Here is a 60,948-nt window from a genome sequence, read left to right as displayed (position 1 = left end):
GAATATTAGTATTGGTACTTATGGTATATACCCTTTTCAGTGTACACCCCTGTTCTGTACCCTTCCTCAGCAGAAAGAGCAGCATATTTGATCTAAAACTTCTTAACTATATGACTGAGCATAATTCCCATTAAATTATTCATTTACAAATGAATATTATTTACTTTCCTATAATTTAGTGTGGTGTACTCTGTGACTGATGATCCATCATCAGGATACAGGGCTTTACTCCCTTGCATGGTAGAATACAGGTCGAACTTCTAAAGAGGGCACAAGCCCATCTCACATATCAGAAAAAAAGCCTAAATATTGTATGTGACTTACATTGCGTTGAAAAAATTATATTTTTTTAATAATGTCCCCTTAAGCTGTTAGGAAATCACACTAGTAACAAGCTATGTTGTATTGATAAACAATATGGGTTTTATTGAAGAAATCAACAGCAGACAGGATAAACAAGGGCTCTGAAATAAAGTATGATGAATTAGCCACGCAGCTATCCAGGAATAATGCAGTAATATGACAGTCTGAGGCAATGCAAAGTATTACCAAGGACACTGAAGATATTCTGGTGCAAGTTTTCACAGTCTTAGGCAAAGCAAAACAGTAAATAATATTTCTTGCATCAAAGCCGGTCCATTAATCACTGTGAAGCCCTACTGGAAAGCAGAGGATAGCTACCACAGTCTATCAGAAAACTGGAGCCAGGAGACAAACAGAAGCAGAGCGAGGAAGTAGCACCCAGATATCAGGATTCCAAAAAGAGTAGAGCCAGAGCCAGCGAAACTGTATGACGCAGGCCAGAGGTCAGGTTAGAAATGAAATACTGAAGCAGGTCAGGAACAAACAGGATAAGATACCAGAGCCAAGAAGCATGCATGTCAAATGAGTGCATGACAAGTTAGAGTTTAAATAGTGATCAAATCCGCTCACGAGGGAAAGCACAACTGCACTGCAGCTCAAATCTAATTCAAAGCAGAAACAATTCTTCAGAGGGAGACACACTTATGTAGCTGATATGCATAGCAGATCTGTGTGCACACAGGATGCAAGGCAGATTGTCTCTAACATAAACCTAGATTTAAAAATGTTACATTCTTTTCTCAGTGCATGTTGCAATCCTACTTTATGTACGGGGCACGGCACAAATCATGTGGCTCTTAGGAGAATATGTGATCCCAATGACAGGTGTTATGTCCAGCTCAGCCCCTGGAGGAGCCTGGAATGTGAACTTCTGAAGAAGCCTCGTGAAGAACATGAAGAGCTCCATCTTGGCCAACGTCTCACCAGCACAACTTCTCTTACCTAGAACAAAGAGATGTGGAGGAGACTTTAATATTAATATCTTCCAAATACTTTAAGTATATTACTGTTGAGTTTCTCAACATTCATAATCCACTCATTACCTCTTTATTTATCTATCTATCTATCTATCTATCTATCTATCTATATATATATATATATATATATATATGTACATATATATTAAAAGACAAAAAAATAGAAGCGCCACACATAGTGTATTATATGAGAGACAAAAAATCTCCAAGGGAAAGTACTGGTGAAATAGCCTCGTACCAAAGATCAAGTAATACACAGCTTATCTGATGTTATTCCCAGACGTCTGTATGATATGAGTCCTCTCATGCATTGTCTTTATAGCTTCTGGTAGTATGAAACTGAAATCTCAGAAAGAGAACTATTATAGCGTAATAAGCCTAAAACAAGGCTGAGATTACATTACTAGAATAGGGACTATAGTAAACTCATCCACAGGAATTAGCATAATAAAAGTTTTAATATCAAAAGTTAAAAATATGCCCGTACAAAATGAAAGACATATTGAGGCATATCTGTGAATTTCCCCGATGACAACTGCGGATATGATAATAACAAGCGCCATAACCCTTTGATGGCACAAGGGCGCATGCGCCGGATGATGTCATTCGGTTTCCATGACGCCGACACAGGATGGCGCCGCACTCGATATTTAACAAGTGCACTATCAGTATACTTTCTCTTCCTCCTGATGAAGTTCTATTAATAGAACGAAACGCGTTGAGGCATATTTTCTTTTGCTGTAATTGGATTCACTGCTTGTTCCTGGGGCTATATAGAGGTATTGTCCTTTTTGAGCTTCTGTGTGGAGACTTTGAGGAATTTCCTTATGTATGTACCGGGGACTTAACTTTTGACAAGTGAACCTACATCCAGACTATACAGATAAGCTTATATATATTTTTCAGTTAGGGAGTTTTTTTATTTATATTTCATGCTTTTTAAACCATTGTTGAGAAATTACTACACCATATGGTACATTCATAATTATTTTCCTATCTGGCGAGCGGTTGAGAATCTGTGAGATTGGTGCAGACTTACTAATAGATAAAGAAAGTATCAACCATTGAGCGGTTTAATGCTATATCTTTATGAATGAAGAAGATCAGTCCATGTAGCAGTGAAGCGGCAGGTTGAGTGACCAAGGAGCAGTTATACAGATAAGCTATTTATATCTTTATATCTGGTACGCATATTATTTTAGAGAATTCGTGCTGTCACCATACTGCACGACCATTGTTGATTTCATTGAAGCAACTTATGATGTCACAAATGGACTTTGTCACTATCTTTATATGAACTGCATGCATGGGGTCCTGTGATTTGCATTTTTAGTTATATACCCACTGGGTTCTCTGTTCATACGGATTGAACTTACTATTATTATTTACAGATAATTTGATTGTTCTCAGTGTACACCTAAAGGAGCCGTCCTTCTTTATCCTTATATATATATATATATATATATATATACATATTTTTTGTTAGGACTGGGACATGAAGGGCCCACAGGGGAAATACAAAGGTAGAGGGCCACCAAATGAGGTGTGGCCAGTCACTGGAGAGGCGTAACCAGACCAATAGAAGGGATGTGGTAAGCCCACAAAGCACAGCTAGCACCATAATGTAGTAGATAAAGCATGAAGTGTGTATATAAAGAGCACACAGTCTAGAAGTTGCTCGTGCACAAAACAAAGCAGCTGATCAGCCCTCGAGTTGACCTCTAGATTTGCAATGGTCCACAGTCCTTGAGAACTATAACAATTTGTTTATGAAAGCGAGCGTTCTTTACTCATGCAATATCTCACTGATTTTACTTCTCTGGTGTACTCAAACATGAAGAGCACCATGACCCTCCAAATTATGGAAATTACTGTTGTCATTTGTACTACTCATCTTTTGTCTTTCCCTGATTAAGGTAAGTTAAAAGGTAAGTTCATGATTCTGTCTCTATATTCTGTATAGTTTTTATTTTTTGATATTAGGCTGTATACAATGGTCTGCTCAACTTAAATAATAGTTTCAGTCCATTATGTAAGTAATTTAAGGGAAATACCACGTCTAACTCACCAGCTGAGAAAGGCATGAATGCTTCATTCTTTACAAACTTGCCGCTGGCATCCAGAAAATGTTCCGGGTAAAACTCTTCTGGTTTTTCAAAGTGATCCTTGTCATACAGCACTGACGTCAGAAGTGGGATTATGTGTGTCCCCTAAAGAGTTGTAAACATTTGCATAAGTGACACTTGTATAGGATAACTGAAGTCTGCATCTTTCAGTATTATTATTGTTAACAATATTGTATTTTTATGTCTCTACTCAGTGGTGAAGGTGGGGATGTACACGATGGTATGCATGGTGCCATACCAGCACTTCTCCAACTGCCTTCATTGTAACACTACCAAATTCCATTCACCTACATTTTCCATACTGCCATTTCGACCACTTTCTCTACTCAAAATTCATGGTGCAAATATATTACTGTTTTATGGGGTGATAAGGGCATGTAGTCAGCTTGTATCACAGCACTTGTATCACTATATAATAACAGTAACTTTATATAATTCTGGAGATTAACTGACTCTCATGGCCTGATGCAGAGTTGGTCATCAATTGGGCGTAATTTACGCTAAAAAAGCCACATGTAAAAATAAACTCATATGCTAAGCCATACAGATCTTAAGATTTATGCAGGCTGGTACCAGTAGCATATGTGCCCGATTTACACCAGGCAGATGTCACAGACAGTTACGTCCCACTTGTGCCAATGTTTTTATCCATTTTGTTTTATGTGCAATTCATAATTAGACAACTCAAACAAACTCTATTACAGCAGAAACAATTCTCTGTCCTTTGTACAAAAAAATGTTTTGCTTAAGCATGCACACAAACCATAATATATGTCTGTGGAATGAGGAAAGCACCAATCAGCATCAGTGGTGCAATTGTCAATCACAAGCAGTTTGCTAGTGCCGGAGACCGTCCTCATCATCCTCTGCTATTTGCATCCCCTTTTATTTTGTGAATAGTGTGCTCAAGTGATTGTATCTTTGCATGTTATTGCAGTGCCACTACTTTCCAGTCTTCTTAGGTAAATCTAAGAGGATTTAACGATGAGCACCATTATACTCTGATGGTGAGTATATATAGTATTCAATCTGCACCAGCCCCTCGGTGTTTAAGAAAAAGCTGTCTGTGCCTGATGGATAATTAACTTTTGAAATGTATTACAGGGATCATCAAACCTCTCTTCAATGCGTTGTTCCAGCTTTTATGAATAACATTCAATATTACTTTTTACTTGACTGCATAATGCAGTCTTCCACTTCACTATTTTCAACTCATTGACAGATACCTACTGTCTTTATGTATGCTTCTTATTTTATTATTTCCTTCTGCTTGTTTATATCCTGAATGCTAACCCTCCTGTCAGCCCATTGTAGAATTTTCAACTAGGTAAGGTATTTAAATTAAATGCAATATATAAACAAGTGCCAAGGAAAATCTCAGCAATGAACAAACTATTCATAGATAGTTTTGTTGGCATCTTATGTTACATTATGCAAGAATTTGTTCTTCTCTTAGATTGAATAATTTTTCTGTTGTAGTGCTAGTCTTGTGGTGTTTCTAAAATGGATTTACAAGGTTAAAATGAGCTTCATGTAACACGTGATTGCAGTTTTACTTTGATGGTTAAAACTTGCGTCACTGTTTGGATCTTGTATCTCTTTTCTTATATACGAATCAACTTTGTACCTATGTGGCGGTGAACTTTCAGGAATCTGGCCCTAAACAGTCAGACAGCTGTCTAATCTACAGAGTTGAAAATGTGGACTTTGAATCATTGACTTTGAGAATACAGAGATAACTAATTGTATTTAGGCTGGGTACATAAACAGAAAATTTCCCCCAATGCGATAGTGTTAAGGATTTTACCAACTACTGAAAAAAAAGTCCTGATCAGCATGCTAGTTTATTTGTATACACTATACACGCTTTACCTTCAGATCTGTGCTCTTCATCTGTCATAACCAAAGGCTGAAAAGATCGTGACTCTGAGTCTGCACACTCCATATTGACACTGCTGGTCGTGAGTACATACACACAATAGAAATGGAACAACATTGTTCCATCGTTGAACAAGATTTTTAGTTCAGTTTAAAAATAATATGAAACGATACGATGTGCTTCAGACTGATAATGCTGTCATCGTGCAGCCTATACACTAATGCAATATTGGACCCAACAGTCGTTCATCGTGTGACTGGCCCGATAATCATCTAAAAACCCTGTAGTGTATTCCCAGCCTTATACTATTCCTCCTTGTGGAGAAGAACTGAGTTGTTTATTACTAATTTTAGGTCCTACATTTCTAACAGATATGGTTATACATTTTAAACCTTAACAAATTACTTTGCTTTTTATTTGATTGATTACTGTGACAATAACATAGATCTCAGGTTTTAAAGATTCCTCCAATGAAATTTTTATTTCACAAAATGCCTCAGTCTTTAAAAACTGGCCACCTGATCAACAGCACAAAAAAGTACAATTCCTATTATTTTGTAGATTTAATGCTAACAAACTGTTCCTATTTGCTAGACTTTAAAGTTTAATATGTATTGAATAAGAATATTTACAATGCAAACCCCCTGCAAAAAATAACATTATAGCCAAGTTCAGTAAATACGCTGTGATGTCATGATTGGGACTGGAGAACGGGACTGCAGAAAAATATACCTGGAAATGATTTTAGATGTTGTCCATTAATAGTTAGTAATTGTTAATAATTGCATAAATAATTGTTAACTAGAGATGCTGAGGCTCGGTTTTCCGACCATCGAGCCGAGACGGGAAAGTATTGAGCGGAGCCGCCTCGGTACTCTCCCGCTTCCTCGGATCTGTATCTAGGCATCATCAATGGGTCTTCAGATTTCGCAGGTTTTGGATTCCATAAATACATTCCTCCCCAGGAGAGCCAGCGCCATTGATCACACAGAAACAGGGGTAGCAGTGTTCTTGTCACTCTCCAGTTTCCAGTGCCTAAGCTCAGTGCCATTGATCATACAGAAACAGGAGGGGTTGCATTGTTCTTATCACTTTACAAAAATTGTATGAAAATGACTGGAAATTAATGTTATTTAGGCTAATAATAATGTAGGAACAGAAAAGTGTTAAATTATGTGATTTTAAGCATCTTTCAGCAATTTTATTTTTTTTGAATACAGATCCAAAACCAAAACACATGAGAGCAGTTTTGCTAACACCAAAACACAAAGTTAATCAGATCCAAAACCAAAACACGGGGTTCAGTGAACATCCCTATTGTTAATACATATGTAAAGTAGCCTTGAAGAAATCAATATTTGCAATGATGGGAAACAAGATAAAATGTGTTTCTTACCTTTGGTAGAAAATAGCCTCTGAATGTGACATCTTGCGTAGTAGCATGTGGGAGGTTATTCGGAACTATATTTCCAAATCTTTGAATCTCGTGAATAACAGCGTCAGTATAGGGCATATCTTTACGGTGACTTACTTGAGGCTCAGATGAACCAATAACATTTTCAATCTCACTTTGGACTTTTCCTGTTTCCAAAATAAGAGTTAATAAACACTAAAAACACCTCTTAAGTCCTCACACTTTCAAATTGGTGATTTTTGCCGACACTTAACTTACCGGCAAAAAGTATCACTTAATTGATATGTGCACCTTGTTATATATAGCTTTCCTTTCAGAATATGATAAGTTATATGATATAGAATAAATAGTACATGCAAGATGATCTCTTACTTTGGATTTCTGGGTGTTTCATCATCAACAGAAGACCCCATCTCAAAGTGGTTGAGGTGGTCTCCATGCCAGCAACAAAGAGGTCTGCTACCAACCCTATTAGATTTTCGTTGGTGAAATATAGTTCGGGACCAGGCTTTTCCTGAAATGTGTAAGACATGCTTTGTTAAAACAGCAACATGGAAAGAAACATTACGTGGCATCAATGCTTAGTGCTTAAAATATAAGCAGGAAAACCATTACAATATATTTAAAGCATATATATTACTGCAAAGTATGCAATAATCATAGTGCTGTGTTGCCATATGTTGATTACGTGTGCTAGGTATCAATGGATATTCAAATCATTTATGTATCATACACTATATTAGGACCCTGATTCATATGCACCATATTTGTGTGTATATCATAAAGTACAGATGGAGAACTTTTCTTTTAACCACAAGGCAGGATCAAGCATCTTTCACATAGGGTGACAATTACGGCGTTCACCCCTTACGACGTGCGATGCAAGTCCATAGTATGGACTTGAGGGGGTTAATATGATCCCACCCAATGCATCCTATCCAGCGCTGAGAGCAGGAGAGCTTGATCACACAATATGCAAAAAAGAAATGTGCTCCATTTGTGCATAGGTAAACAGAGAAGGGGGTTTCCTAGTGCCGGGAACGCCCCCCCATCCAAGCCTGGGGCACTGTATAATTGAGGTGGCTGGATCCTGCTCCCGCTTCACACAGCTCTGCTTGAAAAGGGAGAGATGTTAAGTGCACGCAGCATTGCCCATGTATATTATGGGGATAGGAAGAGTTGGAGAGCAGCCAAGCACTGTCTAAAATTATAGCTACGCCCCCATGCATGCTGGTCACGCCCACTGGCGGCGTGGAGTAGAAACCCCCCTCTACAAATCCTGAGTTTGCCCCTGTTGTGCTATATGTGTATATAAAATATGTGGTAGAGAGTTTGACAAAAGTAGAATTACACCCATAAAAATCCTCTGTGATAGTTCCTATACTGTAACTCTTAGGGGTCAATTCAATTGACCGCCAGGTGATGCGATGAGTCTTCGGAACAATCCTTGGAGTCACATCGCTTCTCAGTTTTTACCAAAATATCCGTTCATTTTTCCTTGCATCCCATAGAGATAGTGAAAATGAGCGAATTCTGTACCGCATTACCCGGCAATGTGCACAGCTGGACATGATGGCCATATTTGGGGCTTGGGGAACCTCGCGGAAAGTTGAATCTGCCCCTTAATGTTTGAAGTCACCCACTCTGTCTTAAATTGTATGTTTTCCCTTGGGATGCTTCCACTGATAAGACTGTCACTGTTTTGGAGATATCCACCCATTTTTATTTTTTTTATTTCAATTTGCTATCCCCAATTGATAATAAGATGATTTGCAAAATGTTTTTTTTTTCATTTTTCTGCTGCCCTTCTGAAATACAATGCTTAAACTCACAAACTCCACAACATGAATGTCAATCTGTTTTACATAGAGAAAAAACATTGTAGTAGCACATTCAAACAATTAGACTAGAGGGTAAATGTATTATGCTCCGGTTTTTTCATCTCGCGGGAGATCGGCGACTTTGCATGTAAAATTTAAAGCGGCGCTGGCTTGTAAAGGCAAGTTTAAATTTTACATGTAAAGTCGCCGATCTCCCGCGAGATGAAAAAACCGGATCATAATACATTTACACCTAGGTGTACCCCATACTTGCCTACCTTCTTCAGCTCTCTTCCTGGAGCCAGCCAGTGGAGGTGGACGTGAGGGGGCGGGGCGGCCAAAATCACACCATTTTGGCCCCGCCCCCTGTGACGTCATGCCGCAAATTGCGTCATTTGCCAAACGCCGCGATTCACAGGGAATCGCGGCGTTTGGGATCTAAATCTGCCCACTTCACTAGGAAGTGGGGCACTTCCTAGTGAAGTGGGCAGAATTCAGGAGATTGCCACACTCACCTGGGAGTCCGGGAGACTCTCGCAAAATGCGGGAGTCTCCCAGGCATTCCGGGAGAGTTGGCAAGTATGGTGTACCCTGGTAGTTTAAATCTGACAATGCTGGTTGATTCCTCTCTTCTGGCATAAATAAGTGAGATGCAACTGAACTAGGTATAATTAATCTGCATGAGATAAAGCTATTTAGTTATATCTCTACTCTATCTACTGGTGCACAGGTCTACCGCAGCAGATTAAAATCACCTGTGTACACTTTGCCTTGAAATTTTAATGGCTTCCTGCACTATTCTATTATTGAGAAAAGGAAGGATATGTAGGGACCTCAAACTGAGCTGAATGATGTCAGCTGATAAGTCGATAAGTTAGAATCCACTTTGACAAGTGTTATCTTTCCACAGAAGATAATAGAAAATGCAATGATAATATATTGAATTGCTGCTTATTATCAAGTGGAGGATATGAATTAGCAAAATAATATTGGCAAAGTTCTGTTTTAAAAGAATTCAAACATTTAACAAATAATATTTACAGGTATAAAAAGGAAAATTGTAGTGTTGCACATAGCAACTGATAGGATGTTTGCTATCACTTTAAAAAGGCAATTGCAAAGTGACAGAATGTTATTGGCTTCTCTGGAAAATACCAACTTTTTCCTGTGCACCAGTTTTAAGAAATGACATCCCCTCTATATTTTATTGTATTTAGTTGCAATATCACTGACAGCGCATTAGTCTGCTTATAACACATGTGTTTTCATTTCTCTATCTCTCTTTTGCTCCTTTTATTCACGGTAGATGGATGTGTTCAAGATAATCAGATCCCTCCACTGAAATAATCGATTTGACCTCCTATGCTATGTTGCTTCACTATATTTAGTAATGTAGTGAAATACTATATACAGCTCTGAAATACCATTTGGTGCAATATACTGATAAAGTATAATGTGTTGTAATGATTGCTGTACCATTGCTAAAGATTACCTTGTGGAGGATTTCTGATTATTGTATCTGTGAATATCTCTGCATTCTGCAGATAATTGCACAAAACATATATAGCACAATGCACTAATTACTGCAATAAGCTGTACTCTGGTTATACTGCTCTGTGAAGGCATAAGGGAGTTAATAGATGCATTCCTGTCTTGTATCTCAGTGTAAGGGCTAGATTTACTAAACTGCAGGATTAAAAAAGTAGAACTGTTGCCTATAACAACCAATCAGATTCTAGTTATCATTTATTTAGTTCATTCTACAAAAGGACAGCTAGAATCTGATTGGTTGTTGATGAAGAGTACATAAATAATCTATTATTTGTGTTTCATTTTATAACATATATCAGAATTTAGCCACAATTGAATGAGCACACTGGCTTTGCACAAAACCTTCCTTCCCCCACTGGAAACATGACTTGTGAATACTTGTAAAACCAGTCTTTAGTTGGTCAGTAATTAGCATATGAATGCTGTGAGCAGTTCCTGTGGAAAAGGTAAACTCCGCTCACAAGAAGGTTTTTCATACACTTACACAAGGAGAAACTTTCTTTCGGGAGCTGGTGGCAGACTGATGAGACATGCGGCCATGCAGGGAAGTAAGTTCCCTGGCTAGTAGGAAAGATGGAGTTTTTGAATGGAATGAATGAAAGGTGAGTTAGAAACATAAATGTTATAAATGTTGTAATGTGTTGTTGAATGGAAGATGGTTGAATCTGGATGCATGTGAGTATATGATAATGAATTGTCATTTATACAGATGGTAAATGTGATTGGAAGTATTTTGGAGCTTGTGTTGGTTAAGTTTTGGTCATGGAAGCAATGGTGTCATACATAGTTCTGTGGTTCTGTGTTGGTTTAATGTTGTAATGGAGTTTTGTTTGGAAATAGTTATAGCAATTGTATGGAAATGGTATTGCATAGTTTTTGTTAAATGGAATGGTGGTGTCGGAAAAGCATTTTGTGGAAAAGTGAAGAAACCGTGTAGATGGTATTGGAAAGTCTGCTATGCTGCTGAGGATTTTAGATGCATAGTAAGTGATTGGATTGTTTTGTTAGACTGTTGGTTTGAAGGGTAGTTTGTAGCTCTGAATCTCTAAAATAGTGTGGTTTATGGCTGGAAATGTTGGCGTAGTTGATATTGCAGCGGAGTGAAGTGCCACGTGTTCAGAGCAGGCCGAGTTTCAGACAGTGGAGAAAATGAATCTAGTATCTGGTAAGCCTGTAAAATGGCTGCCATCTAGAAACTCATGAGAAGGGAATGTGGATAGTAAATAATGGCTGTTGGACTTTGAATGAGATATGTGAGATGAATGAAGTGTGCTGTGTGGCTTCCCTCCCCCATAGGTCTCCTCCCCCTACACACACACACACTGTCAGGTGCTGTCTCTGCGCCCTCCACAGGCGCCGCAGTTGGACACCTTCTCTCCGCAATCCTCATCCTGTTGCCTAGCAGCAGAACTCTATATCTACTCACCTGTCTGCAGCCAGCATGTCTTTACCACCTAAATCTCCCTAAACCTATCAGGAGGCATCTTAGAGTACTTAAAGCAGCCTCTGGCACATGTCTAGTGCCAGAGTATTGGTTCTAACCAGCTCCAGCATTTAGTTTATATTCCTGTTTCTGACCTCCTGTGTATTTGACTCCTTGGCTTGTTTGACCTCTCTTCCGGATATCCCTTGTACTTCGCTGCCCGCACTGGTATTGACCTTTGGACCGTTCCTGACTACTCTTGCCTACTCTCAGTGGTACCTCGCTTCCTTGGTTTCGACTCGGCCTGTCTGACTACCCTCTAATGGCTGCACTGGTGACTTCCTGGGAGAACCGCGACCTGCACATCGCACGCAGCAAAGCCGAATCCTCCTTGCCGGGGTCCCTGGTGAACACCGGTGGTGTGTTAGACTCCGCACCTCTCAGGTTAGTAGCGCTAATACCAGTCAGTGATATTCCTCGTGTAAAAGTATGACACACACACACACACCTTTAGAAATAAGTTAGTTAAAGCACACACACAATGACATGTATATTTATATTACAGGCAATAAGTGTAATATATGGCACCAAAATCTATATTTTGTGTAAAATATTGTTACACTATATACTGTTTTATAATACAGCACACTTTAAATGACGTTATATCCTGCTGTGGTTATTCTTGAAGCTATGAGCATAAGCTATTAAATGAATATTAATCCTATGGATTTAAGGGAGAATAAGAATTATATTTCGTAGGTTAATTTAAAAGTACTTTTGCGAGGAGTTGGTTGACGGTAATAGTTCTATATTATGGTATTAAATGGTAACCCAAACATTTGCCAGAATATTAAGGAGATTTAAACCCCATAATCACCCAGGAAACACTTTTACAGTTGTTATGAGCAACATCTCCATTTTTCAAACCCACAGTTTAGTAAATCTAGCCTAAATGTGTTGGGATTCACAAATCTCTAGGTAGTCCGTAATGTGGATGAAAGTGAGGCATATTTCAAAAATGTATTAAAAAACGTAGTGAATAATAATTACAATACCTCTTGTTGTTTCACCAGAAATGTGTCGATAAGATTCCTCTGATCATTAACATCCAATTGTTTCTTATGGGCAGGGAAGGTCTCTCTAATAAATCTGTGCATTTCTTCTACATTGTTAGCACAAGTTTTGTAAACTCCGGAAAACCAGCGCATCACAGATGGAAACGCGTTGTACAACTTACAGAGAAAGAAGATATATTTACTGTATATATATAAACACACAACAGCTAATACAGGCTCAGGAAGCACTTGTGATTTAAATAAACTTAATTTAGAAACATCTTGGAGGCGTGAAACCTTTAAACTTATTTGAAAATAAGCAAAGATTTAAGCAAAGAGAAGAGACCAGTAATTTCACACACACAGTTCACACAATAGCAGATCACTGGGAGGTATTACATTAAAAATGTTCAGTCAATGGTGAAACTCCTGAAGACAGAAATTGTCCTTTCTCATTGGAATGTCAACACCTCTAGGGTAGATGGAATACAAAGTGTATCAATGCAGATTGATGTTCTATTTATGCTGCTCCAATCTATCTGCCCAACTGATGGAAAGGTGAGTTTCAGTCTTGAGAAACCAACATTTGGAACTCAGTGAGTCCATTTTGATGGGGCCCATTTTCAATGACAACATACTAAAACTATTGTTTTCACACTTTGAAATTATGTAACTATGTTAATGAAATGTAGTGAAAAGACTTGGAGGAGTGGTCCCGGCAGAATGCACAGTTGCAGCCAACTCTGAACTTTGGGTCATCCTTTTAGGATTACTGAGTCTCCCTCGCACAGAAGAAGGTGGTCATGTGGAGGGGTCATTCTAAGGTGAGATGGGTGAGTACTACATTTTGCAAAGTACATCTCTTTTAAAAGAAAATTATAAAATTACAATTTACTTAAAGACAGCAAAATGTTACAGAGAAGGAGCATGCAAACACCACTAAATATAATCAAAACTATACACATTCTTCTAATGAAATGATCAAGTTTTATAAAGTAATTTCTAGTGAATATGTTCTATAGTACTCAGCAGGCAAAACTCAAGGAAGTTTGTGGATAAATCCATTTGCCAATTATCAGCGTGGCTGACAGCGATAGACTGTATACAATATGAAAAGCAGTTGCTTACCATGGCCTTTGGACTAGCAACTAAGTGGGAATTTTCACTGGCAATATTCAAAAGCCTCAAAAGTTTTGGATCCTCATATTCAAATCGATGACTGAGTAATATGGAAACAATTATATTGGCAACAGCAGCATTTATAATCAATTTATTGTCAAAGGGCTTGCCTGGAATTGGAAAGAATAAACATAATAAATAGCTTAAGAAGAAAGTAAAGGAGCATCATATATATACTTTATCTATCTATATATATTATCCATAGTAAAGCTAATATTCGCCCAAGAAATGTGTGTTTTGCCTAGCAACGGGGCTCAACTTCCTTCTCTAGCTTTGATTTTTGCCCCATTACTAAGGTACAAGAAGCTTTCATGGTTTCTCTCACTATTACTTATGAATATAGACATCTTCTCAGAAGATGACTCTAACTTCATGCATTCATGACAAAGATGACTATAAAAGAAACTATGTACAGCTGAGTAAATTGAACAAGTTTAATTAAAGCAGTCACTGACCTTTGAAGGAGTTTATATGTGTCACTAGACAATCACTTTCTTCACTAATACTGTTTTCAATTGTTATTCTCCCCATCCCAAAATCTCGTAGAGTGGACAGAGTGAAACGTCTCATCACTTTCCAGTTTTCACCATTAGAAAAAATAACTCCTGATTGGAAAATAAAATATTTGATGAAGAAAAACCAAGATTTGCGGTGTTACAGCCATTTAATACAGATAAAATCCTTATCCGATATGTCAGACAATGATGGTATAGCCTCTGTGCTTTGTATAGGGGATGTTCTGTGGCACATGAGCACAAAATGGAAACCTCATGTCTAGTACTGGCCTTCTGTGTGTCATTTGCCCACCTCCTTATCAAAGAGGAATGGTCAGATTTCTTTATAGTTATTAGTTTAAGTGTAGGGGTTATCTGGTGAGCACACATAGTGGTATATGTGCAGGATGAGTCCCATTTGTCCGTAGCACTGAAAGGGTTAATAAATTAGCTAATTTTGACCTTAACATATAAATTTGTTAGTGAAAAATCTAGTGTGTAGTAGGCACTAAAAAAATTAATAGTATATTTTTAGGGTGCATCTTTTTTTTTTGCATATCTTTTAATAAATATTAAATTGCAAATATCTAAACATATATGTTCTTTATGTAAAACATTATTATGAGGATCATTTATATACATCCTCTCCCCAATTAGTACTTTGGTGAAGGTTTTCCTGGGCACTTCTACCTTTTACTCTATCTAAATGCTGGTCCCTGCTGTTAACTGAACTATGGAAGAGAGGTACCATGAACATCCCATTAGATGCTGCTTTTACTGACTTCTGAGTCCTCCGAAATTCAGGGGTTGGCAACTATGTGAAAGTAAAGGGGCGAGACTCAAAGAATGGACACCCAGTTTTCTGCACCCATGGGAAGGTGGAGGTGGAACTAACTTGGACAGGGAGGCTGTTCTAAAGTAGTAAACCATTTTGTAAGAGAAGGAGATAAAAATTAGTACATGATCAAAAATTAAACTATTGATTGCAAAACAGTAAAATGTGTACTTAGAGAGTAATATGCAATATTGTATAAATATATATATATATATTAGTGAACAAGCAAACAAAAACTACTATTAGTACTACTGCTATACTATATATAGTGTATGTATGTATATATGTATATATATATATATATATATATATATATATATATATAATAAATATTATTATTGTGATAGGGGTGACAATTATATAATTTATACAATAACTTTTACCATGTCCTTTAAGTATATCATGGAATAATGGCACTTTTGCTCTTTCAGAAAATTCATCTGCGTGGTTTACAAGAGCATCTTTCACTGTCTCATATCCGGTCAGGACGACTATTTTCTCTTCTCCTATTTGTATACTGAAAATTGAGCCATACTTCTGGGAAAGCTGCAAAACAACATAACATTAGTTGTTGATGTAAGATGTATGTCTTTTATTAAACACCGCTACTAAATCTCTATGGACTTTTGGGAAACTCTGCTATCCAAACAATTGTCAAGGCAATTTGAATTCTTCTTTTGAATATTAAAACAGATATCCATCCTAATACCAAGAAAACATGAATTACATACGTTTACATTATTTAATGTTATTATAATGCTTATAATTTCTCATGTTTAGTGTCTGAAAGAAGAGGATTCCCTTTTGCCAAACAAGGTTAGAGCTGGCAGAACAGAGGACACAGAATCTAAATGCCCCCGATATTCACCCGCAAGGAAGTTTAGGCATTGCTGCAGGAATATCCGCTGCTTGTGGACCTCTGAACTGCCTCTTAGTGTGGCAAGCTGGTAACAAAGTATAACAAGATGCTGAATCAGCAAGCTGGAGAAGTTCAATTGTAAAGCTCTTTGGAATTTGCTGGCACTATATAAATAAATGTTGATGATGATGATGATGATGATGAGCATCAGCAACACCAAAATCAGATACACTGGAAGTCACAGTGAAGTTCCATGTCAGCAGTCAGACGATAAGTCAAACAAGCTGGGGTCTGCAACATATGAGACACAGATGAGGTACCAAATCAGGAGACAGTAGCAAGATCCAACAAGCCAAGGTCAGGAACGCAGGGAGACATACTAAAAGGTAGGATAAAGTATAAAGGCTGGAGTAAGGAGAACTAATAATCTGGCACTGAAAGTGCACAGAATGATGTTTAAATTGGTTCATCAGATTGAATTAATTGGGCCTGATGGCAGTGACGGTGAGCAGACGGCAACTAGAAAACCCTGTAAATGCAGATAGGAAACAGAGCAACTAGGTGGTAAAGTAAAGGAGAAGTAAGCACCGGGTACAAGTGAGAATTAGACCCCTGGTCCAGTGTAACCAGGGAAAACTAATAAGCTCCTTTGGATTGCAGTATCATCTCTATGTGGATGATACACAAATCTATATATCCTCTCCTGATCTTTCACCATCTGTGTTGTCTCACGTTACTGACTGTCTTTCTGCCATTTCATCTTGGATGTCTTCTTGCCAACTCAAACTCAATCTTTCAAAAACTGAATTTAAAATATTCCCACCCAAAAACAGAAGCTTCCTGCCTGACAATTCTATTTCTGTTGATAACATGACCATAAATCCCACCCAGCAAGCTTGTTGCCTAGGTGTAATCCTTGACTCACAACTGTCATTTAACCCCCACATCAACTCTATATCTAAATCATGTTACATACACCTAAAGAACAATTCCAGAATACGCACATATCTCACACAAGACACTGCAAAAACCTTAATTCATGCACTCATCATCTCCCGCATCGACTATTGCAATTCCCTCCTTACTGGTCTTCCCAAAGTCAGATTTGAACCCCAACAATCTATTTTGCATGAAGTGGCTAGATTGATTTTCCTTGCAAACCGTTATTCCTCTGCTGAGCCACTCTGTCAGTCTCTACATTGGTTGCCTGTATTTCAACAAATCCAATATTAAATTCTTCTACTAACATACAAGGCCATCAACAAAATTGCACTGACATACATTTCCTCACTTGTCTCAAAATTTCTCCCAACTCGACACCTCCGTTCTGCACAAGATCTACGTCTCTCTTCCACTATCATCACATCCTCCCATTCTCGGTAACAGGACTTTTTCGGGCTGCACCCACTTTCTGAAATTCCCTCCCTCGCACAGTAAGACTTTCCTCTAGTCTTCAAACCTTCAAGCGTTCTCTGAAAAAACCCACCTCTTCAGACAAGCTTATGATATTCCTTAACCACCATCTTATTCTCCCTAGATTACCCTATTACCCCCCTCTACACAGCTAACACAAGACAGCAACCCTCTGACCAACATTTCCACACACACAGCCCACTCAATACTTTTACCTTTGCATTCTAGCTGGTCCATTGTGCAATATGATGTAGCACATACCCTTGTGTTTCAAACTCCCATTGTCCTATAGATTGTAAGTTTGCGAGCAGGGTTCTCTTACCTCTTACCTCTCTGTCTGTATGTATTACCCAGTATTGCCTTATTAATTGTATAGTGCTACGGAAGTTGCTGGCACTATATAAATAAATTTTGTTGATGATGATGATGAAGGCTTGTTGGGAAATCTCTTGTTATAAATGTTTGACAAAATGGGGGTCTTAACCAGAGGCCTTAACCAACGCACTCCTCGGGTCCACAACCTTTCCCGTCAACAAGCAATGGTATGACACTTTTGGACATATTAATTCAGAATTTGATTGGCCATGTATTTCTTTTGTTCCTGTATTGAAACGGACTGTGGAGTAGGACTGGGAAGATAGTAATGATTAAAGGTATGAGCAGAGAGGCATAAAATATGTATGGAATACATAAAGAACAGGGTCGTTCTGGCCTAAAGACCACCGGCTTAACCAGTTCTAGAACCTTGAATGGTCCACTAAAAGGAGGAGTAAATTTCATACTAGGGACCCTGGTAGAGATTCTGGGTGGAAAGTCATACATTCAGATTCTAGCTATCATTTTGTAAATGACTAAAATCAGATTGCATGCTCTAGGCAACATCTCCACTTTTCAAACCTGCCGGATACTTGCATCTTGATAAATTTAACCCCTGGAATTCAATTGGGTATTAAAAGCCTTATAGTTTTATAGCGTAGAGAAGCCTTTGGACTGCAGATAATAAGCTGTTGACAATTTGTTTAGACACAAATTGGGAACCTTGATTGGACACAATTTCAAGTGCAAAATATTTTTAACAAAAGCAGAAGCCATCATAGCAGCAAAAGTGAGGCCTTTGATAGGGACAAACTAAGCTGCTTTGAAAAAAATACTCCATAATCACTCAGATGGTATTGTGCCCTTTGGATTGGGGAAGGTCTGTAATAAAGGTCATGGGAAGATGATTCCTGGTTTATCTGTGATGGATAATGGTACTAGAGGCTCCATAGGACTTTGATGCAGCACCTTATGTTGGACACAAATGAAATAGGCAGGAACAAAGTCTTAAAAAATTAAGATATCATTCAAGTACACGGCATTAAACCCTATAAAGAACATCACAAAATATTTTGTTGACAAAATTCTGGAACACAGCAGGAGTGTTACACAAACCAAATGACATCACAAGATACTAATACCCATCCCTGGTATTAAAGATAGTCTTCCACCCATCTCCCTCCCTTATGCAAATAAGAATATAGACTCCGAAAAGTTCTATTTTGAGGAGACAGTTACTGTCAAAGAGCTATTAAATTAAAAGTATAGGATACCTGCTCTTAACTGTGATGGCATTCAAGCCCTGGTAGTCAATACAGGGAGGCAGCCTCCTATCCTTCTTCTTAACGAAAAGCTAAACTGGCCCAAGTGGGTGAAGCTGAATTCCAAATAAATCTCAAATCCAAATTTTCTTGAATATTAGCGGACATAGCTTGTGTCTCTGGTAAAGGTAGTGGGTAAACGAACGAGGAGGAATACTACTAGGACAGTAGTTTAATTGCATAGTCCCATCGGCTATGGGGAGGCAATTCTTCAGCTTTTTGTTTACTAGAGACATCTGCAGGGGGCTACACTGTGTGTAAGAAAAGTATAGTTTTCAAAAAACATATAGGCATGTGTGAACAAGGGGTAACCTTTTGAAGACACTGCTGGTAACTGATAGGTCCCCAGGATAAAATCTGGGTGGAATGCCAATTGATTGAAGAGTGAAGTCCAATCAACAAAGCATCGTCGGAGTAAAATATATTCCTTATGCTGCCCATCTACAGTCTTGCAGAACCACCAAAACTTCTGCAAGCCTGATCATTTTGTGTTTTTTATTGCGTCTGGTGAAATGCCACTTTTGGTGGCCCAACGTTCACTGTGGTGTTCAATAGTATGTACACATTTCTAAACGCCCTGAAGCAAACATTTTTGCTTGCTTCTGCCTCTATCATTACCAACTATGGCATGTGATTCCATCACCTTAGAATTTTTGGTGTATCTCCCTATTTCTAAAGGTTTCTGCTATTATGAATGATATCCTAAATATGGTTGGCCAGCTGACCAAAATGACACATTTCATTACACTTTAAAATGTTCTACCAATTCATTGATTCAGGAGGTGGTCTCACTGTACAGTGTTCCAAATGACATCCTCTCAGACCAGCAATTTAACTATTGTTTATGCCAACAGTTTTGCAGTCTCCCCAGCATCAACTTACAACTAATTACTCCTTATCACACACAATCTAATGGGGAGTTTTCCTTCAACAAAACTATCCAATTAACAGTGCAAACTTTCAGCTGTATTGCACCTATGGATTTCATCCATCCCGCTTCCTCATACTTCATGTATATTTTTTCAGTTCCTTCTATTCTTAAAAGATCCAAAAGATCCTTTCATCCTCTCCTCTACCCAATGATGTAGTGTTCTTGCATCAAATCAACACAGATGATAAAGCCTTAAGAGAACTTTTGGTGACTCTGTCTGGTTATCCAACCATAATCTATGTTTTCAGCTCTCCTCCAACAAAATAGGCCAGAAATATATTGGACTTCTCTGAACCATCGCTCAAAGTAATTCTGTTTCCTACAATCTACAATTATACAGAACACTCCAGAACCATCCTGTTTTACACATTTCTCTCCTGAAACCTTTTGGTCTGGACCTGACCAATTCTTGTGAATGTAAAACAGGAATATCAGGCAGTCGCCATTCTTAACTCAGGGAACCACAGTATGTCTTTTGGTGAAAAGGATACAGCATGGACAACAGTATGTTCCCAAGAGCTTTTCATATCAACCCTCTCTATTATATTTCCACCATCTGCATCCCAACAAATAAGGACATCAGTGTCCAGTGCCATTTACTGGCTGCTGTATCTTAACTTACCTGGCTCATAGTTCTGACTACAAACCTCCACATATGTGGATCTTCCTCTTACTTCCCTATACCTTCATTTGGAAATTTACTGACAGCCAGAATCACAAATGGTTGGTTCTCCTAGCCTCTGAACTTACACCCATGTGATCTGGTATAGTATATTACTGGTTCCTGCTTCAGAGCCATTGACTCCTGCTATGCCAGTCCTGGATTTAAAGTTTATCGTAGAACAGTGTCTTTTTCCTCTAGTTTATCCATCTCTGAAAGATAACTATTTTCTCAGCATTTTTTGAGTTCTACTGCAGACCCTTACTTCTGGTCTTGGAAAAAACTCAACCAGAAGGATCCATCTGGTTCCAGCCCCTGTCTTGCATGAAGAATGATCAGAAAAAGAAGCTTTGTCCCTGTATAAATATACCTTAAATCCCACAACAAAATAAAACATAATTACATCCACCTCTCTGAACGTTAAGTGAACAATGTGCTGTCTTTTTTGTTAAATTAGCATAAATATAAATGATCAATGAACTGTCTACTTTTGTTTTGGTTTATAAGACAATCTATAACAATTTTGGTAGAGAACATATGCTCATCAGCACTAACTAACTGTACACCAGCTACTGGATGTCAGCGCATGTCCACTGCTCTGTGTTGTTTACTTCTAACACCATGTTAAGGTCATTGCTGAAGGTTAAGCTGTCTAAATTATACCCTTTATTATTTATCATGAAACCACTTTTACCATGGCACAGAATAGAGCCTGATAGGTACTCTAGCAGTCCACCAATGCAACATGAACAGTGAGATGACCTCTTTGAAGCTGGACAGTGTCCTTTATGTTGTCCTGACACTAGTGATTAAAGACAGAGTTATTTCCACTCCAAACAATGCACTATGATAAACATATATACATAACAACCATTCAGTTACATATTCACATTGATGAATGGCCTTGAAATGTCTGCTACTTTATCTTTATTCTAGAACTGTAATCTTACAGTCTGCTAGTGAACAGCACCAGGCTCACTCCCCTGCTTGTCCATTTGTAGAAACAGCCCATCATGGAGTGCCTTTATTATAGTAGGCTTATTGCAGTAAATTAAGTGTTACCTGTTTAAATGTTTCATAAGGCTTCTTTGTGTTTAACATGAGCATGTTTCCAATGAACGGTAAAGGTTTAGGTCCAGGGGGAAAATTGTGATAAATGTTTCTTCTGCGTCCATAAAAAAAAATTGCCACAAAAAGACATAGAATAGTTGATAGAAGTATTGTGATTGGATCGGTGGTATTCATTATGTCCACAAAGCTTTCTTTTCTATCAAAAGACAATAGTTACATGAGAGCAATAATATACAGAAGCAATAAGACATTGAAATGAATGTCAGTTTATATGTCTGATGCCATGCAGTTTCAAGGGGGCTATCTGTATATAGATGGTGGACTTGTATTGGGGCTTATCTAGAGTTAGACACATATGAACCTTGAACATTTTTGGGAAAAACATATACAAGAAAACATATGTCCAGCTGAAAAAAGTAGCACTTGTGTCAGTTGTTTGTCGGGCATACATGTATGTTTACACCCACAATAGCGTAGAAATAGAGTAGAGATGTGGTTTGACAGTAGTAAATGCTAAAGTGGCATTACCCTATAAGTACAAACATTTGTTATCTCCTTTAAAAATCAAATTGCATCTTCTTTCCTGCAGTAGTCCAAATAAAAATATTACTTAATTAAAACGAATACTATGCGACAATGACTTCATATAATATAGCCACCATGCTAACGGCTAAGTACTATCAGCTGGAGGGTGTTAATGTATGATCAGCCAATCAGAAGCGGCTAGCTAGTGTTGCTGATAGTCACAACCATCATTTCACCAGACCTACAGCACCCGCAAAGATATGCCTTCTATGCATATGCGCCCATGTCTTATTGTGCCACAATGACAAGAACACACCCTTACTATACTCAGCTTCAGGGGCGGATTGGTCATAGGCCTTACCAGGAACTTTACCGGTAGGCCGATGACCTAATGAGTCCGCCTGTCTGTTTTTTTTTGTTCCTTTGATTTTTTTTTTTTTACATTCTTAGACCTGTCGCTCCCCCCTGTGGCCTATCCGACACGAAGTGGATATCACATGGGACGCGCACCATGTGACAGGTGCCATCCCATGTGAGCAGAGAAGCGCAGCTTGGAAGCGGCTGAAAGGTAAGTGAGCGGAGCGCAGCAGCAGGGTGCTGATTTCAGTGTGTGTGAGTGGAGGGGGGCCGATTCCTGTGAGTGTATGTGCACAGCGGTGGGGTGCTGATTCTAGTGTGTGTGAGCGGAAGGGGGGCTGATTCCAGTGTGTGTATATGTGAGCGGAGGCGGGGCTGATGGCAATGTGTGTGTGTGTGTGTGAATGAAGGCAGCAGGGGGCTGATTGCAAGGTGTATGTGTGAAGGCAGCAGGGCGGAGGGCTGCTGACAATGTGTGTGTGTGTAGGCAGCAGGGGGGGGTGATGACAATGTGTGTAGGCAGCAGGGGGGGGCTGAGGACAATGTGTGTAGGCAGCAGGGGGGGCTGATGACAATGTGTGTAGGCAGCAAGGGGGGGCTGAGGACAATGTGTGTAGGCAGCAGGGGGGGCTGATGACAATGTGTGTGTGTGAAGGCAGCAGGGGGGGCTGATGACTGTGTGTGTGTAGGCAGCAGGGGGGGCTGATGACAATGTGTGTGTGTGTGTAGGCAGCAGGGGGGCTGATGACAATGTGTGTGTGTGTGTGTGTAGGCAGCAGGGGGGGCTGATGACCATGTGTGTAGGCAGCAGGGGGACGACTGAGGACAATGTGTGTGTGTGTGTGAAGGCTGCAGGGGGGGCTTGTGGCAATGTAGTGTTTTGGCAAAGGGGGCCTGTGGCAATGTAGTGTTTTGGCAAAGGGGGCTTGTGGCATTGTAGTGTTTTGGCAAAGGGGGCTTGTGGCAATGTAGTGTTTTGGCAAAGAGTGCTTGTGGCAATGTAGTGTTTTGGCAAAGGGGGCTTGTGGCAGTGTAGTTTTTTGGCAAAGGGGGCTTGTGGCAGTGTAGTGTTTTGGCAAAGGGGGCTTGTGGCATTGTAGTGTTTTGGCAAAGGGGGCTTGTGGCAATGTAGTGTTTTGGCAAAGAGTGCTTGTGGCAGTGTAGTTTTTTGGCAAAGGGGGCTTCTGGCAATGTAGTGTTTTGGCAAAGGGGGCTTGTGGCATTGTAATATGGGTGTGAGGTAGGTGGTGGCTAATTAATGGGTGCTATTTTGTTTGTGGAGTTATGGTGGGGCAATTTAATTTAATAGCGGGGACTATTTAAGAAGGGATGGTTTGGGGGCTATTAATTGAATGTGGGGGTGAGTTTGGGAAGAATGAGTTATATTTATTAAATGGAATTTGATTTATTTGATGCCAGTGATGGTTGCGGAAAACATAAATGCTATTAATTTATTGCTGGAGCTGTGGACGTTCTCTACTTTAATTTGGGTGGGAGGTAGGCTAGTAATTTAATGGTGGACTGCAAGTTGGAGCAAATTATTTAATGGTGGGTGCTATTTAATTTATTAGTGGAGTCTATTGATTTAAGGTGAGGTGACAGGACCTGTAATTTAATGGTGGGGTGGTTTGGGGATATTGAATGTGGGGCTGAGTTTGGCAAGAGGGCTATTTATTAAATATGAATTATTTAATGCCAGCACGGTCATGGGAAATGGTTATATTTATTAAATGTAAATGCTGTTAATTTATTGCTGGGGCTGTTTGGAGGGAAATAGGTTTATTTATTAAATGTGAATTCTAGCATTTTAATGTTGGGGCTGGGGGGAAGCCTATTTATTAAATGTGGGTGCTTTTGATTTAACACCGGAGCTTGTTGGAGTTTTATATATTTCATGTACTTATTTTTTTTCGAAATAGGGCCCCCAGCATTCCAGGATCCAGACAAGTGGCAACTGATCAAGAGACACCAGCAACCACAGGTAGGGAAAGCAACAAGAACAGGTAGGAGAGAGCAGGACAGTCTGCCAACTGTATTTTTCTATATTGGCAGTTCCTCTACAACATGTTATTAAATAAACATGAATATGTTTCAGCGGGACAGTCCTGATTTAGGACTCTGTCCAATGAGTGGGAATGTTGGGACAATTGTGGTATGTAATGGGCAGTCTAGCAATATTCAGCCTTTTGATGGCATAATCAACTTTGTATTAATCCCGCCTCTTTTTGTGTTTGCTCTGCCTACACTTGATTTGGTCCCGACCACATGAGGCCACTTCCAGATTTTTTTTCCAGGGCCACTTTATGTTCCCAATCCGCCCCTGCTCAGCTTGCACTTGCCTGCCCCTGATTGCTCTCATTCCTCCTGTCTAGATGTAAGGAGACACAAATCAGTGATAATCAAATAATTATATACAGATGTTAATGTGTGCACATTAGCAGTACAGACATGTACATCTTACACAAAAGAAATTGATTTACGTCCACTTCTAAATGAGCCCTATTAGTTAAAATGTAAAATATAATACATTGTTAGCATCTGCCTTAGTATGCTGCTTCATCCCAGCAGCTCCTGCCTCTGGGACTATTCTGGACTTTATTATTGTAATTACCGTGCAGTACTTGTGTACCACCAAAGGTGCTGCTATTCTGTCATCTCGTTCCACTACCAGGGGTTAACTATTTGCACCTGAGGGTCTCATATATATGCCTGCCTCTCCCAGTATCCTTTGCTGGTCATTAATGTTTCTGTGCCTGTTATGTTTGTTACTCTTGGACTACTGCCTTGCTTTTCTCTTTTCCTGTGGAAATCCTTGTTTCACCGGTTCCTGCTTCACTGTAGTATTTACCACTTACCTGTACCTTGTCTCCTGGAAGCAAACCTGACATCTGTAATATACCTGTTATTCTGCATTACCTTGAAGGCTGTTAATTCACTGGCCTGGTCTGTATTTACATTGCAATACCTGGACTGTGTTTTCACTGCAATAAACAGTTTAATGTTTTCAACATATGTCTGGCTCCATGGCTGTAATTACAAGGACCTAGTTTGTGGAACAGATTTTTAACAGACATTCATTTATTTTTAACTGCATTCTGCGTTTTTCACTCATTTTATTTGAAATGTGGGTGTTTTTTAAACATCCTCTCGTTTTACTTGTTCCCAGATATTACTTCAGTTTTTCCTCATCTTAGTAAATGGAAATTTAACTGTTTTACTATTATTATTGTTATATTTTAAAACATTGTAACTTACATTGACCAACAAAGTGTTGTATCCATACCTCCAAACATGTGTCTCTTTTGAAGTGCTAGGCTGACCCATACTCCCCTCACCTTCAAACACCATTCGCAGCACTGCTGCTCTGCATTTCAGAACAACAGAGAATGAGACAAACCTCTCAAATTTGCCAACCGCGGGGCAAAGCTGTCCTAATCTAGATAGCATGACAGAGCCATCAAACCGGGACAGTTGGGAGGTATTCTAACTTCCACGCTGTCCACGAGCTGCCAGGGAGAGGGGGGCTCAGCCGACTCTCCTCCCCTGGTGCCTCTCTGTCTGGGGTCAGAGATTTATCTTTTAAATCTCCCATCCAAACTGACTTCCAGGGACTGGACTTTCGGGGTATGGCTCTGCTCCCTGGTCGAAAATAGTACCAGGGGAAAGCAGCCAGATCCCGGGGCAGCAGTCCCTGCCCTGTCACTAGTTGAAGCTTTTTGAGCTCCAACTAGGGACTTAGCCTCCTGGGACCCCCAGGAGGTGCTGCACATTCTAGACCTATTTGATTCAAGGAGGCTGGTTGTTAAGTCCCTCCGGCAGCCACTGAAGCTGGCTCCCGAAGGGTGAAGAATCCAGGGCTGCTCCTGCAGTCCCTTCTGGACCACCAGGGACAGGGTAAGTATTTTTCTTTATTTATATACATTTACATTCACATTATACACATATACATTTAAAATATACATAGTTATACTCTCGGAGCCTAGCGTTAGGAATTAACCCCTTCAGCAGTGAGCTCCAGTGCTTTACCGACACTGCAGCACCTACACATTTAAATCTCTATTTAAAAATACACATATGCACACTACTTAGTTTTAAACCCTTTCACACTGCAGAGCTGTGCCGCTGATTTCACCCCTCCGGCGCCGGAGACGTTTTCAAGATGGCCACCAGCACTCGGGACCCACCCACAATATATATATATATATATATATATATATATATATCTTAAGATCAGGGTTATGAGTGCCGTTTTCAGGGGTAAACGGCTGCAATTGCCATGCGTCAGCCAAACAATGTCACACCAATCCTATGCCTAGTTTCAAGTAGCCAAAGCTAGTTTTTTCAGCAGCTCCAAAAATAACCAAAACATAAACAAAAGTCCTAGCCTATACGGCTCTAATTAATGCAATAAAGCGAATTCCCTCTCTTAAGTGGAGAGACCCAGGCCCGGCGCTAACATTAGGCAGCTGCGCAGGGCATTAGGGTCACCTCCATGAGTGAAGAGGCACAAGGGGCTCCTGAAATGTTTCATAGAAAGTTGCAGACTAGGCAGCTACAACGACCGAGCATCGGGGTCGGTCCTTCCTGCTGCTCTGTGTCTCTGTTTCAGCCTCATGTGACTGCAGCAGTCACATGTTTCTCAGTGGTGCCGGGCTCTCTGCACTGCAAGAAATTAGGTAAGCAGAAGGGATAATCCTCAACTAACATCACATAGAAGATAAACAAATACTAAAACTAGTTTAATTGATTTCATTATATGAAAGACTAATTTTATGAAGTTTTAAATAGGGTAATTTTAAATAATAATATCAAATTATCTTGCCCATTTAATTATAAAGCACTAGTCTTGCAATATATAAAATCTTAATTTAATAAATTAATTATGCACAGCAAATTAAATTAATAATAAATGCATGATTTTTTTTTTATCCATTACTTTTATCCATTTGTATTATTTTATGCCATTCTTCTCAATTACCAATAAACTTGTTTTTTTTTATAAAAATGGAGCAGGAGAATGCCTTAAAAGGCTTTCCCAATGTGAGAAAATTCGGTAGACAGGTTGGTAGTGAGAGAACATCTAGTGGGCAGAGGGAAAAGCTGGTGGGAAGGTTGGGCATGTGAGAGAAAAGCTAGTGGGCAGAGGGTAACATGGGACAGAAAAGCTGGTGAGCAGCCTGGGCATGTAAGAAAAAAGCTAGTGGGCAGAGGGTAATATGTGAGGAAAGCTAGTGGGCTGCGTCGGCATATGAGAGAGAAGCTGTTGGGCAGAAGGTAGCATGGTAGAGAAAATCTGGTGGGCAGTGAGGGCATGTGAGAGAAAATCTGGTGGACAGGTGTGTGTGACCTATGTATAGTGATCAGTGTGTATGAGGTGTGTAACGTCAGGTAGACCTGTGTATAGTGATCAGTGTGTATGAGGTGTGTAACGTCAGGTAGACCTGTGTATAGTGATCAGTGTGTATGTGAAAGTAAATAGAGTGGTACATAAAGACTGGTCAGCAGAGTGGCATGAGAGAAGAGCTGGTGGGGAGGGAAGCATGTAAGTGTTTATCAGGTGTGTGATACTGATGTGTGAGACTGGTATACAGTGATCAGTGTGTATAGGGTAAGTAATAGAGATTCTGTTGCCAACTTATTGCAACAAGTTTTCTTTCTTTGTTTTGAAATCTAACATTTGAAACCTCTTCTAGAAATCCTACGTTTGCCCCTCTGCAGTAGTGGAGCATGGACTGCATTCTACGTTAGACATCATTACATCTAAACTGCAGCCCTGCCAGACAGTCAGGAGGAGGTAAGAGTTATTATTTTAATTTTGCAAAAGTAAAGCATGTGATGGGCTGGGAAGTGGTTTTTAGGGGAGTAGGTTGAACCTTTGCCTAGGGTGCCACAAAGCCTTACACCGGCCCTGGAGAGACCAAATGTCAAACAAACATAAAATAACAGAACTCACAGGTACTAATGTCAGTTCTTCTTAGCAGGACTCTAATCTGTCCCCCAGGTAGTGAGAGACTGAGGAAACAACCTCACAGCTTACTAATAGCACCTTACAGACCCAAAACGGGCCTTATGAATGGATCCCACCCTTCTCTCGCCATTAATAACCCCAAGGATCGTTACACTGAACGACTGAAGCCAGACCGCTGTAAAATACATATATATATTTATATGTATATTTGTATATTGTATACGTTACGAGAAGTGTGTATGTATATATATATATATATATATATATATATATATATACATATATATATATATCTATCTATCTATATATATACATATATATATATATATTATACATATATATATATATATATATATATATATATATATATATATATATATATTTATATATGTATGTATATATATATATATATATATATATATATATATATATATATAGATAGACAGATAGATAGATAGATAGATAGATAGATAGATAGATAGATAGATAGGTAGATAGATAGATAAACAAAAGTTTTGTTTGTAAAGCAAGAATATTTTATCTACACACAGTGGACTTACTGCTATTAACCACTTACTGATTACCCAGTAACTTAAGTGATAGGACATTGGTCTCTTACCTCTTCAGAGAGAACTAAGGCTGGGTACACAATGCATAAAATTTCTCCCAATGCAATATCTTCAATGTTCAGAAGAATTTGAAGACGTCTCCGGAACAACTGGATGAACAGCCGCCTGTACCGTGGTAGGCAGAGATGGAGAAGTTTTAAAATTGTCCATACAGGTAGCCAGCGACTGAAGACACTGAAGCAATTGAATCTGCATGGCATCTTGGCGTTCTAATCTACCAACCAGGTGTTGGAGTAAATCTTTAGCAGAGGGTTCTCTTTCAGGATCTGTGATGGCTGGTTCTTACTGTCAGGATTGTACAGGAAGGATGAGTGAGATCCTGCTGTCTCAGCTGGCATTGGCTAGACTTTCCCAGAGGCGCGGAGTCTAACAGAATGGAAGGTATTCACCAGGGATCCCCACAAGGAGATTTGGGCTTCAGCGGCTTCTACCCTGCTGGTCGCGGCCCTCTAGGGAAGTTCCCAGTGAGACAGATAGAGAAGTGGTTTGGCAGTGTTCAGAAAGATACAGTTCTAATAGCAGATGATGATCATAGCAATTACCACTAAGGAGTGGAACATGTAGGCAAAGTTCAATAGAGTAGAGAGTTTGTAGCATTGGATGAACTACGGCTATACCACTGGGAAGTGGAATTAATTAGCAGAGGTCAATGGTACATGCTGAATAGATAGCGGGCGTTGATCACAGCAAATGTCACTAAGTAGTGGAACATGTATGCCAAGTTCAAAGGGGTACAGAGCAGGCAGCAGACGATGAATCGCGGCTCTTATCACTGGAGATTGGAAGCGATCACCGGAGGTCAGCGATGCATGCAGAATAGATAGCGGGCATTGATCACAGCAAATACCACTAAGGAGTAGAATATTTATGCAGCGTTCAATGGAGAACAGGGTATACCGAAGACGATGAGCCACAGCTATTACAACAGGGATGTGGAATGGATCAGCGGGGGTCAGCGGTGCGTGCAGAGTAGGTAGCGGGTGTTGATCACAGCGATTACCACTAGCAAGTGGAACAAGTGAGCAGAGATCAGCGGTATCCAGGTATGCAGCAGACGGTGAACCACAGCTATTACCACAGGGATGTGGAACGGAACAGCAGAGGTCAGCGGTGCATGCAGAGTCGAAAGCAGGGGTGGCTACAACGGAGAGTAGGAAGCTGATACAGGCCAGGTGTAGACTGGAACAACCAGCAATGAAAAAGTGAAGGGAGGAGCCTTATAAAGGAGAACTGACCAATGGCTAGACAGACCAAACACAGGTGAAACAAGCACAGGTGCAAACTGCTGCTGACAGCCTGCACAATGAGGAGAATTAATGTGAGGGTAGGTGTACTGAGGTTTGGGTCGAGATACCCGGAGAGCGGTGTGTGACATGCGCTGTGTTAAAGTTTAAAAATCAGAATTCTTTTTAAAATAAATTGCCTATTTGTCCCTATATAATGGAGTTTAATGTGCTGCAAAAGGGAAGCTCTATCTCTCCCGAGAAAAACAATAGAATATTTACTTTGTTTTAGAAAACAAATTAATAAATAAAGTCATTCCAAATGTATGTTACATAATCCAAACATCAACATTGGTTTAGTCATGAAAAGGGGAAACCCTCCAGTTAAACTGTAAAACCTTGAGAGGCAGAAGTGCTAACCACTAAGCCACCGTTTTGCCCACAAATTTAAATAGCTTCTTGTGAGCAAGCGGTCGGCACGTGACTCATTCCCTGCTTCAGCTTCTCCTCCAAATGCTACTGCCAGAAAAAAACTTCCCATTTCTGATAGTCACACTGATGATGAGTCAACAACAGAGCAGTACACCAATATGAAACATCTGGTCAGGCTTAAAATAATTACCCAAATGTAATGACACATATAGTGTGTCTTAATCAGATACACCTTGTCTTAGTAAAGTGGTGGAGGATTACTTTAAAGATAAAGTCGAACTCAGCATCTCAGACAGTTCCTTTGAATTCTGGGAGGAAAATTTAGAGTCCCTTGTACAAATTAACTATGGTATACTTAAGCTACCCCACCTTTCTAGGTGTGTACTCAAAAACAATGTTTAGCACAGACGGGAACATTGTAAGTGATCGTTTGAGGAGACTACTTCTCAAAAATGCCGAAAAACTGGTGTTAATCAAAATGAACTACAAATTGTATAACGAATACTGTTCTTGCCGCCAATTGCAAATGAATATGTAGATACCAGTAAGGATAAATTAATATTGTGTGATGATGATGATGATCATAAAATCAGTGATGAGGATGATGATGAGGGTGATGACATTGTTAACATAGAGGAAGATGACCACTGTTAGCCAAATGCCAAATGCACATTTGTAATTTGTTAAAAAAACAAAATTGTTTTCTATTCTGTCTAGTTCATCAAACAACAACCAAAATGTTTTCTTCTGCGGGGACCCAAACAAGTCAAACACTTCAGCCACAAAAGTGGCAGCCACTGTCGCTGAAGTGATTGGTTTTTTAAACTATGTGCATGTCCTTTTTAACAAAGCAGTGGATGGGTAGGCCCAAGGACAATTCCATATTGCACTATTTTTAATTTTGGCCTTGGTCTAATAGCTTGTGTAACAGTAAATATGCTATTATCATCATCATCACCATTTATTTATATATCGTCACTAATTCCGCAGCGCTGTACAGAGAACTCACTCACATCAGTCCCTGCCCCTTTGGACTTACAGTCTAAATTCCCTAAAACACACAGACAGACTAGGGTCAATTTGTTAGCAGCCAATTAACCTACCAGTATGTTTTTGAAGTGTTGGAGGAAACCGGAGCACCCGGAGGAAACCCACGCAAACAAGGGGAGAACATACAAACTCCTCACAGAAAAGGCCAAGGTCAAGAATTGAACTCATGTGATGTAAGGAAGAAGTACTAACCACTTAGCCACCATGCTTCTATGCGTTTGACAGCTAAATATTCATTTATATAGCATTCATAAAGTCAACAACATTAGTCGACAAGTCAGATGTCGACAGTGTTATTAGGTCGCCAATTCACATGGTGGACAGTATGATTAGTTGTACACTTCAAATGTCAACAGTATTATTACATGGTTACGGATAGGAATATGGTTAAATACAGGGTTAGGGATAGGAACAGAGATAGGGATAGAGTTAGGGTCAAATTTAGAAGCAGGGTTAGGGACAGGGGCAGTGTTAGGGATAATACTGTCTACATTTTAATTGTCATCCTAATAAAACCTTTCATGTCTTGTTTTGTTTTGAAATCTAACATTTGAAACCTCTTCTAGAAATCCTACGTTTGCCCCTCTGCAGTAGTGGAGCATGGACTGCATTCTACGTTAGACATCATTACATCTAAACTGCAGCCCTGCCAGACAGCCAGGAGGAGGTAAGAGTTATTATTTTAATTTTGCAAAAGTAAAGCATGTGATGGGCTGGGAAGTGTTTTTTAGGGGAGTAGGTTGAACCTTTGCCTAGGGTGCCGCAAAGCCTTACACCGGCCCTGGAGAGACCAAATGTCAAACAAACATAAAATAACAGAACTCACAGGTACTAATGTCAGTTCTTCTTAGCAGGACTCTAATCTGTCCCCCAGGTAGTGAGAGACTGAGGAAACAACCTCACAGCTTATTAATAGCACCTTACAGACCCAAAACGGGCCTTATGAATGGATCCCACCCTTCTCTCGCCATTAATAACCCCAAGGATCGTTACACTGAACGACTGAAGCCAGACCGCTGTAAAATACATATATATATTTATATGTATATTTGTATATTGTATACGTTACGAGAAGTGTGTATGTATATATATATATATATATATATATATATACATATATATATATATATATATATACATATATATATATATTATACATATATATATATATATATATATATATATATATATATATTTATATATGTATATATATATATATATATATATATATATATATATATATAGACAGATAGATAGATAGATAGATAGATAGATAGATAGATAGATAGATAGATAGATAGATAGATAGGTAGATAGATAGGTAGATAGATAGATAAACAAAAGTTTTGTTTGTAAAGCAAGAATATTTTATCTACACACAGTGGACTTACTGCTATTAACCACTTACTGATTACCCAGTAACTTAAGTGATAGGACATTGGTCTCTTACCTCTTCAGAGAGAACTAAGGCTGGGTACACAATGCATAAAATTTCTCCCAATGCAATATCTTCAATGTTCAGAAGAATTTGAAGACGTCTCCGGAACAACTGGATGAACAGCCGCCTGTACCGTGGTAGGCAGAGATGGAGAAGTTTTAAAATTGTCCATACAGGTAGCCAGCGACTGAAGACACTGAAGCAATTGAATCTGCATGGCATCTTGGCGTTCTAATCTACCAACCAGGTGTTGGAGTAAATCTTTAGCAGAGGGTTCTCTTTCAGGATCTGTCATGGCTGGTTCTTACTGTCAGGATTGTACAGGAAGGATGAGTGAGATCCAGCTGTCTCAGCTGGCATTGGCTAGACTTTCCCAGAGGCGCGGAGTCTAACAGAATGGAAGGTATTCACCAGGGATCCCCACAAGGAGATTTGGGCTTCAGCGGCTTCTACCCTGCTGGTCGCGGCCCTCTAGGGAAGTTCCCAGTGAGACAGATAGAGAAGTGGTTTGGCAGTGTTCAGAAAGATACAGTTCTAATAGCAGATGATGATCATAGCAATTACCACTAAGGAGTGGAACATGTAGGCAAAGTTCAATAGAGTAGAGAGTTTGTAGCATTGGATGAACTACGGCTATACCACTGGGAAGTGGAATTAATTAGCAGAGGTCAATGGTACATGCTGAATAGATAGCGGGCGTTGATCACAGCAAATGTCACTAAGTAGTGGAACATGTATGCCAAGTTCAAAGGGCTACAGAGCAGGCAGCAGACGATGAATCGCGGCTCTTATCACTGGAGATTGGAAGCGATCACCGGAGGTCAGCGATGCATGCAGAATAGATAGCGGGCATTGATCACAGCAAATACCACTAAGGAGTAGAACATTTATGCAGCGTTCAATGGAGAACAGGGTATACCGAAGACGATGAGCCACAGCTATTACAACAGGGATGTGGAATGGATCAGCGGGGGTCAGCGGTGCGTGCAGAGTAGGTAGCGGGTGTTGATCACAGCGATTACCACTAGCAAGTGGAACAAGTGAGCAGAGATCAGCGGTATCCAGGTATGCAGCAGACGGTGAACCACAGCTATTACCACAGGGATGTGGAACGGAACAGCAGAGGTCAGCGGTGCATGCAGAGTCGAAAGCAGGGGTGGCTACAACGGAGAGTAGGAAGCTGATACAGGCCAGGTGTAGACTGGAACAACCAGCAATGAAAAAGTGAAGGGAGGAGCCTTATAAAGGAGAACTGACCAATGGCTAGACAGACCAAACACAGGTGAAACAAGCACAGGTGCAAACTGCTGCTGACAGCCTGCACAATGAGGAGAATTAATGTGAGGGTAGGTGTACTGAGGCTTGGGTCGAGATACCCGGAGAGCGGTGTGTGACATGCGCTGTGTTAAAGTTTAAAAATCAGAATTCTTTTTAAAATAAATTGCCTATTTGTCCCTATATAATGGAGTTTAATGTGCTGCAAAAGGGAAGCTCTATCTCTCCCGAGAAAAACAATAGAATATTTACTTTGTTTTAGAAAACAAATTAATAAATAAAGTCATTCCAAATGTATGTTACATAATCCAAACATCAACATTGGTTTAGTCATGAAAAGGGGAAACCCTCCAGTTAAACTGTAAAACCTTGAGAGGCAGAAGTGCTAACCACTAAGCCACCGTTTTGCCCACAAATTTAAATAGCTTCTTGTGAGCAAGCGGTCGGCACGTGACTCATTCCCTGCTTCAGCTTCTCCTCCAAATGCTACTGCCAGAAAAAAACTTCCCATTTCTGATAGTCACACTGATGATGAGTCAACAACAGAGCAGTACACCAATATGAAACATCTGGTCAGGCTTAAAATAATTACCCAAATGTAATGACACCTATAGTGTGTCTTAATCAGATACACCTTGTCTTAGTAAAGTGGTGGAGGATTACTTTAAAGATAAAGTAGAACTCAGCATCTCAGACAGTTCCTTTGAATTCTGGGAGGAAAATTTAGAGCCCCTTGTACAAATGAACTATGGTATACTTAAGCTACCCCACCTTTCTAGGTGTGTACTCAAAAACAATGTTTAGCACAGACGGGAACATTGTGAGTGATCGTTTGAGGAGACTACTTCTCAAAAATGCCGAAAAACTGGTGTTAATCAAAATGAACTACAAATTGTATAACGAATACTGTTCTTGCCACCAATTGCAAATGAATATGTAGATACCAGTAAGGATAAATTAATATTGTGTGATGATGATGATGATCATAAAATCAGTGATGAGGATGATGATGAGGGTGATGACATTGTTAACATAGAGGAAGATGACCACTGTTAGCCAAATGCCAAATGCACATTAGTAGTTTGTTAAAAAAAACAAAATTGTTTTCTATTCTGTCTAGTTCATCAAACAACAACCAAAATGTTTTCTTCTGCGGGGACCCAAACAAGTCAAAAGTGGCAGCCACTGTCGCTGATGTGATTGGTTTGTTAAACTATGTGCATGTCCTTTTTAACAAAGCAGTGGATGGGTAGGCCCAAGGACAATTCCATCTTGCACTATTTTTAATTTTGGCCTTGGTCTAATAGCTTGTGTAACAGTAAATATGCTATTATCATCATCATCAACATTTATTTATATATCGTCACTAATTCCGCAGCGCTGTACAGAGAACTCACTCACATCAGTCCCTGCCCCTTTGGACTTACAGTCTAAATTCCCTAAAACACACAGACAGACTAGGGTCAATTTGTTAGCAGCCAATTAACCTACCAGTATGTTTTTGAAGTGTTGGAGGAAACCGGAGCACCCGGAGGAAACCCACGCAAACAAGGGGAGAACATACAAACTCCTCACAGAAAAGGCCAAGGTCAAGAATTGAACTCATGTGATGTAAGGAAGAAGTACTAACCACTTAGCCACCATGCTTCTATGCGTTTGACAGCTAAATATTCATTTATATAGCATTCATAAAGTCAACAACATTAGTCGACAAGTCAGATGTCGACAGTGTTATTAGGTCGCCAATTCACATGGTGGACAGTATGATTAGTTGTACACTTCAAATGTCAACAGTATTATTACATGGTTACGGATAGGAATATGGTTAAATACAGGGTTAGGGATAGGAACAGAGATAGGGATAGAGTTAGGGTCAAATTTAGAAGCAGGGTTAGGGACAGGGGCAGTGTTAGGGATAATACTGTCTACATTTTAATTGTCATCCTAATAAAACCTTTCATGTCTGTCACACTTCAATGTAGAAATCACAGCTAAGGAGCCAGAAATATGGTGAAACACAATGTTTATTGCTGGAAGGTACAACCTGATGTTTAGGAATGAGGATTGCAGAGAGATGCAGGAAGCAAATACCAGGAACACGGCTGATGCAGGTAAACAGGTGATATGAAGAAATCAAAGAAGCACATGAAGAAGCACAGCAGCATGGAATATCAACAACAGCAGAAACAACAACAACCAGCAATGTATGCTGGGAGTGACAGGTTTAAGTAGGGAACACCCAGATGCAGGAGATAATTAATGAGGAGGTTAACCCCTAGTAGTGACAAGGAAGACACAATAGCAGCACCTCTGGTGAATAGAGGTACTGCCACAATATATATATATAACACAATAATAAAGTTCAAAAGGCAGGAGCTGCTAGGCAAAGCAGCATGCAATGCAAAGAGCTTGCAGGCAGATCCTAACAATTTTATTATATTGCCGACTTTGCAACCCTGTCTATTCGGGCTGCCTACCAATCATATTATGTCAATCCTGTAACTGTCGAACACATGTATGTATCACACCTGGGTATGTGGCCCTAAGGACAATGCCATATTGTATCATTTAACATTTTGCCTTTATTCTCTCATCATCTGTTAAATAATGTCTACAGATGGTGACGCTGTTCAGCTAATGAGCTCTGACACTGCAGTTGCTGTCCCTCTCCAATGTATTGCAGCAGACGCTCTCCAATGTATTGCTGCTGTCCTCTCCAATGTATTGCAGCAGACCCTCTGCAAAGTGTATGTGCTGCTCACCCTCTCCAATTTATGTGCTGCTGACATTCCAATACAGGGCCATCTTAACAACATTTTGGGCCCCCGGGCAAAGCAGCACACTGGGGCCACCACCAACATAACCACACACAGGGATAAAAATGTAAATTATCGATAAAATTTTATATTTATTGTTACCTGCTTAAAAAGTGTTTAAACATTAAAATAAAAAGATACTGTACTACAGAGATTAATCCACATAAACTTTCTTTTCTGTTTGCCTCCCTTCATCCTGGTTTTGGTCTCCCCCTGTATCCAACACTGTGCCCTCCATTATGCTTCTGTTTGTTCCTGTTCATCATGCTCCTGGTCTCCCTCCGCCCCTGTATCAGATACTGTCCCTCCATTATTCTCCTATTTGCACCCCTTCACTTACCTTTCTATCACCTTATTCTTTCCTTTTTTTTCTTTTCTGTTTTCTTTCCTCCTTGCTTGCTTGTCCGTACCATTGTGGCTCCTCTCGATGTGCTCTTCCATGAAAATGTTGAGCGTGATGACGTCACGCCCAACATTCAGTGTGAGCTCAGCAGGGAGGAGGATAAAAGGGAGGCAATCGGATCGTCGCCGCGTGACCGCAAAAAGGTAAGTTTTTTTTTTTTTCTTAATTACTTCAAATCCCTGGCTATATGGCCCTTATGCAGGTGGGTCCCCGGGCAGTTGCCCAGCATGCCCAGTGGAAAAGGCAGCCCTGCTCCAATGTATTTATCCTGATCCTCTCCAATGTATTGCTGCTGTTCCTCTAGAAAGTATTGTTGCTGGCCCTCTCCAAAGTATTGTTGCTGACCCTTTCCAATGTGTCGAACATGCTGCCTAACAGTTACCTACTTGGCATATATTATTTTTGTAAATGAAAATGTAATTTAGGTAGACATCTTTGATGAGGATGATGATGAGCGTGATGATAACATTCTCATTTGTCACCAGTGAGGAAGGTGACCACTTTTATCCAAATCTGTGTCTAGTTTCGTCCTCCAGTGCAAAATGAGATTTCAATTTGTATAGCAAGATAATTGAAATGAGATAAATTGGTTCTTGCACCAGCTCAAACTTGTTAGAGATTGAATCTCATTTTATATATTTATAGGACTTATTTTGCACCCTCCAACTGCACTTCAGTGGATATATTTGGTGGAAAGTGATGTCTGTGCCATGTATTTGTGCCACTGCTCTGTCACTAAGATTAGCCAGCCAGACTGCTGCAGTCTTTGGCCAAAATTGGTGAAAATTTTGAGAGTTGTGAAGGGATCATTAGAAAATAGACTGGAAATGAATGCTATTGCTATAAAAAGCAGTAAAAACAGCACAAAGCAGCTCAAAATCACATAATTTTACCTATTGTTTCACAATTTTAAATTAATTCCAGATCCAAAACCAAAACCTTTCATGATTTTGGGGCAAAACCTGTCACAAAACCAAAACATGAAGGCGTTTTAGAACCAAAACCACATCCAAAACAAAAAAACAGGGGTCAGCGCGCATCTCTATTAAATTTAGTTACCATTTAGAGCACAGATTCCCAAAGTTGACTGAGCAAATCTACAACTTGACCCAGGATCTGGAACAAAGACTTATTTGATAAAGGGTATGGAGTCACTAAGTTATGAGAAAAGGTTAGCCAGTTTAGACATCTTTACTTTAGTAAAGAGGCGTCTAAGAGAGGACATGATTACTATGTACAAATACATTAAGGGTCAATACAGAGAACTTTCATGGGAACTTTTTACCCCAAGGACTATACACAGGACACATTGTCACCCACTAAGGTTAGAGGAGAGGAAGTTTCACAACCAGCAAAGGAAGGGGTTCTTTACAGTAAGGGCAGAGAAGATATGGAATTCACTGCCAGGGAAGGTTGTGATGGCAGATTCAATAGATATGTTTAAGAAAGGGTTAGACAATTTTTTAGCGGAAAAGTGTAACCAGGAATATGACTGTTAATTAAAATGAAGGATAGTAGTGGATACAGGGAAAAATCGGACTGCAATATTGGGTCTGGAGGGATTTTTCCCAATTGAAACAGATTGTTGATTGCTTAATCTGGATCAATTTCAAATATAAGTGAGAGATCACAGGAGATCCCAATAGGGTGAACTTGTTGGACTGCTGTCTTTTTTCAACCTCATCAACCATGTTACTATGTTACTATGTATGTTACATGCACAAATCACAAAATATAAAAACACAAGTTTTATGTTGTATATTTTTGTTACTTCAATATGGGAACTGTCATATACTCTTATTTGTAACTACTGTGTTTGCAGTATACTTTTATTTATAAATAATGAAAAGGCAGTTTTAACATTACTTTATAACTTGAAAAATGTAGTATATGATACTAAATACTGGGCTTCTGTACTTACAGTAGCGTCTTACCTTAAATATTGCAGAGGACAGTACGATATTTCTAGCCCCAGAGATCTAACCAGATCTGTTGTAGAGAATAAATGGATCAGGTAACAGCTTATTTGCATTTATAGTTGAGCTTTACATGTCATTCAACTTAAGGGGTCAAAAGAACATGATGTCACACACAATCTACCATTTCACAATAACGTATTGGAAACTTGTCAAGCAACACAAGAGCAAAGTAATCATGCCATTGTATTATATTACATGCATTTGTGTTTGCTGTATGCTGTTCTTTAGCACAAACTACTTATATTGAGACTACACTTACCATAGTCTGCAACCCATAATATTTAAAACTATTTTATATTTAATCTTTTACATTGCCAATATATTCTCTTCTTTGAATACTAATATCTGGGAATTTTCATGTGCTGTAACACTCATTGAACAACTAATCCCCCCTGCAAGGGGTTTCCTGTGTCTTCCCTCTCCCCCCATTTCTCGTTTTTGCTTATCTCCCTTCTTATTTCCTGTACCCCATATGCTTGCACAAATTTTTCAATAATAATTTACTGATGATAAAAAAATAAATACATTTTATTTATTTTTCCATGCATTACAACAAGGTCCATAAACAGATAAGTGAAAACAGCCTTATGTGTTATTTGGGATTCATGGAGATGAGCATTATTGGGTATATTCATAGCAAGCATGTCATGTTGTGGGATCACTGGTAGTCTGTTCCTGTGTACAGTAGATGTGATGCTGGCATAGTGAGTGAATTGCTGGTATACTGATGTGGAGCCACTGTTGGTATAATCATCAATCACTGTGCATCAGGCTGGAGCTCCTATACCTGTTTCCATTAGACCTGTTGCCAGAGCTGTATAAAATCAAGCACCTAGTTCTGCAGTCTCCATTTGCAAACATTTGTGATACAAAATGGGTCGGTGAAGAGCTAAGTGACTTCAAGTGTGGTACTGTGATAAGATGCCACCGTTGCAATTAGAGGGTTTGTGACATTTCATCCCTGAAGAATATTCCATGGTCAACTGTAAGTGATATTATTAGAAAGTGGAAGCGTTTAGGAACAATTGCAACTCAGCCACAAAGCGGAAGACCACGTAAAATCACAGAGCAGGGTCAGCGACTGCTAAGGCGCATGGTGCATAAAAGTCGACAACACTCTGCTGATTCCATAGCTGAGAATTGCGAACTTCAACTGGCATTAATGTGAGCACAAGAACTGTGCGGCAGGAGCTTAATGGACTGGGTTTCCATGGCCAAGCAGCTGCATGCAAGCCTCACATCACTAAGACCAATGCTAAGCGTCAGATGGAGTGTTGTAAAGCACACCGACACTCGACTGTAGAGCAGTGAAAAGGGGTATTATCACACTTCAAGTAATTTTGGACAATGCTATGCTTCCAACTTTGTGGCATTAGTTTGGGGAAGACCCTTTTCTATTTCAACATCACTGTGCCCCAGTGCACAAAGCAAAGACAACAAATACATGGTTTGATTAGTTCGGTGTGGAAGAACTTGACTGACCTGCACAGAGCCCTGACCTCAACCCCATTGAACACCTTTGGGATCAACTGAAACAGAGATTGCAAGCCAGGCCCTTTTGTTCAACACCAGTGCCTGACCTCATAAATGCTCTACAGAATGAATGGGCAAAAACTGCCACTGAAACACTTCAACATCTTGTGGAAAGGCTTCCAAGAATACACAGTTGTGACCTTATATTATGGTTGTCTCTAATAAATGACAGTCCACTATGTTATTTTTATGAGAGGGGGCATGGTGTTTGAGGGGCTACATCTTAAAAAGTATTAAATCTGTTAAGCTGAAAGTTGGCATGCCGATGGAGAACCGTCAAATATCGGGAAATAAAGAATAAAAATTACAGGTTGGGAATAATCTACATTTGAAAATGTTGCCTTTTTTTATACTTCCTGTTTTGCAAAAAGGGATTTCATAGCATTGTGCTTGTCAAGTAGAGGTGTGTGCTGAATGTTCTTGGTGTGGCTTCACTTGAGAGTACAATTATGGCTGACTTTTCCCGCTAACAGAATTTCTTCTGTGAGTTGGAGTGGAATTAACCATATTTGTGGTATTTAATGGGGCTGGTTTATGTTTTGGGGCTGAGGTGAGCACATGATACTAATCAAAGGAATCTGAAAACTTGGGGACACTGAAAAAAATCCAAGTATAGTCCCATATCCAAACTTGTCTAATACTATAGAAAGTGTCCCTCTGTTCCAAAAATACGCTAATTTAATATGACCTTATTTAATAAAATATATCTGGGCTTCTCAAGTGCTTTGCATTTGCAGTGAAATGCATGGTGGTACACATGGTGTTTGCCTAGAAACAGTGTATATGCATGCCTGGACAGTCAATTGCTGTATTATAAGTGTCTCTGGGTGTGACAAATTCTTACCTCTCCCCGTTCCAGCCTTTTCTGATTGCACCTGCTTTGACAGCAAGCGCATGATACTTTCAGATTTTGGCCAGTCACATGACAGTTGCTGGAGACAAGTATTTCAAATTCTGTCAGTATATAAACTCCGCTCTGACACTGCAGCAATGTCAGAGCAACAGCTTAAACTATCCTTCTGATTCCTCGTGTGTTCCATACCTGTTTCTAGAATCTTGGCTTCTCTTGTGACCCTCCTCCAGATACTTTATTACACTGCATAAACCTACTGTGTACCAGTTCCTGCCTTATCAACTAGCTTTCGCTTGGACTCTGAATCTGTATTGTAATGAGCACTCGTGTACCAGTCCCTGGCTCATTCTCCTGACCTCCCCTTGGATTCCGATTCTAAGCTGTTATCATGGATTTCACCGGTATAGTTCCATTCTGATCCTTGTATATATGGGTTTTGTGATTACTCCTATCTGTTGTACTACCCGGAATTCCTCTATCCTCGGATGACCATCTTGCCAAGTATTCTGCACTTGTGCAACCCCGAGAACCTTTTAAACCTCTGCTCTGTAGTGATAAGATGTTCCCTTTATAAGGATCCTCCTCCTTTCTATGGGTATCAGATCATCAGGTCTCCCAACCTGATATAACACCTGTGTGGATCTTTGTGCTTTTGCTCTCCATGGTTTATCGCTTCACAGCATTACCTGTTCAGTTTATACCACAGTCAAGATCTGTGGCCTCATTGCAGAGTATCGCTCATCATTGGTCCTGTTCCAGCATTACAACACCTGTGTGGATCTCAGCACTTTTGCGCTCCTCAGTTCATCGCTTCACAGCATTACCTGTTGAGCTTATTCCAGAGTCGAGACCTGTTGCCTCACTGCAGAGTATCGCTCATCATCGGTCCTGTTCCAGAGTTATAACATCTGTGTGGATCTCAGTACTTCTGATCCCCGCAGCTCATCACTTCACATTACTACCTGCTTAGCCTATCCTACTAACGAGATTTGTGGCTAGACTGCTGATCATTGCACAGGTTCCGTCCTGTTGCTGAATTCCCATACACCTAAACCTACATTTCATTCAGTTACTTTGTGGTTCTTGAAATTATTTGCTCTGTGCTTTCTAGAGGACCGCGACCTGCGGTTGAGAGCAGCTAAGACCATATTCCCTTGCGGGAATCCTTGATGAATACTCTCCTCCATTAAACTCCGCTCCTTTCTGGGGTAAGCTGTCACTCAAGCAGAGATCAAGACCATTCCACTATCTGGCTTTCGTGACAGTTGTATTGACTGTCCGTGTACCTGTCCCTCGCTTGCCTTCCTGACTTCCCTGTGGATTCTGAATCTATACTGCATTGCCTGTGTGTGTACCAAACTGGACCTGGTTTCCGTATACAGCTTCTGACTGATTCCCAGCATTCTTGTTCCCATTTTGGCCTTGACAACATCTCCTCACATTCCACTACTATAATGGTATGCCTTGAGGCAGTACAGAGGACCGCGAACTGCAAATTGCCGGCAGCTATGCCCATCCCACCTTGTGGAGGTTCTTGGTAAAATCCGGGGGGAGCTCGTTAGACTCTGTACCTTTGGTCAGCCAGTGCTAATCCTGGTTATCAGTAGGAATCCAATTTCTCCCAGAGTAATTGTTACAGTAAGGGATCGAACCAGGAACAGTTACTGACATTTCTACATGAATTATCCACTTAGCTGGATACCCTCCATAATAATTTGGGCGGTCAGGGTCAACCAACTACACCACCTCTGCACCTCCTCAGACAGTCTTGTCCAAATTGCGCATTCCTAACCCACCTAAATTTGTTGGTGATGCCAAATTATGTAGGGAATTCTTGAAACAGTGCACTATTCAATTCGAACTTCTGTCAGGGAATTTCCCACTAGAAAAAGCCAAAGTTGTGTATATCATCTCTCTCCTATCCAGACAGGCTCTTGCTTGGGCTTCTCCTTTGCGGGAATAGAATTATTCTTTATTACATAACTATAGTAATTTTCTGTCTACATTCAAAATTTTTTTTTGATGAATCGGGTAGGGTATGTAATGCAGCCTTTGGAATTCTACATCTAAGACAGTGAAACCAAACTTTGGGTCAATATGCCATTCATATTGGAACATTGGCCTCTGAACTCTGATGGAATAAGGAGGCGCTGGTTGTGACCTTCTGGCAGAGGATGTCCAATTGTATCAAAGATGAACTGGCCTCCCAAAACTTTCCCTCCTCTAATTTCCCTTTGCAATAAGGTGGATCTTTGTTTTAGGAAATGATCCCAAGAAACCGGTCCTCCTACTACCTAGCTCCCCTATTCCAGAATCCCATCGTTCCTCACGATGAACCTATGCAGCTGGTTTTCTCCCATTATCTTGTGAAGAGAAAGAAAAAAGATTTAAAAATAAATTAATTGAAAAAGCCAAATGACTCAGCTGACTGCATGATGTCATTTTTCCCCACTGAAAGACCAGTCCGAGGCTGTTTCCAGCCAAAAGATGAAAAAGATTCCATTTGCACATAATGAATGATAGCAGGTGTGAAAGTAGCAGCAGCAGCGTTAGGGTGACAGCTGCTGTTAATTTGTTTGAGGGTGTTGTGAAAGTCCAATCTCATACCAGTGAACTTTCTAAGGTTCAGGTGAGCACTCATAGCTTTCCAGAGGTGGTGTGTCAACATTGGAGGAAGACCGTCTATCCAATAAATGACATGACCTCTTGCGGATATTAGAGTCCTCACTACTGCTATAGTTAGTGATATAGCTCTTGATGTCTCATTGAAAGGCTTGTCCTAGACAGAGGAGGGTGCATTAACATATTTATTACCTTGTTATGAGTGTTCATGTTGGATTGGCCCTCTCAGGAGAAGTCTCCCTCCCTTCTGGTATCTCCTCTACTGCTGTGTACATTGATCTTAGCATCCAGGAGCAGGTAGATATCTTTGCAAAACTGATCTGTTGCAAGTGGTACCCATGCTATTTTCATTCTCAAGTTACAATTCCTGTGGCATCAGATTCAGCAACAGGAGACTAAGAATTTATCCTATGTTTATTCCTTTCTTGAAAATATTTCAAATTGCCAAGCAAAGGTTTCATGGAGGTCTCAGGGACTCAATGGCAAGCTGCAAACTGTACAATATCATAGTGCTTTGACAATCCCACCCTTCATCAACACCTGTGGAGGATGTACTAGGTTGACCTTGGAAAGGAAGATAGCAGCTCTATGTTGATGTCATCATGGCCAAACTCAGATGGATGAAGCCTAATGTCACTGCTTATCCTGTGGTACAGGTGGCTTCTGCTCCATTTGTGAAGCCTCAAACATCCTGAGCAGCATGCAACGCTCCTAGGATGAAGCCAAACAAGCAGCCAGACTGGAATTGAGTCCAGTTCATATTAGATTGCTCTATGTAAGTTTGAAACGTCTTTCTATAACTTATATTCCAATCTATGTAAAAAAAATGAGTGCACAGAATCCATGTGCTCTGCTCATTCTTGATAGTTCTGCTCTAGGGAATGCCATGCTAAGCGAATGAGTGTTGTGGGTGATTATCATCATCCTGCATCTCTGGATTCCAATACTGGAAGTCAGCCATCCACTTCAACCTTAGACGATACGTTCCTGCCTACGAGACATTTCAGCCTGCATAGCTTATATCCAAAGAGCCATAATCATTCACCTACTGAGAATCAGTGCAGTTTCTTTGGTGTCTGTGTATATATATTTTTACAAGTGTCTGGTACATGAAGGTTATTCTGCCTGCAGATAAGGTTAATTGATTCTCATGCGTTAAGCATGTCATATTAATACAATAGCTGCCGCAGATGATTAATTTGTCTCTAATGTTTGACCCAATCAAAAACAAGCAGACTCATATTTAGGAAGGGAACCCAGCCTCCACAATGTGATGCATTTCAATCTAATTGGCCTTTTTCCAGCATTATGCAGTATGAATGGGGGAATAATATAAGCTTTAATTAATTAAGTAATAGAATGTGTTGAACCCAGTTTAAAAATTAACACGTGGAGAGATTATAACGTTTTCCATAAATGTTAAAAAAACGTAGAATCTCTATTATATTTGATAAATACGCTTTGTAAATGTGTTAAGGTTTTTTCACTCTCCTTTTTATTTGTTCTGCAATTCAATACTATTGTAATGCATTATGCTTCAGACTTCAAGATACCTAAAAGTGTTAAGACATCTCTATTCCACATAATAATACAGATCTGATTACTGAATTTATTTTCACTTGAATGCATTTTATTTTAGTGACTATTTTTCTTTTAGTGGGTTGGAACGGCACCTTCTTTGGCCAATCTTTATTTAGAATTATTTAAAGAAATATATTGTGGAAATTACTAAATAAGAGAGTCTTTGCTCCAGGCTTGTTAAGTAGCTGTTTTATCTTCAGCAAAAAGCAGCATATCACCAACATAAAAGGTTCCACAGCTTCCTGACATACTAACTACACCATCCATAACTATTGCTTGGCTGCTAGGCAGCGTCAGATGCTCCGCCTCCCGGATCCCGCATACCTTTTATACACACACACACCATAGCAATCACACCCATGTCGTGCCCCTGTGTGTAAACTCCCTTCTCAAGGTAACAGCATGATCATTAACCCTATCTGTACCTTTACCTGCTGGACAGGTCCTATTGTGGTTACGGTTTCCACAACATGTTGTCATGGATTTGGCTCCACCACAGTTTCAACAACATTATTATGTTATTGCTACCATACATTCACCTCTGTAATGGCATATATGTGACAGTTGTAATGGGGGGCATTCTTTTAGCAATCTTTAAGTTCAGAAGAAACAATGGATAATCCTCAAAATACTCTAATAAATATTTGAGAAATATCTTTGAAAATGAGTCCATAAAAAGACCCTTTTGAAAATATACAACATAATACTGTAAAGGTCCATGAGCAAAAAGTCCTTTTTACGAATGTCAGGTTTTGGAGATTCAGTTTAGGACCCTTGGGCTTAGCAGGCTTAGTAGATCAGAAGCTTAAGCTGGAAACCTGGAGGAAGCTCCTGTACATCTGGTCCTTACCCGGAAGAATGGCACGGCTTCTGTGAGTACTGATGACCCGAGACACACAACTCAGAACTAAAATCTGAACCAGAGAACTCAGGACTGGAATCTGTCGCAGCAAACTCGGAATTGGAACCAGTCACAGGACACTCAGAACTGAGACCTGAACACAGGTATACAGACCTAGAACTCACTACAGGAACTCAGAGCTGGAACCAGTCACAGGACACTCAGAACTGAGACTTGAACACAGGTATACAGACCTGGAACTCACTACAGGAACTCAGAGCTGGAACCAGTCACAGGACACTCAGAACTGAGACCTGAACACAGGTATACAGACCTGGAACTCACTACAGGAACTCAGAGCTGGAACCAGTCACAGGACACTCAGAACTGAGACCTGAACACAGGTATACAGACCTGGAACTCACTACAGGAACTCAGAGCTGGAACCAGTCACAGGACACTCAGAACTGAGACCAGAACACAGGTATACAGACCTGGAACTCACTACAGGAACTAAGAGCTGGAACCAGTCACAGGACACTCAGAACTGAGACCTGAACACAGGTATACAGACCTGGAACTCACTACAGGAACTAAGAGCTGGAACCAGTCACAGGACACTCAGAACTGAGACCTGAACACAGGTATACAGACCTGGAACTCACTACAGGAACTCAGAGCTGGAACCAGTCACAGGACACTCAGAACTGAGACCAGAACACAGGTATACAGACCTGGAACTCACTACAGGAACTCAGAGCTGGAACCAGTCACAGGACACTCAGAACTGAGACCTGAACACAGGTATACAGACCTGGAACTCACTACAGGAACTCAGAGCTGGAACCAGTCACAGGACACTCAGAACTGAGACCTGAACACAGGTATACAGACCTGGAACTCACTACAGGAACTCAGAGCTGGAAAAAACCACAGGGGATTCAGAACTGGAAACATATCATTTAAAATCTCCATGAACATATAAGACACTTTATCACTCCACAATCTTCAATACAATCTAACATACAACACTGTGCAACACAATTTCTGTAAGCTATTTCTTCATATTTAAATATTTAGCCATTATATTTACCCTCATGACCAAATATTACCACAGCCCAGAATGGCATATTAAAGAGTCCTGTTGCCTTGTTCATGGTAGTCAGAGAGTAAATGAGTGTATGTCTTTGTCCAGCGTTTCTGAGCGGTGACCAAAAAAATGATATTCAATTTTGTCTTAAGAGATGTTAATTTCAAAGGCGTCTGTAAATGTAGCCCTGTCCAGGCCATGGCCTCTGTGGGTCATATTTCTAAACCAGAAATACTGATTTGGTGGGACTAACAGAAATTATTGAAGAGGGAACCTCTTTATCAGTACCCCTCTTCATTGTACACCCCTCTTCTGTAGCCTTCCTTGGCAGAAAGAAGGCCAGTTATATAATCTACAATTTTCCAGTCTTAACTATAAGGCTGTACATGAATCCCATTAAGCTAATTATTCACCAATTAATTATATTTATATTATTTACTTATAATTTAGCATAGCATGCTATGTGACATTGCTTGATCGTAAGAATACAGGTAGGCAATGGATACGCAGGGCTTTAATCTCTTGCATGGGTAGAATTCAGGTAGAGATTGTAAACAGTTCAAAATCCCGTCTCACATAACAGTGAAAAAAACTAGATTTTGTAAATGACTTATAGTGCTCTGAAAAAAAAATGTCTTAATACTTTCCCTATAAACCTAGCTAGGAAAATATGAAATCATTCTCTCAGTGCATGTTGCAACCCTGCTTTATGTATGAGGCACAGCACAAATCATATGACTCTTAGGAGACCATGTGATCCCAATGACAGGTGTTATGTCCAGTTCAGCCCCTGGAGGAGCCGGGAATGTGAACTTCTGAAGCAGCCTCGTGAAGAACATGAAGAGCTCCATTTTGGCCAACGTCTTCCCAGCACAACTTCTCGTACCTAGAACAAAGAAACATGTGACAGAAAATGTAACTTTATTATATTCCAGATACTTTATGATTTTTTGCAGAGTTCATTACTTTTGCATTTCTCAGTCTTAATAATCAACACTTTAACTCTCAATGCATTTGTGCATATTGTGACAATGCTTACAGACGTAGGACCTTAAGGTAATGTAGATATAGTACTCCATTGAGATATGTAAGTGCAAAGAAGGTAACAAAAAATCTATAATAAACAGGTTATTAGAAAAGATTATAAAGGATATTGAGCCTCATCTACTAAACTACCTCAATGCCTGGTGTGGAGGAAATCCTTAAACCGCTGGTATGAAAAACAATAGCTTGCCAAGCACTTTTGGAGGATATTGTGATATCTTCAAGTCTGTACTGAAATTTACTCCAACTTGTGAGTGATATATACATACAGCAAACAAGTACAGCTTGGAAAGTAGAATGACTCCACAGTATCTGTTATTGTGATACTTAAAATGGAGCTTTGGGGGGGAGACTTACTAAGGTTTTGTTTGCAGTTTGCAAACCACAACACATTGCATATGGTTCTCCGAGCCAAATTGCTGGATTTACTTACTGTGGTTTGGAGGCTAGAAACCCAAACCGCTTTCGATTTGTGACGGTTTGCAAATTCCCAATCCATATGCAGTCTTGTCCTCACCACCAGAAAAAGGCTGATTTTTTTTTTAGAGATGGTTCTGAGCGGCAACAAGGCACGCTATCTGGGCTATCAGAACTGAAAAAATAAGGTTAGTATTTATTAAGGACACAACGTTTATTATTTATGGTAGCAATAATAATTTATTTATGAAGTAACCAATAAGTATTTATTATTTTAAAAATGAGCCAGTATAAATGTAATATTTTATAACTGGGGCAATTTAAATTAATTGTTTTATTATTGGGGGCAATAACACTGTATTTATAATGGAGACAACACTTAATATGTAATGATAGGGGCACCATTTTTTAAGTGACAGCAAGCTTGTTCTTGAGAATGATGAAACAACTTGTTTATGTACGCCGTCCACTCATGCAATTCCTTCTGCACACTGTTCTCCCTGATTTTATTATTTCAGTGGTCTCAAATAGGACGACCACCGTGACCCTCCAAATTATAGATATTGTTATTGTTATTTGTACTCCTCATTTGAGATTGTTCTTCTGTCTCTATATTTTGTATGGTTTGACATTGTTGATATTTGGCTGTATACAATGTACTGCTCTGCATAAATTATAGGTTCAGTCCATTTTGTAGTTACATTAAGGCAATATATCACATCTATAATAGATATACATATACACTCAATATCAGACTAGGTGACTTGAAGAAGTCTCCGTTCGAGATGAAACGCGTTGGGTCACCTTTTTGACCAATTCCGGTATCCGTAGACAGGAAGTGACTCTGCGCTCCACTGTGGAACGCATCTCACCCGCGGATTCCGGCATACACGATCAGACTGTTGCAACCAGCCTGCCTGTTCTGGAGTTCCATTCTGAAGGAGATCATTGGACTTTGATTCTCCTTCATCCAGCAGCGCTTCCACGCCGTTTACCAACACTATCCAATTCCAAATCCTGCAAGTGTTTTTCAGAGACTTTGTGTGTTTTTTTGTGGACTCATTGAGCCAAGGATTATTGGTTTTTTCTCCATTCAGACTATTTTTCAGTTCATTCTATGGTATGCATTGGTACACCACCTTTAGTTTTGTCATATCCAGCCATTGTATGTGATGTGTATAATTTATTCTGCTGCAATATTTACCCCTTTTCTCTATTAACACTTCGCGAGCGCAGTTGGAACATATTTATATTTAATATATCACATCTAGCTCACCAGCTGAGAAAGGGATGAATGCTTCATTCTTCACAAAATTGCTCCGGGTAAAACTCTTCTGGTTTTTCAAAGTGATCCTTGTCATACAGCATTGATGTCAGCAGTGTAAGTATTTGTGTCCCCTAAAGAGTTGTAAACATCTGGATAAGTGGGCCTGATGAAGAGTTGGGTGCAAGATACACTAAAATTGTAAGTGTAAATTGCATCCCGTAACTTACACAGCATTCCAAGTAGTACTGTATCTTTAGAACCATGCTGCTCAGAATGCTATGTAAATTACATGTGATGTTTTTGAGAGAAAAATCTGGGAATTTAAGCTGATAAGAACATTCCAGTCATTGACACAAGGGCTCAATCTAACACCTGGATTTATGACCCACTACCTGGACACATTTCACAACCCACAGCAAAGTGACTCCAGATCTCTGAACTCATAGGACTTTATGCTTCCATCCCTATCGAAAACCTCAGATTATTACTTTATCTTATCCTAATGATATATTCCCCCTCCCCTCCCCCCCGTACAAATTTCTTGATGTAACAGCTCTTAAATGTTGTGCCTGTTTCTTAGTCATTCATTTGTAAAGTTGCCTGATGAAGGGGCCTCTGTACTCTGAAAGCTAGCAAATATAATAATATTTTTTGGGGGGTTAGCCAATAAAGGTATCACTCCTATAATACTTTTGTATTTTTTGACACAAAAGTATTTAACACCACATAGATTTTTCTGGCTAACACGGTACTGCAATAATGATTTTTAAAAATAATTTTTTTGCTACACATCATGCAAATTGCACAAACTTTCCTCTTTATCTGCCTTATGGGCCGGTGTGCATGATACACTTAAGTGTATCCGTCACAGCAGCCCTGTAAAGCAGAAAAATGAATCAACAAACCCCTAAGGTTGCTTAATCTATTTGGGACTATTTTTACTTCTTTTATTAACACAGCATGGTCTGTTGCAACAGGAGAAAGCACCCACAAAAGATACATCTGCTAGAGACCTATCTGCGTAAAAAGAAGAAAATACTGCACAGAGTTAAAGTTACACCCCTCAATCCCAATATAATCATAACTATTGATACATTGAAAGTTTGAAGGGGGGAGGTGCTCCCACACAATTCTAATCATAACATCACATATAAAACAAAGAGAAAATGGAAATTGTATTCATAGGACACACTACTGACCCAAAAATAATAATGTTATTAAAATAGTAAATTATTAGTAATATATTAGTTAATAGTAGTTATTAGTAATATATTAAAAAACTTAAGGCAAAATATTTAAAAAGAAAAAATTAAATTTATTGACCCAAATGCATAACTACTGTTAAAGGGGTAAAACAATTACCCAGCTAGTTGGTTGTCTTGTAATTAAATTTATTAGTAATAGTAGTGAGTATAGAAACAATTATCTAATGTTTCATTGGAGGTTGGAGTTAATTACCATAAACGGGATTAAGGTGGAAAGTAAAGAACCTGCTACAGTATAAATAATAAAATGAAGAACACCAGCTAATAGATCTATAGGTTGTATTATGAGCCGTTATAGTGATACGCCGATATTGCCGTGCTTCATAAGTAAATTGATAAGAGTCGGGTATGGGCAGCTTAGTGGGTGTGCTCGGATGTTATATCTGCTCCTCACTCAGAGGCATACTCCACTGTCCCTGTCTTGAATACTAATAGTATGTATCAGCTGTCCTAAATGTTACACAGTAACAAAATAACTCTAATATCTCATAGCTATATAATGGTAGATTCGATCCACTGTACCCTCTTAAACAGTACTGGAGAGCCAAGGTTGTATAGCTTAGCTAACCAGCGATAGCTTCCATCTCTAATGAACCCTTGATAGATCAACCTCTAAAAGAGGCTAAAACCCTGAATCTATAGATTCGCCAGTGTGATGATACAATTGTATTTCATAAACACTAGTATTACAATTTGAACTTTAATGTATCACATGGAGTTAACGGACAGCAAGCAGAGGTGCCGACGCGCGTTTCGCTTATTGCTTTAACAAGGTAACTGCTCGCTGTCTGTTAACTTCATGTGATATACTTGGCTAAAAGTGCTTTTTGCGATTATCAGTTGGACTTGCGTCCGACTCTACTTTAGGGTATGTATCTTTCAGTGCTAATATTGGTAATACTATTGTATTTTTATATCTCTATTCAAAATGCATAGTGCAGTCTGAATGAGAGCAGATTGATACTTCCTTAATAAACAAAATGTTATGCTGTATTATGGAGTGATAAGACCAGGTAGTCAGCTTGTATCACAGCACTCACTAAATAGTAGCGTTATGTATAGCTGGCTCCTGATGCTCAGCAATAATATAGTGACCTAATAAACCTCCTTGAGGACAGCACTCTTGCTGCTGTCATGAATACAACTGACTCTCAGAGCCTGATGCAGAGTTGGTCGAAACCTGGGCACAATTTACAATACAAAGATCAGCGCGTAATAATAAATTATTGATATCCATATGTTGAGCTGTGCCCATCTTAAGATCCGTGGAGGTCTGTACCAGTAGCTTGTGCACCTAATTTACATCAGTCACGTCACTGACACATCCCACTTGCACCCATGTTTTTATCCAATTGTTTTATGTGCAACAAATGAGCATTTTGCTTTTAGATTCCAATAAAACTTGAAAAACCTCTGTAATATAGCAAATATAACTCTTCGTTGTTTTAGTTAAACATGCATTCAAAAACATAATATATGCCTAAGGGATGAAGAAACACCAATTAGCAAAAAAAATATATATAAATATAAAGCTTATTTGAAACAGTACTATGAGATTCAAATAACATTTTTAATGTGCTAGTGCAATTTTATTCTTTGAAAACTTCGATTGTTATAACGTAATTGATCTAATGGAGCTGATATGAATTTTCTGACAGTGCCTTCTAATTGTATACGAGTCAACCATGTTCCTATGTGGCAGTGAACTGAAGGAATCTGACCCTGAATGTTCAGGGAGCTGTCTAATCTACTGACCTGAGAAGTTGGACTTTAAACCATTCACTATTAGAATAGAGACAGAGATAATACATTGTATTTAGTAATTATCGTAATAGAGAAGTTGTTTGCCTCTAATTTGAGGCCCTACATTTCTAATGTAATGTATTTTAAACCACTTAGGGGTATATTTATTAAGCTGTGCATTTGAAAATTGTAGAGGTGTTGCCTATAACAACCAGATTCTGTTAATCATTTATTTTGTACATTCCCCAAACTGAAAGCTAGAATCTCATTGATTGATATAGGCAACACCTCCATTTTTCCAAACCCGCAACTTGATAAATTTACCCCTTAATGTTTTCTTTCTTTCTTTCTTTCAATGATTGCTGTGACATTAATAACATAGTTCCTGGGTTTCAAAGATTCGTCCCAGGAAATTCTGCCAAGAAATTTCCTCTGTTTTTCAAAACTGACAAACAATACTTTTACCAGTTATGTATATCAAATGCTCACCAATTGTTCTTATTTGCTAGACTATAAAATGTAATATCTATTAAATTAGAATATTTACAAAGCAAACACCCGGCAAAAAATGTCATTATCACCAAGATTGGAGAACGGGCTCAGCCCCAAAATATATCTAGAAATAATTTTAAAATGTTGTCAATTATGTTGTATGAATTATTTATTGTTAATAAAATAGAAATAGCCTGTAAAATTTCCTTGAAGAAATCAATAGCTGCAATGATGGGAAACGTGACAGAATTTACTTCTTACCTTTGGTAGAAAATAGCCTCTGAATGTGACATCTTACGTAGTAGCATGCGGGAGGATATTTGGAAGTATATTTCCAAATCTTTGAATCTCGGGAATAACAGCGTCAGTATAGGGCATTTCTTTATGGTGAATTACTTGAGGCTCAGATGAACCAATAACATTTTCAATCTCCTTTTGGATTTTTCCTATTTCCAAAATAAGAGTTAATAAACACTAAAAACACCCGTCCAGTCCTCACACTTTCAAATTGCTGATTATTGCTGACACTTAACTTACCAACAAAAAGTGTGACTTATTTAATATGTGCATCTTGCTATATATAGATTTCCTTTCAGAAAATAATAATTTGCAAATCATATGCTTGGTTGCATAAGGAGAGGAATCAGTAGCAGAAAGAAAGAAGTGATAATGCCACTGTATAGGTCATTGGTACGGCCTCATCTAGAATACTGTGTTCAGTTCTGGAGGCCATATCTCCAAAAGGAAATAAATACATTAGAGACTGTACGAAGAAGGGCAACTAAAATGGTGCATGGCCTACAGTACAAAACTTACCCAGAAAGACTCAAAGATCTTAATATGTATAGTTTGGAGCAGAAAAGGCAAAGAAGGGACAAGATAGAAACATTCAAATACATCAAGGGTTATAACAAGGTACAGGAGGGAAACATTCTACAAAGGAAGAGAAGTATTAGAACAAGAGGACATCTACTGAGACTGGAGGGAAGCAGGTTCAGAGGAAATTTGAGAAAAAATTAAAAGAGGCGGCGTGGCAAAGAACCTCCGAAGGATAAAAGGGAAAGAAATGGGAGAAAGGAGAGAGGGAGAACCTGGTGTATTCTTTATGTGAAGGGGGGACAGGTATTGATAGTAGGATAACCAGGGATCGCAAACTTTATTGAAGGTTTTAGAGGTATTTTTAATTATGCTCGTCATGAATTCCAAGCCGTGAACCTGCCAAATCCTGGTAATAATGGAGGAAGGAGCAGGGGGAGGCAGTGTTTTCCAGTCAGAGGCGATTTGCCAAGTAGCAGCAGATATAATGTGGTGGGCCAATTTGTTCAGGTGTTTAGTTGCTGCTGGGAAAGTAAGGTACAGAAGGAAAAAATTCAGCTCAAGCGGGACATTGATCTGGATAATAGAATCTATTAGTGTTTTGGCTTCCCGCCAGAAAGGGTTAATTTCGGACAATTTCACCGTATATGATGAAATGAGTCTACGAAAGAGCATCTATCAGATTGAGTCGGGTATCATTTTGTGGTGGTGAGTAGGGACATAGTACCAGCGATACAAGATTGAGCTACAGGCATCGTTATCTTGAATTTCAGTCCAGTCTTCGCCGCCAAGGGGTTCGCCAAAGTCGTGATCCCAGGCTACTTCATGAGGATCACATGGAGAGGAGGATGGGGAGGACAATTCAAAGTAGATGGTGGAAATCAGACCAGACATTGATCCTCGGCACAGGCACAATGTCTTAACGGTGGTAGGAGAGTGAGTGGTAAGGCGGGATTTGACTGTAGAGTGGAGATTGCAAATTTCCATATATTGGTAAAAGTACTGTGTGGGCAGTCTAATTGCGGATTTAATGTCGGATAATTGAGGGAATAAAGAGGTCCAGGTGATGTCATTTAGGTAACGAACTCCTCAGAAAAACAAGGGAGAAAATGCTGTGGTTTGTAAGCCTGGAGGGAACTCTGGGAAATTGAAAAAAAAGATTACTGGGGAAAGTTGAGTGGAGAAACCAAATTGTCTGGTAGCTGAATCCCAAATAGCCAGGGAGTGAAAAACTGTGGGATAGGACAGGACTTTTTCAGTGTGACAGGAATTTGGGAGCCAGAGGAGGGAAGCAGGGGAGAGTAGTCCCAGGCCCTCAGCCTCAATAAGTACCAAACCCTAGAGGTAGTGTTGGCTGTTCCACTAGACACACTGAGCAAGATGGGCTGAAAGGTAAAAATGTTTGAAGTTTGGGATACCAAGTCCCCCACCCAAGAGCACTTCTAAATAGATATGGGTGGACTCGGTTCCCCGAGAACCGAACCCGCCCGAACTTCTGGAATCCGAGTCCCGAGCCGAGTCGGCTCTGTCCTCTCCCGCCTTTTCGGATTCCAAAACGAGGGAAAATGTCATTGTGACGTTGTCGGATCTTGGATCTTGCAATTTTTAGAATGAATAAATAGCCGCCTCCATTGAGAGAGGGAGAGAGAAGGGTTAGGTGACGGTCGCAGTAATTGGAGCAGTAATTAGAGCAGGAAGAGAGTAGTAGGAGGCTTTTTTTCTGATTTACACTACAAGTGTTTGGGCTGTCAGATATTCCCCTCTTGTAGAAAAGCAAATTTGTGGTGCTGAAATTATTATATACCAGCACTATCTATTTCTGAATTTGCACTACAAGTCTTTGGGGTGTCCGATATTCCCCTGTTCTAAAAAATCTATTTTCTGGTGTTGAAATAATTATATACCAGAACTATATCCTTCTGAATTTGCACTACAAGTCTTTGGGGTGTCAGATATTCCCCTCTTTAAAAAGAGCAATATTCTGGTGCTGAAATTATTATATACCAGCACTATATATTTCTGAATTTGCACTACAAGTGTTTGGGGTGTCAGATATTCCCCTGTTCTAAAAAAAGCTATTTTCTGGTGTTGAAATTATTATATACCAGCACTATATATTTCTGAATTTGCACTACAAGTGCTTGGGGTGTCAGATATTTCCCTCTTTGAAAAAAGCTATTTTCTAGTGCTGAAATTCTAATATACCAGCACTCTATATTTCTGAATTTGCACTACAAGTAATTTGGGTCTCATTAAAATGGATTCACAACAGTCCACATATGAGCAGGATCAGCGAGAAGCTACTGGCACCAGTCCTGATGGTAGTCTTGCCTGTACGTCATCTGGTAAAGTACATAGTCTTTTTAAGTCAGGGAAAAAAAACACACAAAAAAAAATCCTTTTACCGTGTTGAAGAGAAAAAGAGCTGTAACTGATGAAAGGTTAACTGCAGAGAAAACAAATTGCCATCATGCCATTCTACACACGCAGTGGCACAGAAAGAATGAGTCCTTCGCCTTTCTCTATTAGAGCGAGATCTAAAAATGTTACTAAGCCCTCTTCTTGTAAGGTCACTCGTGACCAAGCAAGACCAAGTAATTTGGAGTCCAAAAGTGGTGCACAACTAGTGTTACGTGTGAAAGCCGAGCTGCAAGAAAACAGTAAGACATTATAGGAAAATGTATGCTCAGAATCAGAAATTACATCAATCCCAGAGAAGAGTCCATCCATGATTGGCATGTGTAATCGTGACCATTTTGATAGTGTACCCATAAAGAAGGGCCCTTTCAGCATTTTTGCTGATGTGTGCCTGAACAGCCCGAGTATAGCCGGTGATACCCCAATTGAGGATGACACTTTGGAATTAGAAGAGGATGAGGGGGAGATTTGTGTAGCCAATGAGGGGGCTAATGAGGATGTTGAAAAGGATGAGGTTGTTTGTGTAAGTCCTGCACCGGTGGCAGCAGTTTTGGCACGTGAGGTTCTGGCACCAAATTGCACTTTCCAAAGAGAAGCAGGGAAGACGCAGGGGGCAGACCACAACAGTTTGACATCTGAGCTGGTTTGAAAGATTTTACCAAAAAATGTGTGACCTTGCCCATAACTCCAACCAATCCTACTATTAACATGCAAAGGATGGTGGAGGATTATTTTCAAGAGTTAATTGATATGGAAATGTCAAACAGTCCCTTTCCATACTGGGAGGAAAAACAAGCAATTTGGAAAACTCGCTTTGCAATACCTAAGCTCCCCACCCTCCAGTGTATACTCAGAAAGAGTTTTCAGCACAGCCGGGAACCTGGTCAGTGATCAACGTAGGAGGTTACTTCTGAAAAATGTGGAAAAGATGATGTTTAGAGTTTAAGGTCAAAATTGAGAAGGGAAATTAGCCTGTAGCCCGAGCAATGTAAGTGGTCTTTACCAGCTTCGGGATGACAGCAGTATTAGCTAGAGTGGTGCAAGGATCAAAGGATGCCCCCTCGAGAATTTGGATATAAAATGTTGTTAGATGTGGAGTGAGGTCAGCTGTGAATTTCTTATAATATTGGGTGGAAAATCCATCTGGGCCAGGGGCCGAAGAGGATTTGAGGGATTGAATTGCTGTGATTACTCTGGGGTGATGTCTGCATTTAGACAGGATAGTTGGGATGAGGAGAGATGAGGGAGAGGGGAGCTGGCTAAGAACGACTACAAGGAGGATAACAAAAGGTCCTCCTGGGGGAGTGGATCAGGGAGATTATAGAGAGAGGCATAAAAATCTCTAGATTCATAAACAATGGCTAGGGGATCGTATGTAACAGAATCAGAGGATTTTTTGTGTATTTTGTCTATGAGCTCTCGGGCACGCTTCTGGTGAAGCTTTCGTGCAAGGAGAAAATCCACCTTTTCAGCCCTATCATAGAAGTACTGCTGAAGTTTTTGGAGGAGGGAGGCTGCTCTACGGGAAATAAGGGTGTTAAGTTGACTATTTAAGGAGTCAATCTGTGGCAACAGGGAGAGGCCAGGAATAGCTTGTGCTGTGTTAGGAGGGTGGAGATGCATTGTTCTAAAGAGGAGACCTCTAGGGCGGCCTTTTGCTTGGTTTGTGAAGCTGAGCTGATGAGCTGACCACGCATGGTGGCTTTGTGAGCCTCCCAGATGGCGCCTTGCACGACCTTCTCTGAGACATTTTCTTGAAAACAATTGGAGATAGCAGTTTTGATTTCAGAGAAAGTGGAGGAGTTCAGTAACAGGGAGTCATCCAAGCTCCATCTAAAGGTACGTGGGTATTGCTGTAGGAGATCAAGCTGGATGTATACTCCTGCACAATCGGTCCAAGAAAACAGTGTAATACCTGCATGTACAGTCATGGAAGTCAAGGAGTCATGGATCATATCAATGTGGGAGTATAGCTGGTGGAGAGAGGAGTAGTGGGTGTAATATTTGTCATTGGAATTTTTAAGTGCCAAGTATAATATAGGGAATGTTATCTTAATAAGGCAGACAAGGCTGAGGAGTCGTTAGAAAGTGGGGTGGGCGAGGAGACAGGTAGGATTTATAAGATGACATTGAAGTCACCCCCTAAGATAATATGACCCTGGGCCAGTCGCTCAATGTGTCGGAACAGTTTAGAGAAGAATGCGCCCTGACCCTGGTTAGGGGAATAAATTGAGGGTAGTGTGACCGGGATGGAATGGAGAGTACCCAATACTTATAGGAAGCTGCCTTCTGAATAGGTGGAAGAGACCTGAAAGGAACTTTATTGTAGATAAGTATTGCCACCACCCTTTTCTTACAATTCGCTGATACGATAAAAGTCTAGGAGAATTGATTACTCTGGAGTTGAGTGTGGGTACCTGTAAGATGAGTCTCCTGGAGGTAGACTATTTCTGCCTTTTCCCTCCTGTAGGCTCCCAGAACTATGGTGCATTTACGAGGAGAATTGAGGCCGTTAACATTAATGGAGAGGAGTTTCAGAGCCATGAAGATCAAGGTGAGAAGATCGTAGAGAAGGAAAAAAATTCTGAATGCTACAATGAAAGAAATCATTAGTACAGGTTTGTGGAAGAGGGAGGTGTGGAACAGGGGGAAAGAGAGGGGATAGGGCAAAGAGAGCCACAAGAATGAAAAAAGAAGGAAAGGTATAGAAATAAAGGAAAGCCCAATTGGGCAAATACCCTTTAATGTAAGGATCCAGGGGGGATCCAAAACTAGAAACATAACAACATTGAAAAGCGAAATACCAGTTGTATAGGGAGCGTGGGGGGTGGTGGAATGTAGGCATCTCTAAGAGCCACCCGGGTTGAAGGCCCTGATAAGAGAATCAAATGTGAGAGAAGACATACAGGTAGTAATAAGCAATGATCCAGTAGCTTAAAAAAATGTGCAACTAGAGGGAAAGGCAGAAGGATGAGGAGAGGGGAAGGGGGAGTATATTTAGGGAAGGGGACAGGGGAGGGGAGGGGGGAAGGGTAGGAGTTATGAAAAACAGTGGCATAACAATGAATTGGGAGGAGGGGCATCAAACATCACGCCAGAATGGCCGAATGGGCATATTTTGCAGAAGTACTGGAGAGTGAGGCAGAGTCGGGAAGAATGTCAAGCTTGGTCAGGATTTCTTGA

At 39.8% G+C, this 60,948-nt stretch overlaps 1 protein-coding gene and 1 long non-coding RNA gene across 4 annotated transcripts in view; both read right to left on the bottom strand.

Moving 5' to 3' along the window:
* Positions 1 to 742: 742 nt before the first annotated feature.
* Positions 743 to 39,858, bottom strand: LOC142143443 (cytochrome P450 2K1-like). 2 transcript variants are annotated; one of them, XM_075201291.1, is made up of 10 exons: positions 39,739 to 39,858; positions 21,680 to 21,884; positions 15,500 to 15,662; positions 14,243 to 14,392; positions 13,737 to 13,897; positions 12,609 to 12,785; positions 7,132 to 7,273; positions 6,742 to 6,926; positions 3,409 to 3,550; positions 743 to 1,305 (listed from the first exon to the last, which is right to left on the bottom strand). In XM_075201291.1, exons 1-10 carry the CDS (start codon positions 39,834 to 39,836, stop codon positions 1,127 to 1,129), a joined length of 1,602 nt encoding a protein of 533 aa, XP_075057392.1. In that variant the 5' UTR covers positions 39,837 to 39,858; the 3' UTR covers positions 743 to 1,126. The 2 variants fall into 2 exon arrangements, with proteins under 2 accessions (XP_075057392.1, XP_075057393.1); XM_075201292.1 differs by lacking the exon at positions 39,739 to 39,858 and adding an exon at positions 29,158 to 29,355.
* Positions 39,859 to 48,799: 8,941 nt separating this feature from the next.
* Positions 48,800 to 60,948, bottom strand: part of LOC142143441 (uncharacterized) — a 14,347-nt gene continuing 2,198 nt past the window's right edge. The window contains exons 2-5 of one of the 2 annotated variants that reach the window (XR_012689524.1): positions 54,793 to 54,977; positions 51,041 to 51,162; positions 49,781 to 49,939; positions 48,800 to 49,189 (exon numbers count right to left, since the gene is read on the bottom strand). This is a non-coding gene — a long non-coding RNA (uncharacterized LOC142143441). The remainder of the gene's footprint in view (positions 49,190 to 49,780; positions 49,940 to 51,040; positions 51,163 to 54,792; positions 54,978 to 60,948) is intronic. The other variant, XR_012689523.1, reaches the window with a different exon arrangement.

Source organism: Mixophyes fleayi, chromosome 3 (assembly GCF_038048845.1).
Source record: "Mixophyes fleayi isolate aMixFle1 chromosome 3, aMixFle1.hap1, whole genome shotgun sequence".
Lineage (NCBI taxonomy): Eukaryota > Metazoa > Chordata > Amphibia > Anura > Limnodynastidae > Mixophyes > Mixophyes fleayi.
This window is presented reverse-complemented; position numbering and strand designations above follow the sequence as displayed.

Excerpts from the sequence above, each read along its gene's own strand:
- LOC142143443 (XM_075201291.1), bottom strand. The coding sequence starts at position 39,836 with ATGCAAATAAGCTGTTACCTGATCCATTTATTCTCTACAACAGATCTG. Across the intron at positions 14,393-15,499 it reads TGATATACTTAAAGGACATG|GAGTTATTTTTTCTAATGGT; the intron begins GTAAAAGTTATT and ends TTTTCCAATCAG. Across the intron at positions 12,786-13,736 it reads TTGCTAGTCCAAAGGCCATG|TTGTACAACGCGTTTCCATC; the intron begins GTAAGCAACTGC and ends TTTCTCTGTAAG.